This window comes from Cornus florida, unplaced genomic scaffold (genome assembly GCF_030987335.1).
Source record: "Cornus florida cultivar Cherokee Brave unplaced genomic scaffold, ASM3098733v1 CherokeeBrave_3.0.0_Hap2_Chr10, whole genome shotgun sequence".
Classification (NCBI taxonomy): domain Eukaryota; kingdom Viridiplantae; phylum Streptophyta; class Magnoliopsida; order Cornales; family Cornaceae; genus Cornus; species Cornus florida.
Genome location: NW_026775580.1, coordinates 86,956,765 through 87,028,853, shown reverse-complemented (window position 1 = coordinate 87,028,853; position 72,089 = coordinate 86,956,765). Strand labels below are relative to the sequence as shown.

The 72,089-nt window shown below is 32.5% G+C and overlaps 7 protein-coding genes across 10 annotated transcripts in view; 5 read left to right on the top strand and 2 right to left on the bottom strand.

Annotated features, from left to right (window-relative positions):
• Positions 1-592, top strand: part of LOC132279758 (small ribosomal subunit protein eS12-like) — a 4,390-nt gene extending 3,798 nt beyond the window's left edge. For all 3 annotated transcript variants that reach the window (XM_059781797.1, XM_059781798.1, XM_059781796.1), the window contains 2 exons: positions 26-91; positions 332-592. In XM_059781797.1, coding sequence (XP_059637780.1) covers positions 26-91; positions 332-391 — 126 coding nt within the window. In that variant the 3' untranslated portion in view covers positions 392-592. The remainder of the gene's footprint in view (positions 1-25; positions 92-331) is intronic.
• Positions 593-3,069: 2,477 nt separating this feature from the next.
• On the top strand, positions 3,070-7,917 carry LOC132279757 (NADP-dependent glyceraldehyde-3-phosphate dehydrogenase). The gene is made up of 9 exons (XM_059781795.1): positions 3,070-3,371; positions 4,155-4,348; positions 4,461-4,589; positions 5,763-5,882; positions 6,224-6,360; positions 6,459-6,614; positions 6,933-7,311; positions 7,421-7,537; positions 7,626-7,917. Exons 1-9 carry the CDS (start codon positions 3,227-3,229, stop codon positions 7,737-7,739), a joined length of 1,491 nt encoding a protein of 496 aa, XP_059637778.1. The 5' UTR covers positions 3,070-3,226; the 3' UTR covers positions 7,740-7,917.
• A 6,913-nt stretch (positions 7,918-14,830) lies between these two features.
• On the top strand, positions 14,831-19,888 carry LOC132279756 (bHLH transcription factor RHL1-like). The gene is made up of 8 exons (XM_059781794.1): positions 14,831-15,077; positions 15,187-15,776; positions 15,855-15,956; positions 16,035-16,175; positions 16,268-16,333; positions 16,791-16,856; positions 17,103-17,171; positions 19,199-19,888. Exons 2-8 carry the CDS (start codon positions 15,189-15,191, stop codon positions 19,565-19,567), a joined length of 1,401 nt encoding a protein of 466 aa, XP_059637777.1. The 5' UTR covers positions 14,831-15,077; positions 15,187-15,188; the 3' UTR covers positions 19,568-19,888.
• Positions 19,889-26,275: 6,387 nt separating this feature from the next.
• Positions 26,276-30,908, top strand: LOC132279755 (protein NRT1/ PTR FAMILY 5.6-like). Its single transcript, XM_059781793.1, has 6 exons — positions 26,276-26,528; positions 26,643-27,009; positions 28,646-28,780; positions 28,895-29,115; positions 29,282-29,802; positions 29,904-30,908. The coding sequence occupies exons 3-6, from the start codon at positions 28,651-28,653 to the stop codon at positions 30,778-30,780; spliced, it is 1,749 nt and encodes a 582-aa protein (XP_059637776.1). The 5' UTR covers positions 26,276-26,528; positions 26,643-27,009; positions 28,646-28,650; the 3' UTR covers positions 30,781-30,908.
• Positions 30,909-33,774: 2,866 nt separating this feature from the next.
• On the bottom strand, positions 33,775-35,169 carry LOC132279754 (uncharacterized). Of its 2 annotated transcripts, XM_059781792.1 has the most exons (4): positions 34,918-35,169; positions 34,658-34,795; positions 34,468-34,543; positions 33,775-34,060 (listed from the first exon to the last, which is right to left on the bottom strand). In XM_059781792.1, the coding sequence occupies exons 1-4, from the start codon at positions 35,128-35,130 to the stop codon at positions 34,053-34,055; spliced, it is 435 nt and encodes a 144-aa protein (XP_059637775.1). In that variant the 5' UTR covers positions 35,131-35,169; the 3' UTR covers positions 33,775-34,052. The 2 variants fall into 2 exon arrangements, with proteins under 2 accessions (XP_059637775.1, XP_059637774.1); XM_059781791.1 differs by lacking the exon at positions 33,775-34,060 and having other exon boundaries at positions 34,169-34,543; positions 34,918-35,168.
• Positions 35,170-41,543: 6,374 nt separating this feature from the next.
• Positions 41,544-42,979, top strand: LOC132278966 (AP2/ERF and B3 domain-containing transcription factor At1g51120-like). Its single transcript, XM_059780874.1, has one exon. It carries the CDS (start codon positions 41,609-41,611, stop codon positions 42,656-42,658), a length of 1,050 nt encoding a protein of 349 aa, XP_059636857.1. The 5' UTR covers positions 41,544-41,608; the 3' UTR covers positions 42,659-42,979.
• Positions 42,980-51,856: 8,877 nt separating this feature from the next.
• Positions 51,857-53,560, bottom strand: LOC132279751 (CBL-interacting serine/threonine-protein kinase 6-like). The gene has a single exon (XM_059781788.1). The coding sequence runs from the start codon at positions 53,291-53,293 to the stop codon at positions 52,010-52,012; it is 1,284 nt and encodes a 427-aa protein (XP_059637771.1). The 5' UTR covers positions 53,294-53,560; the 3' UTR covers positions 51,857-52,009.
• Positions 53,561-72,089: the final 18,529 nt, after the last annotated feature.

The following is a 72,089-nucleotide window of genomic DNA, read 5'->3' as shown; positions in this document are numbered from 1 at the left end:
TTATTATTATTTTTCTTGAATACAGTTGTGTAAGATTGATTCTGAAGGGAAAGCAAGGAAGGTGGTTGGTTGTTCCTGTGTTGTTGTTGAGGTACATCACAGTTTTACTGCCTTTATTAGTTGTTCCAAATAAGTAACAGTCCGTAACAAAAACAATTTACCTAAACAGATTTACCCATCAAATATTTATGTTGATTGAACAATTTTGAACACTGTCTTTGCTTTAAATACTGGGAAGTTTATTTTTTTTTTCTTATTTCTTAGTTTTTTAATGGTCCTTGAATATTTGCTGAATGAATTTTTTTTCTTTTCTTTATCTGATTGTTTGTAGGATTACGGGGAAGAAACTCAGGGTCTTCACATGGTTCAGGAGTATGTGAAATCCCATTAAGCTTACAGCTGAGAATGAGGATCTTTTTCATCGAGGGGTTTTTTCTTTAGTTACTTTTGAGCAGTTTTTATCTCCTTTTCTAGAGATATTATACAAGGGTGCATGGGAACACTTTTTATATATCATCCTGTCTTCTTATTTGAATCATGAGGAGTATTTGTCTTATCAATTGAAATCTACTTGGATCATTTTTCTGACTCAGTTCCTGTTTCGCGATTATATTTTTCACCATCAGAAGTGGCTTGGGAAGTCTATTATATCGTCTGTGGTAGAACCATTGGGACAGTAATGGTTGTCTTCCCTGTGACCTTAGGTATTTTTACTATAGAGAATCTTTTTTGCTGTTACCCTGGACCGTGTAAAATGTATGTTTATTTTTGCCAAGTAGATTATCTGGAGCCATTTCACTTGGCTTAATGTGTTCCTCTAGGCTGGAAGCAGCATGCTGAATCGTGATGGTTATACAACATAATCACTTTCGGAAGAAAAGAGTTTCTTAGTGTCGTTGACGAATTCAGTCTTGACATTCCTCACTGTAGCTCAATGGAACTCGGGCTGGCATGTCTCCAAGTTGGAATGCTATGGTGTAAAACATTGTTCAGAATTTAGAAGATCTTTAACCTAAAAGCATAATATTATCACCACCAATATGTATTGCATTTTTGCCAGCTAAATTAGGTGGCTCGTATAAACACCTGATGACCAATATATCTATGGTATTAAAGGTTGTGGATAAAGGCATTGGTGTTGTATGTGGACAAGAGGTTCACCATCAATTGGGCAAAAACCAAATCAATTAATATATTGGTGGGTCATGAGGCTTTTGAAATGTTGATATGTGGTCCATGGATAGAAATGAGTTATTAGGTCGTTGGCTTGAAAGATGATGAGGAGGCGTGGGTCACATTTTGTTGTTTTTTGAACAATCTACCACCAGAACAGGACTAGTGGTCTGTGTTGGACAATTGAAGGTCTGGTTCAACCTACACCAGAAATCCCTTAGCCTTGTAATCCCTCTTTTCCCTTTTTTTCCAACCATGGTCCATACCCTTTGGGGGATGTACCTACTTATCGCATTGTATGCTTGTCCATCCCCGTCAAGTTGAAAATAGAATTTGTTTTTTTTCCTCTCTATTCAACATCATTAGTACACACACACACACACACACACACACACACACACACACACACACACACACAAAGCTCGATGCAAACAAAAAACAAAATGTACCAATTATTGGGCTAAATAAGTTGATTTTATTGCAATTCTCACACTGAAATTGACTGTGTAAGGAGAATTGGATTAGCCTTGGAGCATATATATATATATATAATTGGAATTTTGCCCCTAAGTTTTGGATTCAGTCAGGTTTTACCAAAATTAGCCCAAATTGAATTTCCACCTCATTTTTGGATACCTGTTATAGTCATTTTAATCAAATGGTCCCTGTTGTTTGGCTGATTCATCCGACATGACAATATAAAGAACTTCAAATACTGCTTTACCAATCACTAAAAAGAAAATAATAATATGAAAAAGAGAAAATAAATAAATGACTTATAGTAGTTCAAAATAGTTGAGGTGCGTTTGGAGTTTGGACGTCCTTGAATATATTTCTAGCTTCTTTTAACATGTGTTCGTCATTTTCATTTCCAAATTCAACACGTGCAAATTTTTTCTCACCATCCCGGTTGTGGATCCCTAGGTGTGTGTGTGTGTGTTTTTTTTTTTTTTTTTGGGCCATATTGATGCAAATCGAATGGTCCAAGTTGTTCATATGAGTTATTAGAACTCTACTTCCCAACGTTATGGAAGAGATATAAGGTATGGTCACAGCCACCTCCACAACAACGAGGCAGGGATAAGCAGTTTCTGCAAATGAAGCTGCAGATAAGATACCCATACTCAAATCTTGATATAAATATATATATAATTAAATATATATATATATATATATATATATATATATATATATATATTAATATATATGAATGGTTATAGTTGTGCAGAGCTCTATCTTCAATTCAATCAATTCTTGGTGAGCTACAAATAAGTCATTTCATTTTATTTCTTGTAATTTAACAAAATTTAATTGGAATTTAGCTGGTCAGATATATGTTAATCGAACATAAAAAAAGCAAGGACTCCCCCATTAATGGAAGTTTTCTAGTTTCTTTCTTGTATTTTATGAGTGAATTATCCTTTATTTTAAATAAATATATACCTCTTTAATAATTCAATCTCCGTACATACACAGGTAAACAAATAGTAATTGAATTAATTTATGTGCTAAAGAAAAAAGAAGTGCAAATATAGCATATTCGCATCCCTTTATATATATATATATATATATATATATATAAATTCAAAATCTATATAAATTGGGATGTGCTGCCATTGCCAATACCAAAATTAAATAAAAATAGGTGTCAGACATGGACGAAGAAAACGAGGTTAACTAATTTTTGACTTGTAACTGTCAAGGACTAAAATGACAATTAGTCGATCCTCTAACCATCACGTAAATTGCTTAAAAATTAGCGTCAAAATATTTACAGAAATGTATCATCATTCATCACAAAGCTCGCTTGGCACATTGTGAACCACCTAACCCAAGATAGTCCAGAGCCGCTAGAGAAGAGTGGTTCATCTTCCTCCTATATATACACACCACACCACTCCACAACTACATCACACCAAACCACACTCACACACATTCATCACTTACCGTTCCTCTCTCTCTCTCTCCATCTATTTTCTCTCTCTAGAAGCCTACTGCAGAGGAGGCTAAGAGGGGGATCAAGAGAAAATTAAGTTTTGGGTCACTAGCAAAAATGGCTGGGAGTGGACTATTTGCAGAGATCATAGATGGGGAAGTCTTCAAGTACTACTCTGAAGGAGAGTGGAAGAAGTCAGCTTCCGGAAAGTCTGTTGCTATTGTCAATCCGACCACACGAAAGACTCAGTACAAGGTTCAAGGTAATTAATTAATATTTATGAAACTATTAATACATTTAAATATACAATGTGTCATGTGCGTGAATTTGTGCATATATGTATGCTTGTGTGTGTATTTTGTTGTTTATATGTAAATGTGTGTCTTTGTATGTATGTATGCAAAATTGCTGTTCTTTGAAGAAAGGACTTTGTGTTCTGAGGATTTTAAGTTAGTTTAAGTTCCTGATTAGTTTAATGAAATTGTTTGTTGTTATTTGGTTCCAAATTTACCAAATTTCTTGTAGATTTTAGCTAAAATTGGAGAAATAAATCCAATGAAATATTTGTTTTGGTAGAAAAATTTTCAATGCAATTCTAGGGCTGAAAGAAGTGTTATTTTTACTAGAAGTTTTTCTAGAATTTCCTTTTGTATTATTATTGAACTTGGTGCATGAAATTTGGAAGTTTTAAAGTAATTATCCTCAGTTTGGTTGCCTAGGAAATGAAGGAAAAGAAAAGGGAACAGAACTGTTGATCGTATGGCTAATGTTGCCTTCTGTTTTACAAAACGAAGAACTCCTAAGCCATCCAAATTAAGCAAATTTTGTTTTTTTTGTTTTCAAATTAGTGGAAAATTTTGTAATAAAACATATGATTTCTTTTATTATCATACATTTTCACAGCAAACAAGCAGAGTGAAAGTGAAGGAGAAAGAGAAATTATTACTCCACAATTTGTATCGCATTTGTTTAGCTTTTAACTTGACCAAGTGCAAGTTCTGAATTATTCAATGCCCGTTTCCTTATTGCTATGGCTTTTAACCAGCTTGTACACAAGAAGAGGTGAACAAGGTCATGGAATCGGCGAAAATTGCACAAAAAATGTGGGCAAAAACCCCACTGTGGAAAAGAGCAGAGCTCCTTCACAAGGCAGCTGCTATTCTCAAAGAGCACAAAGCCCCCATTGCTGAATGTCTAGTAAAAGAAATTGCAAAACCAGCGAAAGATGCAGTCACTGAGGTATATATATATATACAGATTGTTTCACTTCCACATTTGAGGTAAAATTAGCTTGAAATTCAGTGAATTATGCTTTCGAACTGACTTATTTGAAATTATGTATTTTGTGAAGGTTGTGAGGTCCGGGGATTTGGTTTCTTACTGTGCTGAAGAAGGAGTTAGAATTCTGGGAGAGGGGAAGTTCTTGGTGTCTGACAGCTTTCCGGGGAACGAGAGGACAAAGTACTGCCTCACTTCTAAGGTATACTTTTACTCTTCTAGCTTATATGTTTGTTGCTTCTTTGTGACACTGATAAATAGATTAAGTTAATTTGTCAATATAAGTTAGGGCTGAAACTTAAGGAACTTATGTGATTACGTGTCCAATGGATCAATTTGATATGCTTATTTCAGCTGAAAAGGTTTAAATTTCAGGCTTTGGCATTTGGGAAAGTGCAAGTACATGGCCAACTTTTATTTAATGATTTTTGAATTTTTGTACAATCGGTTATAGCGCGATCCTTTATTATGCTGACACTGGATGGTGTAATTGTTATGGAAGTTTTTGCATAAAGAGGGTTAAGAGAAGCAGTTTAAGTTGTTTGGATCGGAGTCCTGTTATGGTTAGTAGGACTCAGTGAGATCAGCAAGTTGTTTCAAGGATGGTTTGTTTTGTCACTTGGTCTTCAATCTTCATGCATCCTTGTGAACCCGTCCTTTGTTTTTTTGCTGGAACTTGCAAGCACCAATGGAGTCTGTTGCTGGCCATAATAGGTTCATCTGTCTGTGGCCTTCATTTATCATACTAAATTAATATCGTGACACATCAAAGATAAGGCATGTGCAATGAAACAGTCCATTCCTTCATCATTTCCATTGTCATCCACTTTTTTTTTTTTTTTAGTTCCTAACAAAGTAAGAAAATGATTTTAATCTGGATTAGCACTGTAAGATGGTGCACTTAAAACCTATGAACATGGATATGGAGATCCTTCAAGAAACCTCCAACTTGCAGTGCAGGTTATTGATTAATATTTCTGATTCATAATGCCGTGTCCTCATTCATAGTTGACTACAAGGAGTGAAGTAACCAGCGTGCTTCCATAGACTCGTTAGACTAATTTCATCATCATCCCGGTCAGATATTTCATTTCTTGATCAGATGGCAAGGCTTGGTTGAGCTGGGAAGAACTTAATTGCCCATTTAAAATTAGTACATATTCCTTATTTATCATTAGTCAGTTCTGCTTTGATTTACTTGTCAATACATGACATGCTTCATGGAGCTAGCTAGCTGCATCTAAACCGCAACTTTACATAGATTTATCTGTTTGAAAAATTCCTGACTGATCATGATGAGTTAATCATATGTTTTAACTTATTTTCTTAACATATTTGACACGGTTTATGATGTTCAATTGCTTATGTCCTGCAGATTCCGCTTGGGGTTGTTTTGGCGATTCCTCCCTTTAACTATCCTGTCAACCTTGCTGTCTCCAAAATTGCCCCTGCACTGATTGCTGGAAACTCCCTTGTGCTCAAACCTCCAACTCAGGTACTCTTCTAATTTGTTAGATGACTGCTTAGTATTCGAGATTATGCAACAATCATCTAAAGCATTAGATATGCATACTTCATGCCATTATGTTTCTTATCTTTTGACAATAATACGAGTAGTATTTTCTTCAAGCTGTATGATAAGCAATACAAAATGATATGTAAGATACAGAGGAAAGGCTTGAATTCCATGATTTTTAAGCGTAAAACTGAAGAAAGATTTCATTTTCATTGGATTGCCAAACACCCACACAGTTGAAATGTGTGGATGTGTACATATGTACAGTTTCCGAATCATTGAATAGTTTGTTCACTCAATCTCATTCTACTTTCCTGCAGGGTGCTGTAGCTGCCCTTCATATGGTGCATTGCTTTCACTTAGCCGGCTTTCCAAAAGGCCTTATTAGCTGTATTACAGGAAAAGGCTCCGAGATTGGTGATTTCCTCACAATGCATCCTGGAGTGAATTGCATAAGGTAATCCAAAGTTAATCTATTTCATAGTACTGAAGGAGGTCCTTTCTCCCTTGCCTGCTATTTGCTTAACCTCGAACTTGCTTACTTGTTATGCTCAGCTTCACCGGTGGAGACACTGGAATTGCGATTTCAAAAAAAGCAGGCATGATCCCTCTACAGATGGAACTGGGAGGAAAAGATGCCTGTATTGTGCTTGAGGACGCTGATATTGATTTGGTAGCAGCAAACATCATTAAAGGAGGGTTTTCTTACAGGTATGAGAAACTTCCTATACGTAATAATACAGTTGCATATGTTTTAAGGGAAAGGGAGACATAGTAAATGGTTTTGCAGACACACACTACTCGTGTTTAGAGCCCAAGAAGAATGATAATTTCTCTTGAAACAAACTTACTAATATGTTTTGGAGGTAGTTTTTCATAGTAGGATCTTCATTATGTTTGTTCATTTGATATGATGCATTAATTTAATAACAACATTAGCACTTGCAAATCCTATTAATTGTTTCATGCCTGCAATTACATTTTGTTTAGTACAACTTTCTAATTGCTTTGTTTCCACCTTTGTAACAGTGGTCAAAGATGCACTGCTGTTAAGGTGGTTTTGGTGATGGAATCTGTTGCCGATACTCTAGTAGAAAAGGTGAAGGCCAAGGTTGCAAAATTGACAGTTGGACCTCCCGAGGAGGATTGTGATATCACTCCAGTTGTTTCAGAGTCATCTGCAAACTTCATCGAAGGGTTGGTTATGGATGCTAAACAAAACGGAGCCACATTTTGCCAAGAATACAAGAGGGAGGGCAACTTAATCTGGCCCTTACTGTTAGATAATGTTCGTCCTGACATGAGGATAGCGTGGGAGGAGCCATTTGGGCCGGTTTTGCCTGTTATCAGAATCAGCTCTGTTGAAGAAGGGATCCACCATTGTAATGCTAGTAATTTTGGTCTCCAGGTAAAAAAAACACATCTCTTTTACTACTATCTATAAAAGCATTCCAATTAACTATGAACAAGAGCTCTAGCTAGTACTAGCAATACTAATACATTTGACTGAACCACAGGGTTGTGTCTTCACAAGGGACATCAGTAAAGCAATGTTGATCAGTGATGCAATGGAGACAGGAACGGTTCAGATCAACTCTGCACCGGCTCGTGGACCGGATCATTTTCCTTTCCAGGTGAAGAAAAACTTGCAGAAAGTTTGCCAATTAATAATTAATGTTGATTCAAAATTATCTAAGAAGAAAAATGCTTCTTTGTTGACAGGGTTTGAAGGACAGTGGAATTGGGTCACAAGGAATCACCAATAGCATTAACATGATGATCAAGATCAAAAGCACTGTCATCAACTTACCAACTCCTTCATACACCATGGGCTAATTATTATCTCTCTACTTTTTCTATTTTAGTAGCTAAATATTAAAAGTGACTAATGATTTAGTATTTATCTTTTTTATTAAGTTTTTAGCTATCAATGAAGTGAAAATCATAATAATGAAGAGATTTCTATCAACAACTACTGCTCTCCATTAATAATAGTTTGATATTGTTAAATATAGCATCCCTGTCTACTTTTGCGCTTATACTTGCTCTACATCGAAAGAAATTTATTCAAAGGTTTAATTCAAACTTTAAATTAAATTTTTTGAAATTTTAGTCATACGAACTTCAATTTGATTTGGTACCCCCAAATATAACTAAATATATTTTTATATGTCACTTCAAGATAGCAAAAAGTATTTGATATGTTTAAGTTGCCTTCGGGCATGATGGTAATTTGTAACAATAAAGTATTTTTTTTTATTATAGGGTGGAAATTTTCCACCAAACTAGTGTCCGTATTTCATAGTCATGTCTGATTTTCAAATTCGAAGACTCAAATCATACTTTTTGGCTAACTAATTAGATACATTTGGGGTCTAATGTCTAAGGACCACATAGCTTAATAAATACTAATTTAAACCAACCAACATAATCACACTTATACTCTGTTTGGTAACTATGACGATGACAAATTTCCGTCCTATTAAAAAACACACACTTCTTAAAGAAAGGAAACAATTTGTGCTCGTATTGTTTGGTTGAATGGGAAGTCAATGAGGAAGGAATAGAACCACCGTGAAGTGATTTGACCATTGCATCCATTAATAGTTAAAATAACCATTTTTTATTTATTTAAAAAACTCAAATTTTGAGGGTAAAAAAAGTGAGAGAAAAGAAAGATACTTTCTTCTTCCTTCTTGAAAAAAAAAACACAAAAAAAATTCTCGAGCGCAAAAATGTAAGAAAGAGAGAGGAAGATACCTTTTTCTCCCTTCCTTCGCTTGAAAAAAAAAAAAAAAAAGGTATACAGTTCCTTCAACCTTTCTTGATGCCAACTTTCCCTTCAAACATGAGGAGTTCTTGATATCAACTTTCCCTTTTCCGCTCCCTTTCCTTCCTCTATACTCTAACCAAAATATAAGTTATTAATCATCTTACTATTAATTAAATCAAAACCATTCCTTGTTTCTTATCAAAAGCTGTTGTCGAATAATGAACAGTTGAATGGAGTCGTCTCCTACTTGTCACTGGCTATTGCCCACTTTCTTAGTTTAAAACTTCTCAAATTAACTTTATATAGACGAGAAATTATTACACAACACGAAATTCATCAAAACGTAAAAAAAAAAAAAAAAAAAAAAAAAATTGAATAAAATTGACACATTTCAATATATTTCTTTAGATTTTAAATAGTTATCGACATAGACTACTTAATAATTTCTTCACACATATATATATATATATATATATATATAGAGTCCATCAAACAAAAGTTGTGGAAAACTTTAGTTCTTGTTTTAATTAAGCAAATTGTGATAATTTCAATGTGATTTTCAACATATTATGTGGGTTGGATTTATGTTTCGCAATTGCGGTATTGTTCGTGATCGCAATGTAATAGACTCATGAATATCAGTCTAAAACGACTGATTGAACCAGCCGATTTATAAAGATATATAACTCTTGAAAAATGGTTACAAACTTAACAAAATGTCGACCGATATGAAAAATTACAAGATAGATAATCTTATACTATCTCTGTCTCATATTAAAAATTCACTTTAAGACACAATTCTCAAAATAAATTGATATCATATATGTAATCTTATACTATTTTTGTCTCATATTAAAAATTCACTTTAAAACACAATTCTCGAAGTGAACTTTTAATGTAAGATATGAGAAGATAATTGAATGCGTCCACTAGGATGAATACTTGGTAGATTATGCTGCCAGAAGGCAATTACCCAAATATAAAATTCTCTTGTTATCCTTTTAGGTCTTTAACAACACACATCTCAAGAATGTTATTAAGAAATTTTCTTAGAGTTGACTGTCTTTTTAATTTTTTTAATACCCTACGGCACGGCTCTTTCTATATCTCTAAGATGATTCTCCATTAATATATTGAGAGTGCCTGAATTTCTAGGTGTGATTTGACATTCTTAATGAGTTGTTCATAGGGTTTTTTTTTTAATTTATTTATTATTTTATTTAATCAAATCTCATCTTTTTAAAGGATATGGCTCAATGGTTATTATTGGAGCTCCTTATTAAAATCAGAAAATACTTTTATTTACTAATCTTTTGATTCTTTTGAGTGGTTGGTTGAAAAACTTGAAAGTTCACCGTCGGTATAATTTATTAATGTTTGAAAAATGAAACCTGGACGCTTAAATAAGCACGTCTGTAAAGCAGAGTGTGGATATTTTATGGTACTTACATAGGAGTATATGGATACTTTATGTATATGTATGTCTATATATACTTTATGTATATGCACTTATCTATGTATATACATAAAAAAAGAATAAGGAGGTGACATTATTTTTGCAATTTTATTATAAAGGACCCTAATAATTAAATCGATTTAATTAAAGTGCAATTGGACAAAGTTAATTTGGCTTATTGCTTCTCTTTAGAAATTAGAACCATAGTTAATGCAAAATGCAATCGTATATTCTTAAAATAATTTTTTTTAATTAAAGTGCAATTGGACAAAGTTAATTTGGCTTATTGCTTCTCTTTAGAAATTAGAACCATAGTTAATGCAAAATGCAATCGTATATTCTTAAAATAATTTTTTTTAATAAAAATTTAAGTGTACGGAATAAAAAGAGCATTTGTATGATAAAGACGAAAGATAAGAATGAAGATTATGATAAAACAATGGAGGCATGGTTAAAGCAAATTATGTTAGTCTTAAAATCTTTTGACATAATTTAGTATTTTCTAGAAAGCATTTTGGATAAATAATAGAAAGGAACATATATGATATTCTATATATTAGGGAATTTCAACATACTTTAGCTTAACCACTAAAGTAATTTAAAGCCAATCTAGGAGAGTAGGAGTAATCTAAAGAGGGACTTTATATAGGCTAGGTCCCCAAGCATTATGACACAATAAAGGTCGTGTAGATGTCGCTCTACTTTAAAATTATATATATATATATATATATATATATATTTGGGTAAAGTAGTTTAAAAATAAACAAATTGAGATAACAATGCTCATTAATTAGTTTAAGGAATTCCGTGGCGTAGGTGTACCTTAAATTTGTAAAATGGTGGGGTGAGGTGTAAAGAAAATCTCTCACCTGAACTGAAAAAGTGGAGATGTGATGGTACAAGACAAGGACATATACCTACATCTCTTAGGCCTTAGCCTTGTCAAGCTACTTTACCTATTCTCTATCTCCACACACACACACACACACACACCCACACACACACACACACTCTCTCTCTCTCTCTCTCTGTGCGCGCGCGCGCGCGCACAAGAAATATTAACCATGCAACCCATCTTCAATAGAATCAATACATTTCCACATACGAGCTCAAATCATGTCAAGAAAAAAGGAATTTGGAATTCATTGCGTCCAGAACTCTTTTACAAAAACACAATTAATGATCTAATAGAAAGAGGAACTGTGAAGTTTTACATGCATACAATAAATTACAATATCAAGCATTTTCCTATTTTTCTTTTTCCTATTTTCATTTGAAAATCAGTTACCATAAGATCAAACAAGATTTTGGAACTAAGAAAATAAAAAAAATAAAAATAAAAATAAAAACATCCTTCTCTTCGGAAGGATTTTGTCACCATTTTATAAATTTTGTGTGTATTAACATATTATCACGGGTTTAGAGTTTGTCCCTGTGAGTGTGTGCACACACGAAGGGTTTAGTCAACTCAATTGTATGCTTGTGGACTCCATTGTCACCTTTCACGAACAATGCCTCAGTGGCCTTATTGTGTTTTTGAGATCATCTCTTCCATGACTCCAAAAATCATTTACTCTGATTTTTCTTCTTATAAATTATCATGATGACTCGGGTTTTGTCACTTCTTGTCTCAGATATTCTTCAGCATAACTTTTTTTCACAACTTGTCGTAGACTGGTCAGTTTTGGCAACGCTAAGATGTTTTCTATGACAACGTTGGAACATGTAGGGCATCTGAGGCATTTGATGATCAAGTCTTATTACTACTTTAGAGACACACAGCCCTATATTTTAAAGCTTGGTTTGGTTCAATATAGGAAAGTTTGGATTGTCAAACATTTTACCCATTTTAGATATTGATTCTATGCTTAAATGCATTTACTTTATTACCCTAATATGTTTTAATCATAGTTTGTAGTAGTGGCACCGTTTGTAATTGCACAGTGTAAATAGGCCGAATCAATAAATTTATGAAAAGGTGTAACAGTATTAGATCCCTAAAAAATAATTACGAATGTATTATAAGTCGCGTATCAATCAATACAACTAATATCACTTTAACTGTAACATTGTCTTCAAATGGTGAAATGTGTAACCATCAAAAAAAAGTCACACAAGCAGCTCTGTTAGTAAGACTTTTAAAAGTACTCTTTTTAAATATTTGGTTCCAGTGTCATAAATGATGCATTTATGGGCTTAAGGATTTTATTTTATTTTTTTTTGTATATATCATTAAATTATTTTGGTACCATTCTTTGTCATGTAGATCTATTTTTGATACATTGAACATGGAGCAAAGCAGCAACTAAGATCACCACGATCAGAACAAAATAACATAAAGATGACAACAATGGCCGATCCAATTAACATAGTAATACCTAGATCTCGTGGTTACAAACATATATAATTCAAAGATTACAAACATTATCTCAAGCTTTTAATTCTCCTGTCTGGGTTTCAGCAAACAGAGTTTGATCCCAAGGACTTGAAATTCCAAGAAACAAGTGTATGTCAAACCTCATAAAATATGATTTTTTAACTTACATATCTCGAATTTTTTTATATGATTTGAGCTAGTTCGTATGATTCTGAATTATTATAGCAAGAGTAGACCGAATCATCGAAGATATATACATATAGTTATGTTCTATATTAATACATAATAGATATTATATATAGAGAGGGAGAATTAAACTTATTTGGGATGCATTTTTTTCTCTCCAAATGAATTGGTACGTACCTAGAGACAATAATATATAATTATATATGGATTTTGTGTGATTCCAAGATAATTAATGTACATGGAGAGGATAATATATAAGTATAATTAGTATTCTGTGGTGAGGAGATGTCGAGAACTCGAGAACTTTTATATATATATATAATTTTGATTACTGTTTATGTCGTTACACAATGAAATGAAGGATATTAAGGTCATATTAAAAGCTGAATGTGTTATTGGGCTAATCTTTAAAAAAAAAAAAAAAGAAAAAAAAAAAGGAGAGGACAGCCTCCATTAAAGAGATTGTCTATTTCTTTTCCATTTCAATCAGCTAATTGAATGGAACATTACGATGGGAATGAACCTAATTAAATTCCACAAATATGATTTTTTTTTTTTTTTTCAAATCTAAACAAATGAGAAATTGACAAATTTCAAAATCACATTTTGAATTCAAATGGTACTCAATTTATAATCATTAGAAGAATTAAGGATGCAATTGAATAAAACCGAGTCAAATTTCAAATGGAACTCAATTTATAATCATTAGGGGTTAGTTTGGTTAGCGTTAGCTAGCTAGAAAAGAAAAGAAACGGAATTTTTTAAAATTATTTAGTAGTTAGCATGCAATAGAAAATTTTCAGAAAAGTAATATTCCCGCAACTAGTTGATTTAAAATGTTTCCTCAAAAATTTCAATTTCGCGTGAAAGTTGTATTATCATGTGTTCGTTTCCAATTATACCCTCGGCAGTTATTTATCTTCCTTCTTTTTAAACTCACAAAAGAAGCGACTTCTTTTTGATAAATTATGACTCCTACTTAAATTACAACTTTCTAACTCTTTAAATTAGGACTTCTAAGTTACAATTTTTAGACTTTTTAAATTAGGACTATATATATATATGCACGCACCTATATTTTTATTCATAAAATAATTATTTATATTTTTTATTATCCTTATTGTACGATGTATTTTACTTGGTATTGAATTCATGAGGGTAATTTTGATATATAAATTATTTTCTTTTCACTTTCTTACTAACCAAACTAATGAAATAACATTTTCTTACAAAAAAATCATGCTAACCAAATGCATGATAGAAATATAATTTTCTTTTCTTTTACTTCACTTTTTTTTCCTTTCACTTTCCATCATCAATTTTCGACTAACCAAACGAACCCTAGAAGAATTAAGGATGCAATTGAATTAAACCGAGTCAAATTTTAACTTTTTAAATTAGAACTCCGCAGAGTTTAATCCAACTTTAAGTAGTCAAGCTAAATTTAAACACTCTAGCTCGTTTAAAAAATTTAAATTTGAGTTTGAACTTAAAACCAATATTAATAAAATTAATTAACGATTAAAAGTATGTAATTGTGAGCTCCAAAAAACCCACTGTGAATCAAATATAACAGTGCTCATGTAACAAATACTCCGTAACAAAAATGACGACGACGGTTAACAAGCACAGCCACTTAAATAGCAAGTTAACAACTGTGCTGTGATTTTTTAACTTTTAATCATGTGGAGCTTATCCACTAATCCAATTTGAAAATTCAGATTATCAGCTAATGTAAATCCCTACTCACAAGAAAGAAACGAAAGATATACTCATTCAGCGTGACCGACACACGGCAAAATGTTATGAAACAAATAATAAAATTTTATCTTTACAAAAAAAATTTTAAAAAAAATATATATAGGAGTATAATTTAATGATAAAATTTTAAAATTACCAAAATCACTAAAGGATGAAATAAATAGTATAAGGGTAGAATCGACATTTCAAAGAAGGTTGAAAGCGAACCCTAATGGGACTGGCCGACCAAGCGGCCTATCGACAACTCCTCTCACTTGTCTCTTAGCGCGTAAAGATCATTCAGATCGTTGGTCCCAGTCCTAAATGCTACTGGTCCGCTCTATTATATTTCACGCGCCAAAACTGTGAATGGGGAAAGTAAGTTATTATTAAGCCTAATCTATTCAATCAATCATCCAGCCCAACTTTGATGAGAGAGAGAGGAAAGAGAAGTATAGTGTTTTTTTGGAATTTAATACTCCAACTCAGAGATAGAGAGAGAGCTTATAAACATTCGAAACGAAACATGTTGCATTTGTGCTGGGTTTGAAACGAGTCATTATAGTTGAACTATAATTTGTATTGAAGAGATAGAGACTCTTCCTGCAAACTTCTTTCTCTCTCTAGAATCACATAGCTCAGGTATGAAATCGAATGAAACTCGCCGTTTTTTTTTTTTAGTTTTCTCTCTCAACAATATATTATTATATATTATATATACTGAATTGTGTTTATGAATTGGTTTGTGAAGCTATGCAGCCTTGTAGTAGAGAAATGCAAGCAATGAACTCAATCTTAAACCAGTCGCTTCAAGATCTTCAAAACGGTCAACAACAGATGACGAACCCTCAGATTCAAGTTCAGAGCTCCAACTTCGATCCGGCGTCGTCTCACGACGACTTCCTCGAGCAAATGCTCTCTACACTGCCTTCCTGTTCTTGGCCGGACCTCTCTGGACCAATTCCCAAGTCTCCTTGGGACCTCTCGTCCAACACCTTGTCGTCGATCGGTTTCCACAAATCTCGAGACTTATTGGACGATCAGAGCCCGTCGAATCATGAGAATGTTCAGCACCACCAGATTCACTTCGACGAGTCGGCTATGTTGGCTTCCAAGCTTCAGCAACACCAAATCAGCGGAGGCGGCGCCGGAAATTCGCCGGCGGCGGCCAAGTCGTTGTTGCTTCAGCAGCAGCTACTGTTGGCCAGAGGAATTAGCGGTGGTCTGAAGTTCCCGGCGGGAGGTTCCGGCGCCGGTGAGTCTGGCCTGTTATCCATGCCTTTGAGTCTAGGTAGTGGCGACGACGTCATCGACGCTTCGTCCTTCAAATCTCCCAATCCGGTGAGTTGAAATTGTGGAAAGAGAGGGACTATATGATTAAATTGATGAAATTGTGATGAATTATGGTGATAATTACAGGGAGGTGATGGTTCCGTTCAGGCTCTATACAACGGGTTGGCCGGATCTCTGCATGGAACCGGTCAGACATCCAACCAAACTCAGCATTTCCACCATCCTCAGGTCTGTCACACACACACACATATATATAATATCTGTGTGTGCTTTTACAAGTATTTTATATTGTAATGATGATTACAGGGGCAGAACTACGGGGCACCGGCGGCGGTGATGAACCAAGGTCCGGCGAGCGGTTCGGGCGGAGGAGTGGCTGCGCAGCCGAGACAGAGGGTCAGGGCACGGAGAGGACAGGCCACTGATCCTCACAGTATTGCTGAAAGGGTACGCCAATTCTCTCACTAGTGACTACCATCTGTATCTACTTTGTTGTTTTGTGTGTTTCAGTTTCAGTTCATTTTAATGTAATGTGTCAGTTACGGAGAGAGAGAATTGCAGAGAGAATGAAAGCTTTGCAGGAATTGGTTCCCAATGCCAATAAGGTAATTTATTCAAATAATTATGACTTCTTTCAATTTTGAGTTAAAATTAAGAAATTATAAAACTCAATTATATCTCTTCTCTGAAACTGCACAATTGTTATAATTCCATTAAAGCATAAATCTATACTATTTTTTTGTTCTTTTTAATTTTCTTCTGTTTGTTGTTCTCACACTCTCGCACGTGCCAGTAACCTGTGATAAATGGACAATTAGTGCATAATAGCAAGCTTCGGTTGAAGATGATTTATGATTATTATACGTGTGTGTGATGTGTATATCTTTCCGTGCGTACCAGAAAGTAATACAGTACAGATAATGGGGGTTTGAAAATCGTACTCGAAGCTGGATTTTATTTATTGTTTAAAATAAAGCAAGATGTTAGTTTGAATTTGAACAGATAGGAATATATTATAGTAATATCTTTGTTTTGATATGTTTGTGCGTTATGGAATGACAGACCGACAAGGCTTCAATGCTAGATGAGATCATCGACTATGTCAAATTCCTCCAGCTCCAAGTCAAAGTAAGCCTCTCTCTCTCGATCTATATATATATATATATATATATATAATGTTACTACTTTCTATATACATATTTATTACGGGCTATACAAAGGCTTCTTTCTGGTTTGACAAATTCTGAGAGAATCTGTAGTACTATATATATATATATATATTGTATGGTTATGGGCTTTAAAATTAAAAAAAATGAGTTATATGTAGATGATGGGCTTCTAAAATTCCATTGCTGCATCTGTGTGTGTGTTCAGGTTCTGAGTATGAGCAGGTTGGGCGGTGCTGCAGCTGTTGCCCCCCTTGTTGCTGATATGTCCTCTGAGGTAAACTATATATATATATATATATATGTATATGCATATTTTTGTAGATGTATGTGTGTGTTTTGATACAACTATTGTGTATATGTCAACTTGCCTTTCTAAGCAAACTCACTATCTAGGTCCCTTTTGATACATGTTATTGGTAAGCAAACCTGTTAAGCTTTCCACAAAGAGAGAGAGAAATAGTAAATGGAAATGCAAGACAATAAAAAGTTGTTTGAAAAAACGAAACCTCCCAATCAAACCCTACCATTCACTCATCTCTCAATGAACACAAACGACAAAAACAAAAAAAAGCACGCGTGCCTCCCCACTTTCCAGATTCCATCTCTCCCTCTCCTCCTCAATTTTTCTTGGGGCCAAGACGACCTTTTTCTCTGTATACAATTATATATATATATAGTCTTTATATTGCTCTCCCCAAATTCCTTTAGCGCCCTTGCAATTGTTTTTTCGGCATAATTATACCCATCTTCCTTCTAGATTACGGAAATGACATAAATCTTTATAAAAACTCTTGTTGCCTATGTCATATCCAATATTTACTTAAAATTCAAGAATATCTCTACTTAAATCTCTTGTTCATATGGGAATATATATTTATATAATGAGCATAATAGTCATTTAACACATTGAGTCAAAGTAATTTATGTTATTTAGACAATGTGCTAGGGAGTTAAACGTAATTATCATTTTTTATTTTATGTTTTTCAGAAATAAAGTGATAATCCATCACTCATTGTCAGCTTTGAGATAAATTAACGAAAATAGAAAAAAGCATTATCTTTGAGATTACTTGAGAATGGGCATTCTTTGCTCCTTCCTTTTTGTGCATTTCTTACCCTTTCAACTCTCTCACGTAAAAATGGTTAGAGAGAGAGAGAGAGAGAGAGGGTAGATAAAACAATTTGTTTCATTCTTGTTGTTATTCACGACAAAGAGAGATCATAATCCACTCATGCGCTGCAATGTATATGTTTATTTCAATTGGTAAGGAGAATATTGGAATACACATTAGAAAAATATTGAAATGTAAGGTTACATGTCATAAAATTTGCGTAACGTTTATCATTAATTCTCTTTACTATAAATTTGATAGATTTTGAACTTTTAATTCTCTTCACTATAAATTTGATAGATTTTGAAGTTATGATTATTGGTGTTTGAAGAAGTAAGAGTGATGAGTAATGTCCGTGTATTGTAGTTATTATTTTTATGACAAATGATTTGTTTTATAATTAGTTGAGAGTATCTTCACAAGACATTAATTATGTGATGCGTTTTGGCAAATTCGTGCCCTTTCATTTGATAGAGATGGATGTTCCTTTGTGGTAGGTGTAGAGATTGACGTTAAGAAAAATGATAAGGAACATTAAATAATTAATTATTATTTTTAAATCAGATATAAAACATAACGTTTTTTTGAGGTTAATATGAAATATAAGGATTTATTTATTTATTTATTTATTATTATTATATTTTATGTATCAATTATGTGTTGTAGAATAGTTTTTTTTTTTTTTTTGGAATTTTAAGCAAGCATTATAAATATAAGAAATATTTACAGATGTGGGCCAATTGGGCAAACAGCCCCTTTGGGAAGAACAGGCCCCAATTAGGACCAAAAACAGAGTAGTGTTGAACATCTTATGCAAGAAGCAGGAACCACTCATAGATCATTTTTGTCCTTTGCCTAAATACAACAACTTTATACTGTGAATTTAAAAACTTTATAGTTATTGAATGGGTTTTGCATTTTGTTTAACAAATAATTTAGAAAGCAGATTGTTGAAAATGAGGACTAATAAAGTATTCCTTTTCAGTGAAGAAGAACATTTTTGGAGGGGGAGATAACTCACCATAAATGATGGGACACATCATTTGGTGTGACAGACCCAATTTATGCCACCCCTGTTTTAAGTGAATTATTTTAGGAACAAATAGCTGAGAATATCTATACGCGTATAACAATATATATATATATATACACACACAAAATTACAAATATATTTGTTTTGGTGTTGTAGGGAGGTAGTGACTGTGTTCAGAACAGTGGTGGACGGAGCAGTAACGGGGCACAAACGGCGTCATCAAACGACAGCATGACGATGACAGAGCATCAGGTGGCGAAGCTGATGGAGGAGGACATGGGTTCCGCCATGCAGTACCTACAGGGGAAAGGGCTGTGCCTGATGCCTATCTCTCTGGCCACCGCCATCTCCACCGCCACGTGTCACTCCCGTAACCCCATCAACAACCACCCACTACTCGGTTCTAACGGCGAGGGTGGCCCATCATCTCCCAGTTTGTCGGTGTTGACCGTCCAGTCAGCCACGTTGGGTAACGGCACGGCAGAAACTTCCCTCAAAGACGCTACGTCCGTTTCCAAGCCGTGATCACGCCCGTTGACTTCTTTTGACTCTTTTGAGATAAGAGAGAGAAATAAAATAGTGGGTGCTAAGTCTACCAAAATAAGGGTCTCTAATCTTGAACACTGTATTACGACCCGTATTTACGTAGACTTGGCCCAAGCCCAGCCCAGCCTTATAAGTTAGTATAACATCAGTTTATTTATTTTTTTATTTTTCTTATTTTTGGCGTTCACTATGTTGTTTTTCAAAGTACATGTACGAGCTTGTTGGGCCCACTGTGTGTTGATATGGGCTGTCATGATTCCATTAGTATGAAATGATTAATATTATTATTAATTAAAATAATTAGGGATCTTATCATATCATTGTGGTATCTCTCTCTCTCTCTCCCCTTACTATTATGAAATGAAAAAGAGTCTGCTACTTGGCAGCTTTCTAAATGGCTTTTTCTTTACTCATACATCATTACTATTGTTTGTGTGTTGGGTTGGGTTGAATTGGTTTGTGTTTGACTTCGACTTCCAATATTCATTTTGAATATATTTAATAATATATGATTGGACTAACCTTTAACACATATTTATGTGTGTGTATGTGTGTGTGTGTGTGTGTGTGTGTGTGGTTGGACTAGATAGTTTGTGAATCAACTTGTGATTTCACACTTGCTTTCTTTCCTGCAAAGCAAGGAGGGAAAAATAAAAAAGAGGCAAAGGGTTGTCTTGGGCATGGCCTTTCTTCACATGGCATGCCAGCTTCAATCCTTTTAATGTCACCCTCATTCTAACTTCTTACATTTCTCAACGACACTTGTTTACATTGAATGATTGGGAGGTTAAAAAGGACTTTTTGAAGTGGGAACAAAAAATGTGAAAAATGAATGAGAGAAGAACAGTTTCTCAAGGAAATATATTGTTAACCCATGGAGAAAGTCTCCCAATGTTCCATTCCCTCCTCCCTTTCTTTTCTTTTCTTTCTAGATCAAGGAAATTAATTCTAGTACTTCCTCCCCTTTCCTTTCTCTCTCTCTCTCTACTCCTCCTCCCAAACACATTATTAGCACTGAAGCAGTCTTGTCAGTTAGTACTGGTTCATAAAAAAAGGAGAGGATTGAGTTGGTAAGGGAACCACAGTTTGAATGAGTAAAAAAAACAAAAACATGTGTTTTGAAAATATATTAGAAATATGTGTGGTTTTAAATAACGAATATAATTTGACTTTATAAATTGGGTGAAATGTCGCTAGTGGGTTGAAGTCAAAGAGGAAGAAGCTTAATGGCAGTCAATTTCATGGTTTAAGTCAACTAATGGGACAGTTTTAATCCAATGAAGATTTTGACTTTTCATTTAATTGTGCTTTCATCATCTAAATCATTGAGACTAGCAAGTGCTTATGACTCTGGGGTCAAAATACTTAAGAGAATGCTATAGCCGGATGTTGAAAACTCGTTCTCACGCCTGTAAAATGTTACATATGCACATATATATATACATATATATGTATGTATGTATGTATCTATGCACGTTGGAGCAAATAGTAATTCTATGGTATTACGAGCAATTATTAAACCAGTGTTGTTTGGCAGCTAATTTACTATGTTTCACACACATGCGCATACACTGAATGGATAAGGTTTCTGAATGGTATACAATAATTGTTCATATCACAAACATCATTATTTTTTAAGTCCTTCAATATTTACATGTTTATGAGTTTAGCCCTCAAATAAGCAAATATTCTTCCTTAGTTTGTCGAAAATAAGTTAGAAAATATAACTGTGTTCTATAATTCTCTGAAAAAAACACAAAACAAAAAGTTAATTGCCCTATTGTTCACACTTGAATTTCCTTTCCTTCATGCAAATCATTTTGGCCCCATGTGTTTCAACCCTAATTACTTAATAAAAAAAATGCTAATGAATTAGGTCTTAATCTTAACAATTTTTATGTTTTTTGTCGGAAAGTAGACGTGGTTGAGCTTTAGCGTTTTAAATACAAGAATTAATCCTTATCTAAACATGCTATTTGTATATTCGAATTTTACTTTACATAGGTGTTAGAAAATAATACACACACAGACCACCCTATCCCAAACTTTGTAGTTTCTATTTTTTTTATTATTATTATTTATTATTTATATATTACTATATTTTGCATCATGGAGTCTTTCCGGGTCAGCAAGTTGACCCCGAATGCCATGACCTACTTATTCAAATAATTTGATGAGCAAGAGTGTGTATTTTACACACACAAGTTGTCTAGAATACCTAAATTAAGAAGAAGAAAGAAAAAAAAAATTAAAAAAAAAAATGGTCATTATCTGCAATATATGTAAAGTAAACATACAAGTTCAAATTAACAACAGATTTGACCTTAATACCTAGCCATTCCTCTCAACACCAGGGATTAGGCACATACTCAACCAACACATCTAACAAGTTTGTGAGAATACTTATAAAAAGAAAAGACAAGTGCATATGTTAAAAATGAACTCACCACACAGGGTACATATATATATATATATATATGAAAATGGAAGAGAAACCTTGATATTAAATTGTCAGCACATCCATAGTTTGGTAGACACAAGCCTTCATGAAATTGTTAAAAAGATAAATTTGGGTAAAAATAAAAACAGTTACTGTAAATAAGCATTGCATATGTGTTTAGATCAATGGCAACTCAAGTAAGATGTTCATGACAGAGAATATGGAACATTGCTTCTATAGTCTATAGCATTGGTGGATTTTTATTTATGCATCGCTACAGCACAGGAATTGAAAGAGATATACAGAGAGATCAATCGATTAAGAGTCAAAATCAATGGCCATAAATTCAAAGCTAAACTTTGCCTGTTAAAAGAATATATAATATCTATGCACAGGAAAATATCGAGAGACATGGAGTCCACAACGTGTAGTCATAAAAACAGCTTGTCAAAGACCGGTTCGCCTTGTCGCCTGTTGGCTTATGGCTTGAATCCTAAACCACAATGCCAAGGTTTGAGATTGGTAGAACGTATGCCAAAACAGCTTGTCAAAGCATTGCAGCGTCATCGGTTCCATATTTTATAAACAATGAGCCAGTTAGTTTAACTTCTCATACATACATAAAAATCTACCAATGCTATAGATTATAGAAGCAATTGTCCTGTGTATAGTAATTTCAAATTGGAAAAAGCATGCTGGTACTATACAAATAGTTGCAATTTAATAATAATAATAACCAAAGTATAACACACCAAAAAGAACATTGAAGGTCAAGGAAAGTTGAAAGGCATGAACAAAGGATGGAAGTGATATTCAATGCAACTATACAAATATACATAAATTATAACTTCAAAGAGCCAAAACTATGGATTGGTAGATTTTTTACAACAATTTATAGAATGTAAAGCCCAAGATACTATGGATTGGTACTCTTTTTTTTTTTTTCTTTTTTTGCATAGCCTGCAATTGCATCACAATATATGTAACAATTGAGGTATAAAATCGAATTTTCCATTTTAAAAAGTATTTTAGATGCACTATATACTATCAAGGTATTTTCATATCACCACTTTCTAACTGAACAAAATGAAACAAAGATGGAAAGGAAAAACAAATCATGGGAACATATGACAGGAGATATAGTATTTTTTTTTTTTTTTTTTTTGAGGGGAGCAGTGCACAACCTATAGCAGAATATATATGGCATATATATAGGAATACTGAAACAAAAGTGGAGATATATGTCAAAAACTGGAAAACAATAATTAAAATCTTAAAATTGAAAATATTGAAATCTGAGTCTTTTGAATCAGGATTTACATTTGACCAACTTGGTACCATTTGTGTTCAACAGTGGCACATACAAAATTACAAATAACTTGTGTGCATTACCATATCCCACTGTGCACAGAACAAGAGTCCATGTATATTGATTAGAATAACTGGTTGAAGCAGGAAAAATTCAATTAGCCAAATGAAGCTCATGGGGCATGCTTGTGGATGGGGTAGAAGCATCTAAGATTGTATCGATTGAACAAAACAGTGTTACATTCGCACCGAGCAAAATGCAAGCTATATCAAAAAGGATTTTAGAAGTGGATTGTGACTATGCTTCTTAAATGGTGCAAGGCTTTATTATGTTAATCGAAGTTGCATTATGAAACTTATTAATTTTTCAGTTCAATTCAAGATAAATAAAATGCACTCCTTGTTTTTCAAAACAAGCTTTTAAGTTGAAACTCCATGAGAGGTGTCTGCTCTACATGTATCCAGTTTTCGAAGAAACAAACCAAAAATAGCAATCGAGCAAGAATTGGAGACTCTTTGAGGACAACATCTAAAGTTCAACTGTGGGGAGATGGACATGCATACGAATGTTGAACCTGGACAGCCCATAAGCACAGCTCCAAATGATAATAGCTAAGCACTGTCCCACACTAATAGTCATATATAGCCATAAGAACAGAACTCCCTCTTCTCAATTTAGAATCAGAGTTGGTTTGGCTGATAGAGCAGTTGTGATGCACAAACATAGAACATATGATATGAAAAGAATTTTATGTGGAATATTCAACCATGCATGAGATGGGAGTATTGGACACATCAAACAAATCTTTATGCCAACTAATTAGACAGCAGAGATCTTGAAGAGGCAAACATCATGCATAATATACCAACTACACGGTCATTGAGGTAGCAAAATAACATCATTGTTAAAATTCATGTCCATTCTTTATTGTAACGACCCTAAACTGAATACTAATTAAAAAAAAAAATTCGGCATGACCTCTGCTAAAAAGGGGCCTACAACAACCTGCTTAAATAAAAAAAAATACAATGGTGGCCCTTCAAAATTTATCTAACATGTCCCAATATACAATGCAAAAAAAAATATAATACATTCCCAAAACAACATCAACAACCTCTTCAAAATGGCCCATCATCATCATCCCATTCAACACAAAATATTTACATAGTCTCGCTTCCCTTCAAAATACCGATAAGAGTTATAGTTTACAATACATGACCATGGCTTACAAAATGCATACACTTCACTATGGTTTTGAGACTTTACAAAAGTATAGCAAATATACAAAAGATAGCAAAAAAATATATTCTTAGTCCTCCTTAAGTTTGTGAAGGGTCTGCGTCTCTTACTTCCTTCCCGAGTTTTGAAGAAAAATTAAATATGATGGGGTGAGCAAATTGCTCAGTAGGTGGTACCTAAGACATACTTCTTGTGGTTCCGTGAATCCAAATAATGAATAGGAATAGAGGATAGGGGTCATGCTATACCGAAAAAGAATGCAACATAAATTCCAATTTCAAATAAACAATGTCATGCCATGATATGCAATGTCATGTATGTCGCTCCCCATTTTTAAAATTCAAATCCATCGCTTTTCATATTGTTAATATAACCCGTCATTTGGTGACTCAGCAGCGACACAAGAGAAGGATTGGCTACTGTCCTAACCCTTGGTACCCCCGCGGCGTCATTTGGGGCCCAGCTAGCTCAACCACGCTAGGGTGATTTCCCTAATTCCTTCTAGGTTATATTAACACCACGGCCCTTTGGTGACTCCACGGCGATTGGGTTTTCTTAAAATCATTTTATCAAAATTTTTCCCAAAAATTCCTTTTTCTTTTATTTCAAATAATTTCCCTTCATTCGTACCCAATGAAATGCATACATATCTCATACTTTCAATGCTATGATAATAAGGAATTTTTATACAACACAATTAAGCATGTCTTACAAGAAATTCTAAGAAAAATTACACATACTCTCATACATCATTTCTAGCAAGTTAACACCCAATAAACATAAGGAATCAACACTCAGGCATGTTTTTCATGTAAATCAACAAATACACATAGTTGCATGCTTTATATACACAATTAAATCATTTAAGAGACAACCAACTCAAATTAAGTATACATAATAACAATTTTAATATAAAAAAAAAACTCACAAAGGTGAAAGAAAGTGGGAATTAGAGACCCCTACTTCAAATTAAGCCAAAAAACCCCCCAAATGTGTGATGTTTCCATTTTTCGACATTTTTCAATTTTTCAAAAATTTTGTCATTGCAAGGGCATTTTCGTCTCTTGCCGTTTTTCGTACTGGGCACTGTGCAGTGTGCCGATTGTGTCCGAGAGTTGTCTGTGGCATTTCATTGAGTTCAAGACTCTTTGAAATGCTTTGAAATGCAAGGGTGATCATTTTGGTATTTTTCGATTTTTTGGGCCAGACGGTTCCATGTGGGACCCGCTAATGGAATTGTTGCACTCGGAGATTTTGGTCGGGTCTATTTGCATCATATTTATTTTATTTAATGTGTTATTATATAGTTGGTGCATATATATATGTGTGTGTGTTTATGGTGAGAATTAATAAGAAAAAGAAAAAAGGAAAATAAAATAAAAATAAAGTGGGACCCACCACCACCTTAAAAGGAGTTAGAGACCACCAATGGGTCTCTCATTTCTCTCTTCTTCCGCTGGTCTCTCTCTCACTCTCTTAAGCTTCCATTTTTCTTTTTCTTTTACTTCATTATTTGAAACCGTCATTATTTGAAAAATACAAATAGAGTTTGAAATCCTATCTGTAGATTACTCTCTCTCGATCCATCCTATATATTTAAGAAGTTTGCAATATCATGTTGATTCATCAAATATATTCTCATTCTCATTCCATTCTTTTCTTGCGTACTAAACCCAGCATAAATCCAATGGGTCACTTTAAACACCTTGAACTGCTAACAATGGAATTGAGTATTTTAATGGTCTCTTTATTTGTTTTCATTTCTTATGATTGTTTCATTGTACATGCAATTTAAAGGAAGATAAATTCTGCAACAGTTAATATGGCCAAGGAAGTGAAGCACAAAAGGAGGTTGGATAAGGAAGTGAAGCACAAAAAGATGTTGGATAAGGAAGTCAAAAGGAGGTTATGTGATTATATTGTGTTTCCCAGGACGTCCTTATTTATCTTAGGTAGTTTTTGATGGACATATATTGTCTTTGAAAACAGGCTTTTGATTTAATTTCCTATCTTACGGAGTTGATTTGCTGATTTAATCCTCTTGTAATATCTGCTTTCTTTTCTAGGCCTGTATTTCAGCCGTGGCTTAGTAGATTATGCAGTGACTGCTGTGTTTATTTGGTATATCACAAGTCAATGGGGGAGCCAAAATCTTCCAAAAGCCGTATCAACTGTAAATTTGCATGATAAGGGACATTTTGGTCATCGCATAGTATACATAACTCATAAGAAACCCTATCACTATACGCCCTTAGCCCCTTAGTCATTAGATTCACTATGCAGATTGCAGCGGCGGATTTTTCTTTTCTTCTCTTCAGTCTCTCTCTCCTCTTTTCTCTTCAGAGTTCAGACAAAAGACAACTCCCTTTCTCTCTCAAATCCTCCGTTCTTCTACAACTCAGTGAACTCACGTGGATCTATCTTCTTGTTTAGGTAAAATACTATAATTATTTATGGTTTATCTAAATATTGTTTTGGTCCTCCTCTCTCTATCTAAGATTCATGGTTTATGTAATGAAATAATGAATCCACTGTTTTTCGTTTGGATTTTGTTTATTGGATCGATCTATCTGCTTGATTGCTGATTTAATGGGTTTGATTGTTTATTAGGCTTTGTTATCAATTAAATATTTTTTTTTATCTAAACCTTGCTGATGGGTGTCGATGATTTCAATCGTGGTTTCGCCCTTGATCTTCCTCTGCATGTAGCCGGGGATACAGGACTGTACAACGATGTCGCTAGTGGTCAAGATGATGGTGCATGGGGTTGTAACCTTTTTGAGAGTGTCTCTTTCATCACTCTGAAAAACAAGTTTTGTTGCTGAGAGTGCAGCTTCAGGCCTCATTCTGTTCAAGCACTTTTCGAATTTCTATAGAGAGAGAGGATCGCTTGCATCAACAACCAGAGAAGCAAAGTGTGAAGCCTAATTGTTGAAATTGAACTCTACATTTGACAAGATTTGCTCAATATCTGATTTTTCGAACCCTCCTTCATAGTCTTCAAAATCTGATTTTTCGAATTTATGGTTCATTACATAAACCATAAATATTTAATTATTTATGGTTTATCTAAATATTGTTTTGGTCCTCCTCTCTCTATCTAAGATTCATGGTTTATGTAATGAAATAATGAATCCACTGTTTTTCGTTTGGATTTTGTTTATTGGATCGATCTATCTGCTTGATTGCTGATTTAATGGGTTTGATTGTTTATTAGGCTTTGTTATCAATTAAATATTTTTTTTTATCTAAACCTTGCTGATGGGTGTCGATGATTTCAATCGTGGTTTCGCCCTTGATCTTCCTCTGCATGTAGCCGGGGATACAGGACTGTACAACGATGTCGCTAGTGGTCAAGATGATGGTGCATGGGGTTGTAACCTTTTTGAGAGTGTCTCTTTCATCACTCTGAAAAACAAGTTTTGTTGCTGAGAGTGCAGCTTCAGGCCTCATTCTGTTCAAGCACTTTTCGAATTTCTATAGAGAGAGAGGATCGCTTGCATCAACAACCAGAGAAGCAAAGTGTGAAGCCTAATTGTTGAAATTGAACTCTACATTTGACAAGATTTGCTCAATATCTGATTTTTCGAACCCTCCTTCATAGTCTTCCGAATTTATGTACCTTTATGTAAAATCAATAAAATTAGTTAGGATCTTGTTTGGATGTACATACTCATATATCTGAATCATTCACATGGCATATTAATAAGATTTACCAATTTAAAAAAGAAAAAGAAAAGGAAAATGATGTTAAATGGATAAACGGGTTAAACAGGTCGTGTCTGGTGTGTCTTAACACGACTCGTTTATTAAACGGGTTACACGTGTCGTGTCGTGTCATTCGTTTAATAAACGAGTCGTGTTTGGGTTTAGGATGTGTGACACGTTTATTAATCGTGTCGTGTTCGGGTTGACATGTTTAGTGTTATACCCCTAAGTTGATACGACAGGATTATGATACGCGAACCCGAATTGCCACCCCTAATTTTAATGGTCTCTTTATTTGTTTTCATTTCTTATGATTGTTTCATTGTACATGCAATTTAAAGGAAGATAAATTCTGCAACAGTTAATATGGCCAAGGAAGTGAAGCACAAAAGGAGGTTGGATAAGGAAGTGAAGCACGAAAAGATGTTGGATAAGGAAGTCAAAAGGAGGTTATGTGATTATATTGTGTTTCCCAGGACGTCCTTATTTATCTTAGGTAGTTTTTGATGGACATATATTGTCTTTGAAAACAGGCTTTTGATTTAATTTCCTATCTTACGGAGTTGATTTGCTGATTTAATCCTCTTGTAATATCTGCTTTCTTATCTAGGCCTGTATTTCAGCCGTGGCTTAGTAGATTATGCAGTGACTGCTGTGTTTATTGGGTATATCACAAGTCAATGGGGGAGCCAAAATCTTCCAAAAGCCGTATCAATTGTAAATTTGCAAGCTGGTGTATCATCATTTATGGTGATTATTCTTGCTCGCATATCAGATATGTGGACCGGACGTTTTCTAATGGTTGTCATCACCACACCTCTTTATATCATTGTAAGTTCCTTTTTTTCGTACAAACTACTCATTCTCTAAACAATTCCTTTATTATATTAGTACTGCCAACAAGAAGTTATTTAAACTCCGAGCCTTCACTCCAATTCGTTTACGTACACCCACCCCACATGCTCAATCTAAGCCTCACAAGAAGCAATTTTTGCAGGGACTTGTGCTACTATGCGTTGAAGATGCTCGAATAACTGAAGAATGGGTGTTTTATGTGGCAGTGCTGCTAACAGCTTTGGGTACAGCAGGACTCAAAATGCCTCTGAAAGAATTTGTTGGCGATCAGTTAAGAAAGCGCGAGTCTGTAAAGCCTACTACAGAGGTGGAACCAACAGAGGTGAAACGGATAAATAACGTTGTACAAATCTGGCGGGGAATCCCTTATTTCTCAGGTTGTATTTTATCCATGTTTACTCTTTCAAAAAATGTTTCATGGGCGTATAAGTTCAAGGTATCAGCAATTGCAATTGGAGTGGCGTATCTATTGTTCTGGTTTGGCCTCCCCTTTTACACTGACGTCACACCACCAGAAAAGGTGGACAGTCCCCTAACTCTTCTATATGATATCCCTAAGGCAGCTATTTCGAAACGCCACCTCGACTATCCTAGCGACCCCACTAAATTCCACAGGAATGACAAAGAAGAATTAATACTGTCCCCTCCAGATCGATGCTTAAGGTGTAGTAGTAGTATTGCATCTCTCTCTCTTTCTTCTCCATCTGCTGTGTGTGTGTGTGGTAATAGAAGCAGCCTTAATGTACGTGTTGGGTTGATCGCAGGTGGTTAGACAAAGCTGCCATTTTGGAGTCTACCCCTCAGTGTCCACAAGAACAATTTGATCAAGGAAAGGTTTTCCAAGTTAGGCAAGTGAGGGCAGTGAAGCTTTTATTCAGAATGGTCCCTATGTGGACAACCTTCATTTTCTACAGTGTGGTGCAGACAACCGGGAATACTTTCTTCATCACGCAAGCTGCCAAATTGAATGATAAGATTGGCAGCAATGGATTGACTTTGCCAACTACAGTTTTCTTTCTTGTGATATCATTCTCAAACCTCATTTTTGGTGTTCTATGCGACCAACTAAAAAAAATGATCCATGATAAAGAATTGCAACACCGGTGTACGCTTGTGAGAATTGGATTCGGGATGGTGACTTGTATATTATGTTGCGTCACTGCTTTACAGGTTGAGATTCGGAGGCTGCATACTATTTCAATGAGCATCTATTGGTTAATTCCACAGTACTGTTTGTTGGGAGTTATGAAACGACTAGCCGAAGAGGGGCTTAAAAATTTCTTCAATACTCAGTTTGGTCAGAAAACTGAGTACAGAATCTACGAGCAGGTGTTCACCGAGTGTGCATTAAGCATTGGGAAATTCGTTAGCATAGCTTGTGTCCAAATTTTCCAAGCCTCATTCGGAGACTCTATAAATTGGAGCCGTTTCGATCACTATTACAAAATGTTGGTTTTCCTATGTGTTGGGAACCTATTCTACTACATTTGTATTTCAATGATGTATTGCAATCAAAGTAGTCCAGTGGAGGAGGAAGACTTGGCTGCAGCCTTTTCAGAGGAAGACTTGGTTGGGAAACCTGGAGACCAAGCCTTGGGTGCGACCACCGAAGATCCCAACCTAGGAGAAGTACCCATTTGATTGAGCTTGTTGGAAAGCCTACTTACTGTTCTGGTAGAGTGAATTGTTATAATAATGACCAATGCTCTTCTTTAGCAAACCAAATTGGTAATAAGCAGACTTCATGATAGTTTCAATTTCGCATAAAACGTCTTGTTTCAATATGTATCCACCACCATCAAATCAAGCCAAGCCTCATGGGCTATTTTGCTTACAATTTGGTATGGTGTAAACATTAACTAGCAAACTTTGGAGTGAGCAATTAAGAAATATAAGTAGCAATCATAAATGGTTCATAATTATTAATAAAGAATTGACATTATAATAGGTCAGCATACATTGTAAGAATAACTGTATACAATTGCTCTCTATCGTTATCATGTCATTTGACTTTCAAGCATGACAAAAGTATAGACTCTAATTTTAATTAATAATTACTTTGATTTATTCGGCGGAACCTTTCAAATCCTTAAATCGACTCTGTGAATAATTATCTAATTAATAGTTACAGAGTTATATTATCAATATTTGTATCGATATTACGAGGATTTTCAAAATTCAAGGCTCGGGATTACGAAAATCCTCATTGAATTTTGAAAATCTCCATTTCCAAAAGAATATATAATATACATGCACATATATGCACAGGAAAATATCGAGAGACATGGAGTCCACTGCATCTAGTCACAAACACAGCTTGTCAAAGACCGGTTTACTTTGTGGCCTGTTGGCTTGAATCCTAAACCACAAGGCCAAGGTTTGAGATCAGCAGAACGTATGCCAAAACAGCTTGTCAAAGCATTGCAGCATCATCAGTTCCATATTTTATAAACAATGAGCCAGTTATTAGTATAACTTCTCATCAATACATAAAAATCTACCAATGCTATAGATTATAAAAGCAATTGTCCTGTATATAGTAGTAATTCAATTGGGAAAAAGAAAGCTGGTACTATACAAATAGTTGCCAATAAAAAATAATAATAATAACCAGAGTATAACAAAACATTGAAGGTCAAGGAAAGTTGAAAGGCATGAACAAAGTCTGGAAGTGATAGTCAATGCAACTATACAAAAATACATAAATTACAACTTCAAAGAGCCAAAACACAGATGATGGCTTTACTATACTAGTTACAAGCCCTTGTAAAGGATCCTATTTAAGGTTTGTTGTAGACATACTGGCATAAATATAGTTAGTCCCACCAACAATTTATTTATCACAATGTCAAACCCTACATACTATGGATTGGTAGGCAATTCCTAATCCCAAATCTCAAAAGTAGTCTTTTGCAAAACAATATTTGTTCAAGCACACCTTAGGCTTGGTGAAGCTGCTTTCTTTGATAGTAAATTTGTAATCACTGGCTAAACAATCTTGGGCAAGCTTTTTTTTTATTTAAAAAAGACTACTATTATCCTTGTGAGCATTGAAATGTTTTGGCCATCTTCTCACGGTTCTAATATTTATTGGTGGTTGTCGTGAAACCATCCTAATATTTTCATCATTTTTCATCCAACTTGTCTTAAATTTTTTATTTTTTACCCAAATTCTGTCTTGCTTGGATCTATGTCCAAGCCTTTAAAACTTAATTCAAGTTGATCTTGACAATCTGATCAGAGTACACTGAAATTTATTTAGTTCAAAAGGGGTATTCATGGTCAATCTAATTTCATCAGTCATTATTCAACGGACCCAATCTAATACCCTCTACTACATCCAAGTTGCCAATTATATTCATGGCTATGCAATCAAGATGTCGTGTTCTTTAGAATTCCAAAAGCATTATTCATATCTGGGATGGTAAAGAATGCACGCGGAAGGCCACAAAGCCGTTAAAATCACATGTACAACTTAAAAACAACAAATAAAATTCAAGAGATTTCAAAGCAGAAACTTCCTGACTGAACAAAACAAAACAAAACAAAGATGGAAAGGAAAACAAAAGTCGGGGTTATATGATGCGATATACTATTGTTCTTTATTTATCTCAATTTTCTTTGAGGGGAGCAGTCCACATCTAACCTATAGCAGAATATATAACCCATATAGTAATGTATGTCAAAAGTTGGAAAACGATAATTACAATCTTAAATATTTTTTCTTTCTTAGTTATCACAATCTTAAAATTGAAAACGTTGAAATCTGAGTCTTTTTAATCAGAATTTACATTTGACCAACTTGGTACCATCTGTGTTAAACAGTGGCACATAGTCACATACAAATAACTTGTGTGCATACCATATCCTACTGTGCACAGAACAAGAGTTCATGTATAACTGGTTGAAGCAGGAAAATTTCAATTAGCCAAATGAAGCTCATGGGGCATGCCTGTGGATGGGGTAGAAGCCTCTAAGATTGTATCGATTGAACAATATAGTGTTACATTTGCACCGAGCAAAATGCAAGCTATATCAAAAAGGATTCTAGAAGTGGATTCTGACTATGGTTCTTAAATGGTGCAAGGCTTTATTATGTTAATTGAAGTTGCATTATGAAAATTTATTAATCTTTCAGTTCAATTCAAGATGAATAAAATGAAAAAACAAGCTTTCAAGCTGAAACTCCATGAGAGGTGTCTGCTCTACATGTCTCCAGTTTTCGAAGAAACAAACCAAAAACAGCAATCGAGCAAGAATTGGAGACTCTTTGAGGACACTATCTAAAGCTCAACTGTAGGGAGATGGACTTGCATACGAATGCTGAACCTGGACAGCCCATAAGCACAGCTCCAAATGATAATAGCTAAGCACTGTCCCACACTATTAGTCATATATAGCTATAAGAACAGAACTCCCTCTTCCCAATTTAAGTATCAGAGTTTGTTTGGCTCATAGATCAGTTGTGATGCACAAACATAGAACATATGATATGAAAAGAATTGTATGTGGAATATTCAACCATGCATGAGATGGGAGTATTGGACATATCAAACAAATCTTTATGCCAACTAATTAGACAGCAGAGATCTTGAAGAGGCAAACATCATGCATAATATACCAACTACACGACCATTCAAGTAGCAAAATAACATCATTGTTAAAATTCATGTCCATTCTTCATGCTAGAATTTCATTCTGCCAAGTCCACATACACTCGACCACTAATGCAAAAATTAACAGACTCGACGAGATTAGCAAATTCCTAAAGATGCAGCAAGCCTGAAACCATCAAGAACTGCTTGATCTCAATTGAAAAGTTCGTGAAAGATTCAGTGCCAGAGACATCCAATAAGTCACCAGGGTGAATGATAAAAGATTTCACTTCCCTCTTCTTCCAAAGGGGCCAAGCTTTATACCCCTGCCAAAATGGATCAACCCAACCCAATGAGGTAACAAATCAAGTATTCCTCATTGTATGCTTCCAAACATAGTAAAAATACTAATAATAATAAAAACACAGGAAAAATTCATAGCCAAACTATTCATTCTGAATCGAAACAGCAAGATCGATATACTAAAGCATGGATAAGCATCCCCATAGTTCACCATTAGAGAAGTTACAATTACATTCCTTCTACATAGGTGACTAATCAAACATAACTAGTTTGGTATCAAGTTCTAATCACTTTACACAGCATATTCATCAATTCACCCAACAAAAAACAAAGATTCCCAGTTAAACCATGTAGCTCAAACTACGAATTTGTGCTCGTGTGTTTCAAAATCAATTAGCGGGCTTGAAAGTGTATGGAAGTGACAACGGACCTCTCCTGCCTTCATTATCATCCAGCAGCCTCTGAACCCTCTTCTTAGCACAGTATTGCCTATCAAAATGCTTCACCTACAATACAAATCAAAACGTATTATAGAAACACAATTTCTCAAAAATCAAACCCAAAATTACAATGATGAAACAACAATCAAACTTATATTAGATGAAATTCAAAATAATTACCCAAGTAGGTCGGCATTGTTTGACATATTGATCCCTGGGTTTCTTGCATTCGACCGGGTAGAGCAGCCCCACTGATGCAATTTCTGTAGGCTTCTTGTTCGATTCCTTCTCCAAACAAGCATAGAAAGCGTCGCGCGCCTTTTAAAATTGAAAAAAAAAAAAAATCCAGTGATTATTAGGGTTTGAGTTTTCTACATATGAATTCATTTCATATATCCATATACATACATATAAGAAATGGGAAATAAATTGGGGAGTACCTTATAGCAGGATTGTCTAGCTTTCGAGAGGACATCGGCATGGACCGTATTAGGGTTCTGTGATGCGTAAGCTTCAACCGCCATAACTACACACACAGTCACACACACACACACACACACACACAGAGAGAGAGAGAGAGAGAGATTTCTTGTAGCAGAAGAAGTGTCTGGATAGTAGTAGTACCTAAATTGTAAATTGAAAGAGTTCGCCATGTTTGGTTGCGGTATAAGGGGAACGGCAAAAGTATTAGTTATCCGTGTTCGGTTTATCTATTGTTTGGTTGCACAAAAGTGGTTCGTATCAACACGATTACACTTGAATTTTTTATTAAATTGTGAATTAATTGACATAAGACAGGTTGAAAAAGACTATTCTCTCCTGGACATACTATAATTAAATGGTTGTCATTACCTGTAACACGTATAGCGATGACAATTTCTTCGGCCCGAAGGGTTTTTGCCTCGTCCTCATCCTTAATGGGGTGAATTTAGTGGCCCTTAAATGGATTTGGAATGTGTATGATAAAATAATTGAAAACTCAAAGCGGTTTTGGGTGGGGGCGGATTTAGTGATGACCCTGCCCCGATTATATATGTATCTTTTAATTTTTTATATATAAAATATATATTTTATATTTTTAAGACTCTTGTTACTTTATTAGAAGTGCATATTAACATATTAATATTCAATACTTAGTAATTTAAAAATTGGACCAACTTATTTATTAGCCAAATTTGAGCACATTGGGTTAGTTTTTTTTTTTTTTTTTTACTACATAATAAAAGTGGCATGACTCGGCCCACCCCTGCCGCACCCCGTAATTAAACGGAGTACATGGGGCGGAACCGATATTTTGTCTATCGAAGTAAGCGTGGAGATGGTATAACAATTACAAACCTGTTCCAGAGTAGGGACGGAATTGGTATGATAAATTTTCTAATAGGGCGGAGTAAGATTTAGCCAAACCTGTCTCGTTGCTATCCCTAAACATGCACAGAAATAAATAAATAAATAAGTGGTACTCCTCTAATGGTAATTTGCATAAAAAAGAGAAGATTTAATACTAGGGATGATGAAAATTTGATAAATTAAATAGTTGTTTTTCTAAGTTGCTTGTGATTTACAATGTGTCAAAATTTTGAAATTACTTTTATCTTAACTGTAAATATATGCTATTATACTAAATTTTGGTGAGAATTAAATTTATTAAGTTTGGATCTGCTTGGTTGTACATTGCATTGGCCAATTTGAAATGATTGAAAGGGAATGAAAGACATAAGAAAATAAAAGTAGAAAGATAATGGAAGAGAAAATTAACTTTGATAGTGAGGATGGCATAAAAAATAAATTGAGATCACAAATTAGTTAGAACCTTTTTTTTCCCTTACTAGGTTCAAAGTGAATCTAAAGGTACAATTAGACAATCAAAAAGTTTTAAGCTAAAACATTATTACACAATTTCAAAGGATTATTTTAAGTAGATAAGTTATTTGACTTTGGTGTCTGTGAAAAATATATCCGATCGAAATTCCATATCCGTCATTATAAAATTATTCTGTTATAAATCATTTATTATATAGTTAAGTTGATATATTATATTTTGCATTTTCTATTAAATATGTGCAATTTCCTATACATTTAGTATAGCATTAGATACTCTATTTATGGAGTATTATTATTATTTTTTTTTTGGCCTGCTTAGGTCATTCTTACTAATAGTTAATGTGGTTTAATCACAAATATAGAAGTAGTTTGTAATTATTAAATATAGAAAGTTAAAAAAAAAAATCAGGGAGGGTGATTGAATTTATTTTTAAAAAAATTATTATTCTTATTTATTATTTTTATGATTTTATAATTACAAATTATTTGAGCATTTGTAATTAAACTATATAGTAGGATGACCTACTCAGGCAAGTTTTGTCCAAAATAATAAAAAAAACATAAAAAATGGGAGGGAGACAAATGGTCAAGCCCAAAACAAAAAATGAACAAATGAAGCCCAAAACCAAAGAAATATACTATAATTATTATTTTAGATTGGATTATTGTCTGATAGGATCAAACACAATTTATATCCAATTTGTTTAACAAATTATCATGTTCGAGTTATAGGATGAAATTGACATCAAAATTCGATCCGTAAAGACACTATTAGAGCTAAGCTTGCACTAATTGTGCATACGAATTAAGAATGTTTGTGATTAGAAGATTCTCAGATATGCCCTAAAAAAAATAGTATCTTTTTCATGTTCTTCTATGTGGGTAATTGGGATTTCCCGATGAAATGGTGCAACACCAAAGTATGGTCTCTCTCCGTGGGTTTTATTTTATATATATATTTGCTTTGATAAATAATTTCTCTTTGTGAATCCACTAATATACATAAAAATACTAGTAATATATTTATGTACTTGGAGACACAGCATTGAAGTATTTCAGTTCAAAGGACCAAGTGGTTTGGAAGGTACGCCTGCTTAGACTCAACCAAAAACTGCATTTTTGGGATAAATACACACACACACACACATTGTGTTTTTGACCTCCTTTCCTATCTCTTTCCTCCAATTCTTACTTTTTTGCATATAGTTATTCAAAAGAAGAATTGGGTGTGTGTATTACATACGTATATATGAATATATATATACAAACATATCTCCTATTGTCTGTCAATTGTTTGAACTAATACAGTTTCAAAGTTCTTTCTCCTGGATTTGGTTATGGTATGGTGGACCATCTTGGAAGGAAAACAATACCCTTTTGGAAACTTTAGAGGATAGGACCATGGATGCTGCTAAATATGGAAATATTTCATTGTTTCCACACCGATTATATTCGTATCAAATCAAAGCCATGGGCAAGGGAGAAAATTCTATATATACAGGTCAGAAAGTTACTTCAATTAATCAATTTTTAAAAATTTATATTTATTGCCTTTTTCGAGGCGCCCTTTTCTTGTTTGCCAAGTCCTTTCCTTGATTACATATAAAACTAATATTATATGTATATGTATTAAAACATGATTTTGTTGTTTGACAGCAATTACTGCTTGGTGCTGGGAGCAATTCATACCTTCTTTTACAGAAACATAATTACTCAGGTAATATTGCTGAGCTTCCCTTTCATGTTATTTTTATTTGCTTTTTGTGTATTTTACCATTTTACTTCACTATGTGCTTGATTTTTTTTTTTTTCTTCTTTTTTCTTTTTGATATCAGTATTTTGAAATTAGAATGTGATTTCATTTGATATTATAGAAGATTAAGTTGTTAAAAGATGATAAAGTGACTAGATAAGCATAAAAATTAGGCGGGCAAAAAGGATAGGACCCTTTTGCCTGAATATGCAACTGCATCAATGGTTTCTGTCCTTGTACTAGTTTTTTTGGGGGTAAATAATCCATGTATTAGATTCTTTGTGATATATTTAATTTAATTATTAAATTTCTTAGTTATATTCTAATATATCTATGGACATGCCCTCTTCATGGTGTTTTAAAATTTACAACCAGCATTAAGTATTAAGTTTAATGTGCACTTCACCAGATTTGATGCATTCAGGGCAAAAAAAATATTAAGATTGTTATCCTTGGGATTATTTTAATGATGTGCTCTTAGATTTCGACTAGGAAACCTTACTCGGAGTAATTTGGATACTAACTATCATTTAGGTGGTGACTTTATTTGGCCCTCGAGTTTATGCTTGGGCGTGCCAGAGTCCTTGGCTCGGACTTGAGTTCAGGTGTGACTTGGGACGACCTGTTGAAATTGTGGTGTGGATGATGAAGCGATTGTAAGGAGGCAAGGGAGGTCCCTCTTAGGTTGTCCTTGCCTTGATGCCAAGGACTTAATATGTCTCCGGGTGCCTGATTGTGGTGTTGAGATGGAAAGTAGTAAGTGATGAACTTATGATGGTTCAAATGAATGTGTTGGCATGTAAAAAGACATGGGATTTAAAAGACGAATTCCGTTATGCATAAGAGATTTCAAACTGCAATAGCTGGAGAAGTAAAAAAACAATTTTACAAGAGTCTAGGCTACTGGATTGGAAATTGAAGTACCATGGCTAAAGATACATGAAAGAAAAAAAAATGAAGACATGGTGTTTGTTGGTGCTAGGACGTCTTCCTTGAAAGTCATCCCTCATTCTTATAGGTGTGCTAAAGCACTTGAGGGACGTTTCAAACAGTTCCATTGCTCATTCCGGTGATGGACACATGTCCCCCCAAATATTCTATTTTCCTAAAAAGAGGTGTTTGGCCTTTAACCGCTCAATTGCATATTCAATCCATCAGACCAATTTTGGCCTATTCAATCCAAGTGGCCATTCAAGTTTATGTTACACATATCTGACCGATGTTTAACTAAATATGTCCAAGGTATCAATTCGTTTAAGCGACATTTTTATCAGTATTGAAGACATATTGGTCCAATTTATTCTTCATGTGAAAAAGACTAGCATTCAATACTTGGCCTTCGTCCAAGCATTCTTCAGCTTCATCCTAACATTCCAAACTTGAGATTGCAAGTGAGAACCTGACACAGTTGCTCCTTAGGAGTAGGAACAGTGAAGATGGGTGTCTTTTGAATTGCTATGAAGTAGTGCCCAATTATCTCATCTTGCGATAGGAAAATAGAAAAAAAGACAACAGCAACAACTCATCTTGCGTTGATAGGTCGTTAGCTTTAACTTTATATAACTTTCTTAAACATTGAACAGTTAAAGCAAGGGAATGAAGTGAATACCACAACTATACTTGGAGACTAGGACATATCCAAACAATGACTTTGTTTAATAGAGTTGTAAATGTTCTTTTTCTTATAATCAGGAGGGTATATGTGGCTGCGTATAACCAAACTTTATACTTTTTGTAAGTGTTTATCAGGCAATGTTAATGGTATACCTTATCAAAGAAACTTGGTAAGATTTTAAATGATCTTTCTTGCTGAATATGATATTGAATGAAAATTGATGTCATCAATAATACCATTCAAGTCAATTCGATTTGCTCCATTTTATGAAACATATCCTAGTAGATACCATTTTTTAAGCACAAATTTAAATTTCATTCAATTCAAGCTGGGTCAGTTCTGGTGGTACTGAAAAAAATTAAGCGGTTGGATTAATTATCGGTTATGCTGATAATAAAAAGGCAATATAGTTTTCTTTTTAAAAAATTTTTTTTTTTTGAATATCAGTGAAGCATTTTTCATAATATATAATATTTAACGCGTTTAATACGTGTATAATATGGTTCAACTTAAATATACAAGTACTATTCATCATATTTGAAACTTAAACGGAAATTATTATTGTTATATGTATGACTATATATGGGATTTTGCTAACTGTGGTAATCTGCCAAGAAAACTTTTAGGCATTTATTGGTGGTTAATTTTAGCATGCCATCCTTTTTGCTTCCAGTTTATCACATGCATTTTGTTTGTCCTGGCTAAGAAGCATGGACACGGACATGGACATGATACGATACGATACACCAACACGCCAAATTCTAAAAAGGTAGGACATCGGTGTGGACATGGGTAATATAAATATATTTATATATCTATTGAGTAAAATATTTATAGAACTTTAATTACTTTATAATTTCTATACTGAAGTTACATGAGTTAGAAGGTAAAGCTATTTGAATATCCTAAAGAATATATTATATTATAAATGATAGTAGTATTATATATAATTGTAGTTATGTTTTTGTTCATATTACATGCTATGACGTGTTTGATGTCAATTTTTTTAAAAGAAAATGAGGTTGGACACTTTGATACATATTCATAATGTTGTTTGTAGGACTATCATATGCTTATTGTATATCGAATGTGGGATATGTTGTTAAGTGTCTGGAATGTGTCGACCAAGTGTACGAGATGTGTCGATCAAGTGTCCAAAATAATAAAAAATATTTTTGAATTATGGACATGGTCATGAAGTGTCAGAGACGTGTCAAGGAGTGTCCATGAAGTGTCGGTGTCAACACGGACGACACCTCATAGAAGTGTCCGTGCTTCTTAGGTCCTAGGCAACCTAAAACCTTTTTATTTCAAAGTACATCTCCACAGTTCTTCCAACTTAAAGGTCGCCCCCCTGTTGGTTTAATAAACTAAAACAATGTAATTGTTCCAATTGAATATATGGATGAAAGTTTTAAATAATTTTCAATTCTTGGTGTAAGCCTATAGATCTTTAAAATTTACTTGTCTCTCCCCTAATTCTTGAGATGCGGGTCACCTTCAAAACAATGGCAAAAAAAGGTAGTAGTAGGACGTATACATCAACACATAGTGTTTTGAATTTATGCTATGTTCTAATCTTGAAACAAGTGGAGTTTGGGAAAGCAATTTGTTGACAGTTAATGAAGACCAGATATCCCCTTCTTTTAGTTTCAAACTGATTGCTTTCCATGATGCTGGATAGGAAAGTTCTGAGACCTTGATGAAGTAGATGCTTAGAACTCTTGTAATTTAGTATATTATAGGAGAAATTTCTTGATCTCGTTCTAAGCACCTTCTGTTGAATCGCTTATCCTAATGACAATGGACACCTAGGCTGGCATTACCAGGAACGCATTTTGCTCATCATTGTTTTAATTTTATTTTGCATATTTTATTTTAATTTATCCCGATTTTTTGAATCAACTTACTTTTCCTCAAATTCCCTAGGGAAGAAGAAATGAGCATGATTTCAGATTCTACAACAAATGTGACTGGTGAAGTTTCGGATTCAAACAGACGCAATTACTGTATTGAGTCTAACAAGCGTCCTAGACATGATAACGGTGTCTCCACTTCCAGATTCAAAGGAGTTGTGTGTCAAGCAAACGGCCACTGGGGTGCACAGATATATGCTAACCACGTGCGAATCTGGCTCGGGACATTTAAATCAGAGAAAGAGGCTGCAATGGCTTATGACAGTGCCGCCATCATAATAAGGAGTGGAGACCCTCACCGAAACTTTCCATGGACACACATCACTGTCCAAGAACCAAAATTTCAAAGTCTATTCGATAAAGACGCACTAGTGAATATGATAAAGGATGGTTCCTACCCATCCAAGTTTGCAGATTTTGTAAGGGCTCAATTTCAAAAGGGAGAGTTTGAAGTTGGTCCCAGCTTGACACCAGTGCATGCAAGTAAAGGGTCTTTGTGCAGACAATATTTTCAGAAGGAGCTAACACCTAGTGATGTTGGCAAGCTTAACCGACTTGTCATTCCTAAGAAATATGCCTTGAAGTATTTTCCTCCGATTTCAGAAGATTCAAATGGAGGTGTGTCCAACATGCCGCTAGTTTTTTATGACGGGTTGATGAGGTCATGGGAATTCCGATACTGCTACTGGAAGAGTAGTCAAAGCTTTGTCTTCACCAGGGGTTGGAATCGTTTCGTGAAGGAAAAGGAATTGAAGGCAAAGGACATGGTGATTTTCTCCACTTGTGAGTATGATGGCCGATCATTCTGTGTCATTGATGTAAGTTACAACGACGGGGTTGAAGGGGTGGTTGACAACATCAATGTAGATAATGAAATGCGACGAACATTACAACTTAGTACAAGGAAAAACTATGATGATGGTGAGAATGATGAGGAATTTGAGGAGGTGAAACTGGAACTTGGTTTGGGAAAAGAAAACGTTTATGGCGAGGAAGAGAAGAAATTTGTGGGGACTAAATCAACAGAACCAGAGAGAAATGGTCTTTGGCTTTTCGGTGTGCAAATAATTTGACAAGGGTGTCTGTTTTTCTAATAGGAATTTAGTACTTTGTTCATTATAAGAGTTTTCATATGCAACTAATATTTCCCTCCAGTTTTATTTCATTGGGTCATATTGGTGATATTGGAAACTCCTATAACTTGGCTTAGATTGTCTCCAATAACTTGGCTTATTGGGGATGGATTATTTTAATTTAATTTTTAGTCTGTAGAGACTAATTTTGTCAATTCTGTTTTGAATTATTGTGGAAGGTTTTGTTTTTTTAATTTAGTTTTGGATTTTTAGGCAATGTGTTGTTGATCTTATTTGCAAGAATGGCACTATTTTTCTGTATTCACATGTACATGTATATGTATAAAACTGGTTATTTTGAACATTATCTGCATAAAAATTGTTTGATACGTGCTTTTTTTCAAGAAAATTTATACGAACATCAGTTTGACTTGATAACACTGAAGGAAGAGGAAAGATGATTTACAAGGATACAGATTGTATTTTGTCTATTTTCATTCTGCTTGCTCGTATATATGCATAAAATTTGGGTAAAATAACTTTCATAACATTAGTTTGACTTGCTTCTGTTTGGTACTTAGCTGGCAGTTTAGTACATCACTATATATATATTATATAAGTATATGTATATATATTTATATAGGAAAACTGAGTCATATATCCAGAGTAATCATTAAATTCTGATGTGCATTTTCAGCAAATTTGTGTTCTTGTGGTGGTGCTACAAGCTCATTCTGTTGTCAAAAACAAATGCACCATTTGGTTAATCACAATAACTGCCCTTTGGTGCTCCTTTCATGTATTATTATCATTATTATTTATTTATTAATCAAGAATATGGTGTCAAATACACCATGAGTCGTGATACAGCGCCCAAAAGTCGGATCCAACAACATTTATGTAAATAGAAGGTGACATTATTAATTAAACAATTGAATGCATCGACTTTTAGAGTACGAATCATTTTTCGGACTTCGAATTTTTGTGGGCAGATGTCTTTGGAGACGGAAGATAACAAGATGCTAGAACAAAAATTTGTGAGGTTTGGGCTTGAAACTTAGTGGCCCATTTTGTCTTAGTGAACAGATATTTAGTCTAAGTTTGGGGTTTAGTGGGCCTATTTTGTGTGTTTCAAGCCTTTGGATTCCAATTTTCATATGGGACCAAATAATTATTAAACTGTGGGCCCCCAAGGATATTTGCGCTTGCCTGGCCCATGCATTTGCCTCATTTTGGTCACCAAATTAATCAAGTGGTCATGTCTAATTATAATCAACTTTAGTTTTCATTTCACATAGCCAAATCACATACATTTCTATTCTAATAATGGATGATTGTGTGACACTCCACATTATTTAGGTATGATTCCTCAATTTATGTAATTAAAGAACTATAGAGCATAATTACATGTTGATCCAAGAACGTATATAATTGATGGCAGTTAGACCATCACTATAATATGGTTCAATTATTATGACTTTCAACATCCATTACCAAGCCCTTCTTGTTACTAATTACATAATTAGTACTAATTTAAGTTTAAGAAACTGTTTATAATAAAGAAATCAACATCACAAATCTAAGTACCTCCCCCAAATGGTTGCACTAATATGCATATATGTGTGTATATATAATATTTTAATCATGTTATTAGCTAAATAATGGATACAGCGTGGCAATCGTTCGTTGATCGGTACGATCCCTGTCAAACTTAATTGTCAGCTTGGATTGTCATTTTGAAAGGATTTAAGGTAATCATAGTATTTTTTAATTATTTGTGCAACAGCCATTTATGATTAACAAGTTCATTATTGTGTGTTGTCATTTTATATATTTCAAATATGTAGCACTATCTCAATATTTAATTTAGTAAATTTTATATATGGGACAAGTGCAAAAACACTCTTAATTTTTTTATATTGTGCAAAAATACCGATCTAACATAAATTAATGTTATAATACCCTTTTGCCATTTTACTCTTCCTAAAATGTCTAAGGGAGAATATATGTTACTAATCTCAGAGTGCAGGAATATTATGTGCACACTACTTTATATATATATATATATATATATATATATATATATATATATATATATAACTTTTTTCTCTTTATATATCTCTAAACATTTTTTTTTTTTAACTTTGAGAATTTGTAGAAAAAGGATTTGAATGTTTTGAGATTTCAGTTTACTCTTTTTTACTATATATATATTGGTACCAACACTGTTAAAAAAAATAATAAAAAAATCCCAATATCAATGTGCACTGGTTTTCGGAGTTTGGAAAATTTTTGTTTTCTTTAATTTGCACTTAATTTTATTTTTTATTTTCTATTTTTATCTTTACTTTTCTTTTATACTTTTATTTCTATTTTATATTTTTATCTTTACTTGTCCATTGGCGACGTCCTCCAATGGTATCATTTTTGGTCATTTTATAAAATTATATATTTTTATATATTTTATAAAATGGTTCAATAAGAGTAATTTAGTCAACTTATGGTTTAAATTTGTTAAAGGGATCTATTTGCACCAAATTGAAACTTTAGGAGTATTTTTTTCACGAGAGGGACATCTTACAATAATGTGTCATTTTATAAAATTATTTATTTTTATATATTTTATAAAATAGTTCAATAAGGGTAATTTAGTCAACTTAGAATTTAAATTTGTCAAAGGGACCTTTCAATTCATAGACGTAGATCTCGAACCTATGAATGGGGATATTCCCGAAACTCACAAAGAAAAAAGGAAGTGAGTTAGACAAAAAGAAAAGCAACTTGGACAAAAAAAGAAGTGGCTTGGACAAATAGAAACGAAGTGGCTTAGACAAATCTTTTTTGTCGATAACCTCAGACCAATCAATTGAATATTGATTAATACGTAATCGATCGAACATTACTTAAAAATGACTTTTCTGCTCCGAAACAAAATGTTCCAAATGTTCCTGAAAATTCTTGCTCCCATTAGACCATTTGTATCTATATGCATTAGGATCCCGATTCATGGATTTCTCGGTTCGAGAAATAAAAATAAGAGGAACGAACCAAATTTGCACCAAATTAAAATTCTAAGGGTGTGTTTTTTTTTTTTTTTTGCACATGAGGGCTTTAATATGCACTGTACTAATATGCACATATATATATATATATATATATATATATATATATATTGTTCTAGTATTTTAATCATGTTAAATTAACTAAATAATGGACATATGGTGGCAATCGTTCGTTGATCGGTACGATTCATATCAAACTTAATTGTCAGCTTGGATTGTCATTTTGAAAGGATTCAAGGTAATCATAGTATTTTTTTATTATTTGTTCAACAGCCATTTGTGATTAACAAGTTCATTATTGTGTATAAATCAAACTTAATTGTCAGCTTGGATTGTCATTTTTAAAGGATCTAAGGTAATCATAGATTTTTTTAATTATTTATTCAACACCCATCTGTGATTAACAAGTTCATTATTGTGGATTGTCATTTTATATGGTTCAAATATGTAGTATACTATATCAATATTTAATTTAATACATTTTAAATGTTGTTGAACATCAATTAATTGCAAGATTACATTGCTATAACATCCTTAAAATTTTTTTTATGCACATGGAAGTACGTTTTAAATGTTGTTGAGATTAGTTGTGCCATTATATATATTGTTAACCTCTTTAATTAAAATTTTATTTACCAAAGTTACAAATTCTCATGTGCTGGTGGTTACATGTAACAAAGGTCATTTGTTTCACATTGAATCCAGATGGAAATTTGATTCGATATAAATGAATGGGTATGCAGCGCTACCTAATAATTCCAATTTTTTGATAAATGGGTAAGCGTCCATCTGTTACAGTTGGTATCAAAGTCAAATTCAGTGTTTGATCTAGTTCCAAATAGGTAGGGTAACCTGATCCCAACGAAGAGATTGCATCATAATGAAAAAGTGACTGGGTATTAAACTAAGAGGCTGAATGTGAACAACAATTGAGATGAATTTTTTAATTTGTTAGCATTATATATATATGTGTGTGTGTGTGTGTGTGTGTGTGTGTCAGTGTGTGTAAGAGATAAATGTTGTGTGTGTCCAGGGAAGCAATATATGTGTGTGTAGCGAGAGATGTTCTTACTAATTAATGCCAAAAAGCAATATATATATATATACATATTATATATATATATATATATATATATATATATGGAGAGAGATGTTCTTAAAAAATGCAAAAAGATAAGAACACATGGATGATGTTATATTTGTTTGGTAGGACTGAGTGAATAGGATGACCAAAGTTACAGAACTTTAGAATACTGGGTGGTTTTAGTTGTTTTGGGAGACCTAATGTTAGTTTTTTTGTCCCATCTTCTCACCTGAAAAATATGGTCTACAAGCTTTACCTTGTTTCTTCATTAATGTCTGTATTTTCAACTTACAACCATACCAGATCATTTGACTACCAATTTGCCTGATAATTAAAGCACAACCTAAGAAACCGCATTACTATGCGTTAATTACATGCATTAAAAGACGACCCACTAACGAAAAATATATATATATATATATATATATTAGTTGTTTGGGAAAAATAAAGTAAGTGCACTAAATGCACTCCATAAAATATAAAATTTAAAATAACGCTTTTCTATAATTAAGTAAGTGCACTAATCACATCGTTGCTGATTCAAAATCAAATATTGGTTTTGTCTAGCAAGACCAAATTGACTCTCTGCCAACTCAACAATATTTTTTACCTTATTTTTACTCTCTGAGCTTTCATATATCCAAGAAAAATAATACAGTAGTACATTAATTTTTTTCACTGTAGTATATATATATATATATATATATATATATATATATTGTTGAAAGATTGGAATTGCAATCATCACTATTGTTTATTAATCAAACTTCATATATTTAATTCGTTTGATTAGTGAAGTGTCATCTCATCAGCTGTTTCTAGCTTTCGCTTTCGTCAAAGAGTAGTATTTAACTAGGAGGTGAAAAAGCTTTTTCCCTACCTAATTCATTCTCCTAATTATAGGGTTTACAACATAATTGATGCTATGGATGACCTCAAGTACTGGATTAATTAGGACGTTGATGGGTTTATCTGAGCTCAATTCCAGCTCTAAAACCCTAAACGCAACCTCAATTTGAACATTAGGAATCTACTCCAAGCAAAACTTCAATTTTTTTTTTTTTTTTTCCAAATTAAACAAGGTTTAGTGGAATTTGATGAGTGTGCATTTAATAAATAAATAAATAAAGTACAACCACTAGCAATAATAATATTCACAAGAGTCCTGATGCAGAGTTCAAAAATTAGACGTATCTATTTTAATTAAGTCGATTGAAACGATAGACCATAAACGGAACTATTTTTCACGAATGTGTATATTACGGTACACGCAACTAAAAGAGTTTTGGTCTAAATGAGTTCGTTGAAAAGGAATTATTCAAATGGTAATGTTGGTTCGATAATGGATTTAGGCTAATGGACCATTAAATGCAGACTAGTTGCTATGAAAGGTACCTGATGATTGTGTGATCAAAATCAAGGCCATTGTGGCTTTCAACACGATTAAGGAAGTTTATTTGTGGATGATTTTATTATAAAAAGCATGGAGTAGTGTATAAAACTGTGTTTCCACTCTCATCAAATTCAAATGGTGTCCACCACTACTCTTGATAGGAATTTAATTGTGTCCTTTTTGTGCCATGCATAAGAGAGAAACTTTATTACTCCTGTTGCATTATATAATTAGCGTATTCAATTGTTCATACGCAGCGTGTGTAATAAATGTGTATGCATATATATTGCAAGAATGGTTTAAATGTGCTCGTACAACAGGTGCAATGAAGTTTTTCTTCCTAAATAGTAGTTGCAGGATATATACATATTTTAATTATTTGAGACCAGTACTTAATGTTATAGTACTTGTTAGCCGGGATTACTACTGTGTTAAACACAACCTCAATTTGAACATTAGGAGTCTACTCCAAGCAAAACTTCATTTTTTTTTTTTTTTCCCTTCCAATTTAAACAAGGTTTAGTGGACTTTGATGAGTGTGCAGTTAAAAAAAAAAAATTAACACCGCTAGTAATAATAATAATCACAAGGGTGTTCTGGTACAGAGTTCAAAAGTTAGACGTAATTATTTCAATTAAGTCAATTGAAATGATGGACCGTAGACATACAGAACTCTTTTACACGAATATGTGTACCACGGTACATGTTACTGTAAGAGTTTTGGTCTAAATAAGTTCGTTGAAAATGAATTATTCAAATGATAATGTTGGTTTGATAAAGGATTTAAGTTAACGGACCATTAAATGCAGGGTGCATCTTTGAAAGGTACTTGATGAGGTGTGATGAAAACCAAGGCATTGTGTCTTTCAACACAATTAAGGAAGTTAATAACATGTTGGATATATAAAACTGGTTTCCCACTCTCAACAAATTCAAATGGGACACCCCACTACTTAGTCTTGATAGGAATTTAACTGTGACCCTTTTTTGTGTCCCAAATAAGGAAAAAAAAAAAATTTATTGCTCTGTTACGTCGTGTAATCGTTCATATACGTATACATATAGGCATATATATTACAAGAATGGTTTAGATACGTCTGTTGTACAGTAAAGTTTTTCTTCTTAAATAATAGTTGCATGATATATACATGTGTTAATTATTTGAGACCAGCACCTAATGTTATAGTACTTATTAGCCGGAATTGTCTCATAGTGGTTGTGAGGCGGTAGCTGCAGTGGGTGGTGCGCGCAATGACGAATACACCGTCACGATGGAGGGAGGGAGGGATGGAACCGGTGCAATAATGGCCTCCCTCATACAAATACCTAGGTCCGTATGTGGGTGGAGATTTTATCAATTTCTTATAGGGTTTATAGAATTATTATTGAAAAAAATGAGACTACTTTTCATGTTCATATAACTCCAAAAACACCTAATACACACACACACACACACATATATATATATATTGCTACTCTCTTTGCCTTAAAATATTTAAACATTTTGAAAATTGTGACTCACAAACAATTTTCAAAGTGTTGGACCTCCGTCTTATATTAATTGTCCGTGTTTATAAATTGAAATTTTACAAAAATATATAATTAATGCATTGTCTCCTTTTAAAATTATCAATTTATCATTTTTAATTTAAATAAATATAATTATCAAATTTGAAATTTTTAAAAAATATAAAAGATAAAAAAATAAAATTTATTTGTTTTGACGTTTTTTTTTTTTCTAAATGAACTATTAATTTGAAACATGATAATGGATTACGTGACAGAGGTGATAGTAAAAAATGTGTGAACAAATCAAGTCAGTGGATATGAAATATGGATAAGTTGCTGAACCTAAAAAGAAAAGGTGATAGCGTTGCGTGACAAGAACCACACTCATCAATAATAAAGTGGCTATCTCAACAAAGCCAACTTTACAACCCTAGCGTAGGAAGATAGTTTTCTTCCTCAGATTTTTTTGTACTTACTGTTAAACAATAATTGAAAACAAGCTTACATCATGTAAACCATCACAGCCATTTATTTATTTATTTTTGATGACGTAAAAATTCTGGCAATTACCCATTCTTTAAACATGTAACTATCAAATAAATCTCAACTACTCACTCCGATCTCACAGTACAAATAACATTTTAAATCAAGAGTAATAATAGAGATAGGAAGACTCGAATACTGACTGATACAAGCCTGTGCCCTCACCTTACTAACTCATCCAAGCCCTCGGGACAGCTATTCTTTCTTTTTACAAAACCCAAAATGTCATAGTCTGGTTCATCCTATTGTGAAATCCAATAATGTTTTTGCCACCCTCCAATAACATTCAAATTACAAACCATACACAGTTTTGTCATTAGCAGTTCCAACATAAGAGATTGGAAAGATTATAAACAAACAAAGTTTTAAATTTTTTTTTTATAGTAAGTTATGATTTTTAAACTTTGTGGTGTTGTAATGCTTGCCAATTTAAAGTTAATTTGGCAACAAACCAAACAATCGGCCCTAAGCAACTTCCGTTAATTTCAAATTTGCACAACATTTCTACAAATTCAAAGAAAATATAGAAGGAAAATGGCATAGAGTAAACGAATCAAGATCCTATCATGTGTATTTTTTTGATTTTGTGTTTTGTCACGTGCATTTGCATCATTAACGCAACAAGTAACAATGCAACAACTATATAAATATAAGAGCAATACTTGTCTACTCACTAATGAATATATAGGTGATCTCTATTGATTGTGGACCAATCACAAATTCAAACATTGCTTGGAATTATAAAATCAGGAGTAATAAATAAGAAAAGCACAAAATAATTGAATTTATTTCCCAAAAAATTGTTTTACTTTTTTATTAATTTCTTGATTTTGAGATAACATGTGCAGTTGTTATAAGACCACAATAAAGATCACATACCCACTAAGTAAATAGATAAGTATTGTCCTAAATTTAATTCTCAATCTAATTATGTTACTACCTCTGTCAATTATCCCCTTTTTTGATGCTCCAAATTAGTTGTTCCCTAAAAATACCAAACCAATTAAATATTATCTTTCTATTATTGTCCTTTATGTTAACAAAAAAAAAAAATTCAAACTTAATAACTATATATATTTAAACTAAAAATGACAAGTTAATAATTTTAAATAGAGATAATGCATTTTAGTAAGAAAAAAAAATTAGAGATGTGTATTAACTGAATTTTTCTTTACGAAAATTCATAATTATAAACATAAAAGATTAACAGGTGTTGTTCTCCCGCTCCGAGAGCGTCCCCGTTCTTATGCTCCGCGCACTCTCACTTATATAACTTAATTTTATTGTTTTCACGCTTTTGCTTGAATTTGTTTTGTTTTGGTTTTTATTTTCGCTTAATGTGACTTACATTATAATAGAATATTATATATATATATATATATATAAAAGGGTTATATCGTTGTTTGACAACTGAATTACGACATTGCACCTAAAGACACAACATATGGAATAAAGGACATGAGACGCTGCTTGGCTACCCTAGTGTTTTTTGCATGACATCAGCATTTTCCAAATACAGTAGACCACCAAGCACATGGGTCAAAAGTCATCAAATTCATTGCATGATTGATAAGATGATGGAACATAATACACAAAGGAACACAGAATAATCACAAGAACAGATTCAATTCATCTAAAACTTAAGCAAAGCTGGGACTTCAATTAGCCTCGATTTCAATAATATCCAAATTAATTAACAACAACAATTCTTTTAAACAGACAACAATCTTCATTTTACGACCACCAATTACCCAAATTGATCAAGCTCCGGTGGGCGACGTCCACACGATGTCCTTGAGTGCCGGTCTCAGCTCCTTGCTGCAGAACTGATTGTATTCCAGTGTGTCACCGCTAGACTTATTCACCTCCACCACCAGGAACGACGGCGTCACGGCGAATATCTCCGCCGCGATCGCCAACTTCCCCTTCCGGCCGATGTGTTGCCCCTGCAACCTCACGCTGGAGTCGCTCTTCTTGACGCTGAACTTCATCGTCTTCGCCACCTCCTCCAGTGTCGATATCACGCTGCTCGCCGACCTCGTCGTCGCGAATCTCAGCTCTTTCTTCTCTTCCCTCTTCTTCTCCTCAAACAACGGCGACAAATCGAACCCCTCCGATAAAGAAATGATATGAAACGCGTTCAGAGTCTCTATTTCCTTCCCCTTCCCAACGTCGCCTTCGAATTCTTGCTCTTCTTTTGATATCACAGATTTCGGAATTGACTTCTTGAACCAGGATGAACCCATGATTTTCGCAATCGAAATCCGAGTATTTGGATTTGGATCTAACAATTTCGTGATTAATCTCCGTGATTCCGACGAAAACCACGGCGGACACTTGAAATCTCCTTTGTAGATCTTCCGATACATCGATACAATGTTATCGTCTTGAAACGGTAAAAATCCAGCTAGAAGGACATAGAGAATGACGCCGCAGGACCAGATATCCGCCTTCGCTCCGTCGTATCCTTTCTTTCCGATCACCTCCGGCGCCACGTATGCCGGCGTTCCGCACGTGGTGTGCAGAAGTCCGTCCTGCTTCAGGTGCTCCGCGAAGGCGCTGAGTCCGAAGTCCGTCACTTTCAGATTTCCTTCGTCGTCTAACAATAGGTTCTCCGGCTTGAGGTCACGGTGGTAGACGCCGCGGCTGTGACAGAAATCGACGGCGGAGATCAGCTGCTGGAAGTAATTTCTGGCCACCTCCTCCCGGAGACGTCCCTTGGCGATCTTGGCGAACAATTCGCCGCCGCGTACGAACTCCATCGCGAAGTAGATCCTGGACTTGCTCGCCATGACCTCGTGGAGCTCCACTATGTTAGGATGTTTCACCATCTTCATTACCGAAATCTCACGCTTCACTTGCTCCGTCATCCCGACCTTAATCACCTTCTCCTTTCCGACTACTTTCATCGCCACGTTCTTGCCGGACTGTAAATTCCGGGCATGGTACACCTTGGCGAACGTGCCATGACCTAATAGCCTTCCGAGCTCGTACTTTCCATGGAGCAGACTCTGGCCTTGATACTTTTCACTCTTATCCGCCATTTTTTAATACTGATAACTAATTCTTGAAAAAAAACAAACACAACAAAAAGGGCTAAAAATGGGGGAGATTTACAGCTGTGGTGGTGGTGGGCTGATGTTCACCCGTCTTCGACGTGTTTCCGGTGGCAATTCCGGTCGCCGGCGGATTTTTTGGACCTCCCTCCCGGGTCAGGGTTAGACAGCGAAGTTCTTCTCATCTCTCTGCATTCCCTAAGAGACCTCACCCTCTCGAAAATGAGTATTTGGCAGCCACTGAGTATTTGGCCTCCTCTCTTTTGATTCAGTGCCGTAGCTGCTCCTTATATAGTCGGTTTTCCGGATAAAATTACGATATTCTCCTTTGAGAAAGAGTGTTGATCGGACGGTTGTGCTGCATTTGAGACTTGTACGCGTGTCAAAATCTTGACTTGATGTAACTATAAATTTGGGAGTTTCTGAATAATCACTGTTATTAATTACTGCTATGACACGTCGATGGTTCAAGTGGGACTGTGCTTGTTTGACCATGGGAGCGTGCTTGGAACTGTCCTTGTGTTATTACGAGTTTGTCCTTCGTCGATTAGCCAATTAAACGCATTTGGCATATCCTTCAAATAATTCTGTGGGGCACGATGTGAATTTTGCAGCGAGTTGCTGGCGTTTTTATTGGTGTTTCGAGGCAACGACGTGTACAAGGAGAGTCAATCGCCGGAACACGCTTCCAAATAGTAGTACTATCATTGATACCTTTACGGGGTATGTTTGGTAGGTAGGATAGAAGTATGCTTGGTATGGTTAAAATAGATGGAAAATAAGAAGATAAGAAGGTGTTTTATTTATTTATTGGGACAGTAAATCGTAAGTTCATAACACAAACATATTTGGGGTACGTTGTTGTAAGATTGTTTTGAAATTGAAAACGATGTTTTGCTGTGAAAATATTAGATACATGTAAAATATGATTTTGAGTCATGAACGGTTATAAAACAAGAAAAAACAATTTTTTGGTGTTTTGGTTTTGGGCCATTATTTACTTCACGAAATATTTTAGCAACAAAAATATGTTTGGTGCAGTTTTATTTTATTTTATCTTCACGAAGTATTTTAGCACTGTATAAAATAAAATAAAACTGCACCAAACATGTTTTTGTTGCTAAAATCGAAACTGTAACAGTCCAAAAACAAAAACAGAATAAACAAAATGAATGCCAAACGAGACATAGTATATGGGTTAATGTTGACACTTCACTACATATGTTTGTAAGTAAGAGAGAAGTATGCTAAAAAAGAGAGGGAAAATAAGAATTTTTTTATCCGAAGATATCAAAAACAAATCGGTAATAAACGAACACAGAGTACAAAAAAATAAAGAAGAATAAATAAAATGCTGACAAGAAACTAAAATGATAATCTAATAATAAACCTCAGAACATATTTCCATTAATTAATAAACTCTTCTAATACAATTGATCCTCCAAAATACAACTCGGGAATCCATACTGTGTGGACCCCTAGAAAATTCAAACTAAACAAATAACAGTAATAACTGTCTAAATCAGGAAACTGAATCATAAAGGAACTCCTCTGTAGCATCGGAAGAATGAAGTAGACTGATCCCCGCTCAGCACGAACAACCTCTACTCCTGACGAACACCTGAAAAATAATGGTGGGTCAGGCCCACAAACAAGTTCTACTCTACTACAGTTCAAGCAGAGATCCGATACACGTATACATCCTAGTCAATCTAACAGTAACTAGTAGTCCGTATATATATATATACACACACACTAAAGGAAGCATGCATAACGCACATATAGTGGGCATGAGTACCTAAACCTACCAGAGTACACAACTATACTATATCTATCTACACATCCCTGGTGATATACGCGCCCTAACCACTGATTCTGAGACTCAAGCTCATATCATGGCACCATACTTATATATATATATATAATCTAGCAACCATCCTATCCAGTATAAATTAATCCTACATAAGTCATTCAACTTATTCAGCTGACCTGACTTGAATATAAGTAGGATTTAACATTTTAGTTAATCCATTCCCTTATATAATAAATTAATCTTCCATAAGTCATTCAAGTTATTCAGCTGACCTGACTTGAATATAAGTAGAACTTAACATTTTAGTTAATCCATTCCCTTATATAAAATAGGTAGGACTTAACTGATAAGTTAATCCGTCCCTAGAATGCCACCGTCGTACATTAAACCACACAATCCAACAATTGATGTAACGATTAAGGAAATACATCAAACAATTCAGAAATAACTATGATAATATGATATCAAATTATCATAAAATAGAAATGACTTATTATTTATTTAAACTTCCTATATCATATGTCCTACACAAACTGAATCTTATACATGATAATATTTTATTATACCGTCAAATAAGTATTCTCCATATATAATTTATCTAACACATTTAATCTCAATTGCTAAAACATTTTAAAAGATTAAATCCATTCGTTTGTCTAAACATTTAAATAGCAAGCATTATTATGATTGAGTCTATTTAAATTTATTTAAACTCAAACCTAATTTCTATTTAATGTTCAGGAATCCTAAGCATGTTTCTACGTTCCATCATTCCACGGATATGAAAAATACATAATTTAAACATATAAAAATTCACACCAGAAATCAAATCAAAATCATGTATTTATGAATTCATAATACAAGAACAGATATGAACCATGTCATAAAACCTATGTTCTAATCTAATTAAACATGCATAATTATTTGATTTTATATGTTTAATAAATCATGGAATTCCCTAGGTATGTACAGAAACACGAATCAAAGGGAAAGAGATAGAAGAAGAACTTATCTTAAACTTTCGGATCGAAAGTTAAACTTCTTCTTCCTTGATCTTCTCTCTACAGGGTTTTTTTCCTCTTTCCTTCCCTTTCTAACTTTCTCTCTCTAGAATATATCACGTGAATATTTATAACCCCTTTTACAACCTATAGCTATATATTTATAGGCTAAATAAAATAACTCTAACTATTTTCCCAATCCAAGTCAACTTAAAAAAAAAAAAAATTAAAATATTAAAAAAGTAAGTAAAATATGTTAGGTATATAATTTATGTATATCTTAATTAAATAAATAAATTATACACATCCATTATTTATTAATGGATTATCCAATAATACTTAAGTTACCATAATATTATAAAGTAACTTAAAACATAACACGTATCTATGTATATTTCTATTATTTAAATATAATATATTTACATCAGATTAAATATTACTACCCAAATTACCATAAAAGTAATTAATAAATTACTTTCCCTTTTATATACATTAAAAGTGTAAGTAAAATATGTTACGTATATATTTTATGTATATGTTTATTAAATAAATAAATTATATACATTCCATTATTTATTAATGGATTATCCAATAATACTTAAGTTAGCATAATATTATAAAGTAACTCAAAATCAAATCTATGTATATTTTTATTATTTAAATATAAAACATATACATAAGATTAAATATTATTAACCAAGTTACCATAAAAGTAATTAATAAATTACTTTCCATTTTATATATATTAAAAAGATAAGTAAAATATGTTACGTAAATAATTTATGTAAATCTTTATTAAATAAATAAATTATACACATTCCATTATTTATTAATGGATTATCCAATAATACTTAAGTTAACATAATATTATAAAGTAACTTAAAACATACCACGTATCAAATTTATGTATATTTTTATTATTTAAATATAAAACATATACATCAGATTAAATATTACTACTCAAGTTACCATAAAAGTAATTAATAAATTACTTTCCTTTTTATATATGTATATAATATATATCTATGCACAACTATCCATGGATAATAATCCATACACATCCAACCTCTTATCTAAGTAGTCCATGGGACCCCAATTGGTTGGCCCATTACTACTAACCATAACCATAAAATAAAAATAAAATAAAATATTTAATTTACAATTAATCAAAATACCATTTAAGCACATAATCTAATTAAACAATTAATACATAGACAAATACAAATAATACATAGACACATAATCAAATAATCAAGTAATACCTAATTCAATTAAACATTTAAACAATTAATCAAATAATCAATTAAATAATTAAAAATATAATTAAAATAAATAAATAAATACTGAGATTATCCTTTTAAAATTAGGTGTATTACAAAGAAGTATAAAGTACGCTTCTTCATGAGTCATGGGTGGTGAAAAAAGATGGGAAAAGAAGGGGATGTGGAAGGTTTTTGTTCTATTTACTTGCAAGGACGGTCAATCATAACTTGCTTCTAAATTAAAATTGGTAGTATGATTACTTGATTAGTATCGGATATGGTTAAGGTTGACACCTCACAAGGTATGTTTAGGATAAAATCATGCATCATATGGTAAAAACACATGGGTGGAAAAAACATTGGGGGAAAAATAAGAGGATAAGGTTAATTTATAATATTCTTATTAATTTAATAATTATTCATTATGGAAAGATATTGAAAAGTTTTTTTTTATTGGCACCAAGAACTTCTGCCTAGGTTGCCTAGGTTACAAATTTGGGGATGATGTTGATGGCCCTACACCTTAGCACCAATTTCAGTCAGGAAATATAATGGGAATGGACGGGCTCGAACTTGAGACATATGGCACTCCAGACCGTTGCCTTACCAACTCTACCAAGCCCCTAGGGGCAGATATTGAAAAGTTGAACAAAAGTTACATAAAAGTAAGGGCTTTGCTAATCACAATCGTTTTGCGTTACAGTCATTTGTCCTATTAGTATATGAATTAGATTAGCTTTACGGTCATTTGTCCTATTAGTATAGGACTAAGATACCATTAAATGCATTAAATATATTAATTACTTATGTTTCTATTTTAGTAGAACTCTACAAAAATTACTTTTTAGACAAATATACACTTTTAAATTATCTAACATTTCTTCTTCTCTCCCCTTTTAATATGATTCCTATACTAATTAATGAATTTGTTCGTTACGTGTCAGGTAGTGACTTACTTATGACCAATAGTCCTACCACATCAAAATTTATCGTTATTTTTCTTTTTAAATTGGAACATTGTATATTCAAGTTTTCGTAGGGATCTTCTTATTCTAAGTGGAAGATCAAGAGTTCAAACTCTCCTAAGACCAAAAAATATGTGTGAGTTTTTTTTTTTTTTATCGAAGTAAATACTCATTTTATTCCTTATTAGATGTCCTTTTGGGGATTAAACATTTTTAAAGGCAAATGTAATTATTGCATTATCACATTTGAAACTAATTAAGTTACTTTTTAAAGTTTGAATGTTTATATAATCAAGTTTGAAATTTTGAAAAAATTTAAAGATTGTTTTATGAAAAAATGTAAACTAGATTATTTGAATTTTTTAAGAGGACAAATATTTTTGAACAACTTAAAAAGGAAAGATATAAAATAAGTTATTTAAACTTTGGTCAAGTATTTTGGAACAACCTAAAAAGGAAAGATGTAAAATAAATTATTTTAACTTTTTAAGTGAACAAGTATTTTGGAACAACTCAAAATGAAAAGTTGAAAAAATGTCCCTTTTGGGATACCTAACTTTTTAAGAGTGTAGTTTTTAATAATTTTTATTAGAGTGATAAAGAATAAATTTTCAAATGTACTCTTCTATGGTGGGTCCACATATTTTAATTACTTTTATAATTTCAACGCAAGAATAGTAAATTAGAAATATTTAAAAAATAGTACATTAAAATTTGAATTAGGACAATTATTTTAGGACAGTTAAAATAAAAAAAGGTGAATATTTTTTTGTCCGACAAAGGAAGTAATAATAATAAATTATTTTCTTTTGGGGTTGGATTTGGAAGGAAATTTATAAGAAAGTTTAGTGAAAGCAATCATTTGATTTCCTTTCTAATCCATGGATTTTTTTCATAAAGATCTACCACTACAATGCATTCATTTTTTATTTGTCTTTAATTATCCAAAGATGAAATATTAACACTATCATTTTTTTTTTTTTTTTAATAACTAATGCTATTTGTTTTCCCTCCCCGTTTTCTAAAGGAATATAAATATTCTTTCCCATCCTATTTATTTCTATTCAAAATTGGGTAGAAGAAATGAAGAAAATTTGAGAGGACATTATTACTTTCATAAATCTAGACTATCTCACCTACATAATTTACAAAAAAAAAAAAAAAAAAAAAAAAATGGTTGCAAATGAAGATGTACTCGGAACAATTATTTATCAACTCTGTGTCTTTTATTTGATTACCGCGCAAACATGCAATAAATGAATCAATAAAAAATTGTATCATCCTAAATTTCATATCAAAAAATCATTTAAAATTAATTAAATTACAAAATGGTAGGTAAAATTTTATATCCTCTTTTAATAAAAAAAAATTCAAAATTTTATTTTCTCCCCCTAAATTTCCTTCTCCTTCAATTATAGGTTCACCCACGTGGGACGAGGACAGTTGTCAAAAGTGACAATTACCAGTCTGTCTCTCTTTTACTTTATTTATTTATTTTTATGGAAAAATGTAAGTGATAACTCAAAGTACCATGAATGTGTAAGAAAATCAATGGCCCTTATCTTATCAGATGTTTGGTGGGTCCCATGAAAGCTCAATGGTAAAATTAAAATTGATATTAGCCCAGGAATTGTTATTAATCTCTTAAATTCAATCTCGTAGGCCGCCAATATTGATCTCAGACGATGTTTCAAGGCTCCTTCTAGTCTGACTCTTTAATCCAAGGGTTTAAACGTGTTTCGTGCATGACATCGACTCTTGTAATGAAGTCTAGGTCATACATAAAATTATAAACGTATAATTATCCAAATTTTGTAGGTTCACTTGATTTTGATTTCCCTTATATTATATAGTAATAGATTTTCTTTTTTCTTTATATAAGTTACGGAGTACTTTTTTTTGTTAGTATTTGTTACTTAGACTACCGTTGTCAACTAAAAGTGATTATGTAAAAATGCAATTAGTAATTTGGTATTAGTATTATTATTGACGTTTATACATTACTTTTTATTCTAGATGTGTCCCAGGTGAAACCTAAATATACTAGGGGATAAACTTCCATAATGAATAATTGTTTTCATATTAATTATAGAGAATAAATAATAATTTTTGTAAAAAAAAAGTATAAAAAGTAAAAATAGTATAGTTATATAGATATTAGATACTCATGTGTGTGGTAATATTTTCCTAAAATAATAGGGAATATCAGGTAAAATTTAATAAGGACTCGGGTGTGGTAATATTTTCCTAAACCTAGAGGCGGCTTAGATGTAGAGCCACTCCTAAACCCAAAATTTTTTTATCGGTATATTCCACTCAGTAACTAACGTGACAATAGAAATAAAAATTAAATTAAATTATTTTTTAAAAATACAGGTAACTTCAACTTCATATTTTTTATAATTATAATTTTTGTTTAATATTTTGAAACAAAGTTAAATTCGAGAGTTTACAGACATAATTTCAATTCCAAAAACGTTAATTACATGTTAGATATAACAAAAAAAAAAAAAAAAAAAAAAAAAAATCACATACTTTGTTACAACTTGCACGAGACTAATGCTTCGTTTGATTAGAGGAATGGAAAAATGAAAGGAAGAGATAGGAAGAGGGATGAATGAGGTATCTCTAGAGAAGGGTTTCATTTGTTTGGTTAAATGGAATGGATAGTAAAAAAATGAATGGAGTGATACTTTTTTCTGTTTGATTGAAAGAAAGAGAAGGAGAGTTTTTATATTTTTTTACCAATATATCTTCATTATATAATATTATAAAAAATAAATATTCATATCAAAAATTTTAAAAAGATTAAAATTATAAATTTTAAAAAAATTAAAATTATAAATTTTAAATTTATAGGTAGTTATGTTTTCTTTCTCTACTCTCTCTCGATCCAAAAGTAAGTGGATTGAAAAACATAAAAGCACGCACGCCGTTAGTCTGATACAGCCCACCATATTTCCGGCGGCCATAAAAAGACAAAATTTTCCACCAACAACACAGATAAGCCTCCACTACTTTCGCTAGCTAATTATGGTTTAATTCATGCATGTTTAATTACACTCTTGGAAGAAACTTATAATAATATTATATTATATTATTTATGTATATATATATGTATAACTGTCTATATAAATGGACAGACATATCGCATATGACAGGTTTCATCTGGTTCAGGTTGGCTCCCTCCCCCTCAACGGTTGGCCGACGTGGTGGTGGTTGGGTCCCACACTCCAACCTTTGCTGACGGTTCCACCATCACTGTTTGTTTATTAGCTTTTATGATATAAGTTGCCTAATCATTAAGACTTCGTTTGGCAATCGTGTTTAGATGTCTATTGTTTTCTTGTTTTTTTAGTTTGGCTATTAGTTTCTCAAAATAGAAACAACATTTTGGGAGTGTCCATTTGTCACGAGAAATTTTACATATATAAAAAAATAAAATAAAAACATATTTAGTAATATACATCTGTCCTCAAGCAAGTCAGTATTTACATCACCTCAGTTGAAATTTTATAAGCCACATTCATTCATAAATTCTTCGAATACTTGTATACATCATTAGGTTAAAAGTGATATACTATCCGACTACTTATTATTAATTTTATTTTAATATAAATTTATAATGTAAGAATACCGTTCTAAATAATATACAAGTTGCATCATTATGTTCACGTTAAAATTGTTCACTGGGAAAAAATTCTCTAAAAATACATTAAAATAAAATTATTAAAGACGGTTGAAGATAAAAGTTTAATTTGCTTGAATTATGTCAAAAGAAAAAAAAAATTAGAAGTTTGATTCATTCTCATAATTCACTATAGATAATTTTAGTTACAAAATTTTGACTTTGTAATTATCATATATAATACTCTTATAAAGATTAGATGTATGTGTCATATTTATGTATAACAAGAAAAAAAATAAAGAACTTGTTGAAATGAAAAATGATACATTTTTTAAAATCGAAAATGGCCAAGTAAGAGTGATATGAGTGGCGACATAGACCTTACCACGTTACATCATCCCAACATCATGGGTGGAGTTGGCACCCTCACATAAATTCCATTTTAACATCTTCTTTTTTGGAAAATTGGTCAAATTAAAATTGTATTTATAATTTTTTAAAAATAATTTTTTATTTTGTGAGTTTTAAAAAATTAACTAAATAGTTTTCTTCTATTTCTTGCATGATATCACCGTCATACAATTCATAGGCAGTTGTGACTTGTTCACTTGCTTGGATATTTTAAAATGGTCCAATACGCTGCTTTATGTAGTAGCAAAATCGACTTAACCAAAAATCAAGTATATTAATTAATTAATTCCCATATTTATATCATGTTAACGATGTGTGTACGTGTTGTTATTCAATTATTCATCCAAATTAAATAGAATTTCCATTATTGTGTACATTAACTTCAATCCTACATGCACTGCACACCTTGGAACACTAGCAAGCAAGTGACGTACAAAAGAGAATCCTACAATTCTATCCATTGTGTCATGATTTGTCGTATCGTTTAATACGTGATATATCGATTTATATGCAACTTTTTTTTAAATTCGATATACTATTCGTATCGGTCAATTTATACTGACTTTGTCCACAAATTAACCTTGTCCATAAATTAAATATAATATTGCGAATCATGCACTATATAATACACACACACACCAATAAATATAAGTATGTATTTATTATGATGTGAAGGAAAAGAAATATGCGAGAAATTGAACATGGTAACGTAAAATAAATTTTTTGGAAAATATTTTGTAAAATATTTTTTAATATTTTTTAATATTTTGTATTTGACAAAGATTTAAATCAAAATTAAACGTGTAAAATAATTTGAATGACATATATTTGTTAAATTTTAATTTTTTTTTCTAAATATTTTACTATAATTAAATATTTAAAAATAAAAAATATTTTACAAATAGGACCTAAATTCAACCCGTAAAATGAACACAATATTTTATTAATGATTCGACTCGAGTAATATATCTCCAAACACTCCAATTTGTTCACAGAGGAGACATAAAATTTAATCAAATATTAAAAATCACGTGGGGTGCCAAAGATTCTCATAACATAAATGCATCAAGCAGAGATGTGTTAGAGAGAGAGAGAGAGAGAGAGAGAGAGAGAGCGAGGTGTCACAGTTTTGCATGTTTCTGACAAACAAATTGACAATACCTTCTCTATTTTCTGTGTGTTTGAGACCACTGGCCTAACATGTGGCTTAGGACGCTACAATATATACTTCAAATATTATCGATCTGGATATAAAAAATGAATATATACATAAAAAAATGGGAAAATTACATATACATGGAGTCAAAGTTTCATATTTACTTAGAGACTGAGTCAAAGTTCCATATTTCTCTAAAATGGATTGCTGAGGTGGCACATGGTTTTTTACTATTTAGAAAATTATGGTGCCTAAAATGCCCTTTCCTGACAAAAAAGTAGTACCTTCAGTGTAAAAAAGTAGTGCCTTCAGTTCAAAAAAGTAGTACCTTCGGAGAAAAAGTAGTACCTTCGCGGGTGTTTAAAAAACATGGTACCTGGACGCCAAAAAGTAGTACCTTCAGTTCAAAAAAGTAGTACCTTCGAAGAAAAAGTAGTACCTTCGTGGAAGGGTATTTTAGGCACCACAATTTCTAAACAGTAAAAAATCATGTGCCACCTCAGCAATCCATTTTAGAGAAATATGGAACTTTGACTCAGCCTCTAAGTAAATATAGAACTTTGACTCCATTTATATGTAATTTTCCCTAAAAAAATTTATATTTTCATAGATGAGGGATTATTATTAAACCCAAAAAAGGAACTGAAAAGGTCTTTTAAAGAAACTATATATATATCTTATGTGTCCGATGGCTTATATATCCTCTAAATTTAAAAGATTATTATTTTTTATAACTTCAATATATTTATGTCCCAGAAGGTCTTTTATATATACAATTTATTAGTAAGACAAAAAAGCTTGAAATTCGAAGTCTGTCTATATACATATATAAGCATATATATATATATATATATATACACATATATAATAACTTTAATAATTGGTTGCTAAAGACCCTACTTTGGGATCACGATATTGCATTGACATAACATTTCTTATTGGATAAAATAATATAATGATATTGTTTTGTTTTTTTGGTGGACATATAATCATCACTTATTCTATTATTATTATCCTTTTTCAACCACAACCCAATCTCAAGTTGGTAGATGTTTTGTAATGGTTGGCTTCTTTTTCCAACAAGATGCCATACCGAACTTTGCCCAACAGCTCATAATAAACCATAAGAGTAATTCTTATTTGGCGGGAAAAAAGTACGGTAAAAGTATATATATATATATATATATATATATATATATAAAGAGTTATTCTGTACGGTCAATCTTACTAAACTCTTTAAAATCGTATTATTATAGTCTTATTTTTCATTTAAGATATGAATTTACCTCTCCTAGTAAAGAATAATAATAATAATAATTTGGCTCACAATTTCTAGTTTAAAGAGAGAATCTAAGCACACTAGAAGTTTCAGGTAGAGAAATATAAAATATTAGACTTTGCCGAATAAAATTGGACAAAATCAGGCGACACTAACATCATTAATATCAATTAATGATCTACATGCAGTGCACCATGCTTTAAAAAAAATATATTAAAATCAGAAAAAACCAAAAACACACTTTAATAATTGAGCTGAATGAAAATATGCATTAGTGATATATATAATTAATATTAATTATCATTTAGATCATTATTTTTATATATTAACAAGTAAGTAAATCACACACGCCACTAATGTATAAGACCATAAGACCCTTGGTATTATTTATATCATTACAGATGAAAGCCGTTTTCACGTGTATGGAAAAAAAAAAAAAAAAAAAAAAAAGAAGAAAAGAAAACATGACATGATATAACTTGATTCGAATCTCATACCCTACATATCCATTCATGACGATTTTGAGAATATTTTGTAAATTAATTTGTTATGTGGTAATTATTGATATTATATCAATTGAATGTCACGATTACACTTGGGTTCTACTGTGATCTTTGTTTCTTAATTACAAGGTCTCCGTCAACATTAGTAATTGTAGTGGCCATTCATATATCAATTTCATTTTTATATTTCAATGGAATTATTTTACTCAATTAATTAGATAGGTGCGTGTCTTGTTTGTGTTGTGATATTTTCTAATTTAAAATTTTATAATTTGATTTAATATGTTTTTCAGACGAAGTGCAATGCACATAGATGACCCATGGGACATTAAGTAGCTGAATTTTATATTTTTTAATCTGAAATTTGAAGTGTGTTTATCTTTTTTTAAAATAATTAGAAGGTTCTTCGTAAGTTTAAAAATAATAATTACAGAAAAAGGAGAGAATGTAAGGTTCGAACATAAATTTTTAAATAAAGAAAAGAATTTAACCACTACAATAACACGAACAATTGCAAATATCATGGCCATCACACGAACTGATTATCATAAAATAGAAAGATTTAATTAATCAAAGTGAATTGCCTTGCAAGTTTGTTAGTTAGTAACACATTCTTAGCTTTGCTAATTGACATAACCTTTTTCTTCTTTTACTGGGAGAGGGTTTATACATTAAACGAAAAATGACATTATTTACGTAAACTAATGGACTCATTCAACATAAATTTTGAGATGTGCTGCCAAAAAGATATGTTTGTTTTTAGGAAATGACGTATATTGTTATTGATTTTACTTAATTATATCTACATTGTCTCTTATTAAAGGATCACCTCTTTGGTCACCAAAAATATGAGAAATTTGCATATATATATATATATAGATTGACATAAATTAATTATGTCTCATCCAAAATAAAATGTAAAAGCAAAAAAAAAAAAAAAAATTATTAGAGGACTTATAAGGTTGATGATTCAAATCTCCCAGCAGAGGGATGGGTGTTGTGTGATTAATCCATTGAAAGAAGTAGAAAATAATCAAAAAAGGATTTTATATTTTTATAATCATCACAAAGTATTTTTACTTACTTAAATAAAGGAGAAGCAAAACAGAATGTTTACTAGTCCTAAGTTAATGCTTATGCATTAATTTAGCTTAGAGATGTTGAGTTTATGTCATTTTCAATGATTTCTAAAGCAACAATCATACATCATCCAACATTCTTGTTTTACTCAAATATAAATACGGCCACATAAAATTTTTCTTTTTTCTTATTACTACAAAATACAAATAATGTCTCATGTTATCTTTCAGTGTAAAATTTGATTTGAAATTAACTAAGTATATAGTTCTAGAAAATCAGTGAGTCAAAAAATTAACTATTTGTATGGATTATATATAGGTGTAAAGTTGTAAAATTTGATTTGAAATTAACTAAGTATATGGTTTATTGTTTATATTAGGAAAGAAAAAAAAAAAAATTCTCAATTACACATTAGAAAAACTTAAAAGAAATAGCTTAATAACAAGGCTCCCAATTCGTATCTTTAAGGGTCCAAGTTTGTATTCTCCATAGGTCACTACTCCTAATGAATCCCTCTTACGAATTGCGTCTGATGATCGATGAATTATGAAGTATAATGATGTCCACAAAAATAAAATAAAACACTTGTACAAAACATGAAAATTAAAACAAAAAAAATTTAAATCTGTTCACATAAATCAAATTGATCAATTTTTTTTATTTTTTGTTGTTGTTTTGTGAAAGTAAATTGATCTATCGTCATTTTTATTATATATATATATATATAACCATTTTAAAACAACCTTTATTATTGATCTGTCGCATTCCAGATTCAGGAATCAATAGATTAATCTATGGTGGAAATGGGACCACAATCGGCAAGTTCAAAATAAAATAATGTTAGGGAAATAAGAAATTAAGAGCCACACATTGATGATTGAGAGGATCAAATGAAGCAATGTATACCTCTCAAATGTCACCCTCTTCATGTTTTGTAATTGAAATTATAAAATTCCGTATCCTATCGTTATATTCAGTGCAACAATAAGGAAAAACTAAAATAGTCCATCCCATGCTAGTCCAATAACAAATAATACAATCACCATTGATCATTTTCTATAATTGCCATGACACTCAAATTTTAGATTATGGATCTCTCTCCGAGTATATACTAATAAATCAAATTATTACTATTATTTTTAACCCTAGTGAAAGTATAGTAAACTAAGACTAAAGGCTGATGTGATTATGACATCATGAATATTAATAACATAATTTGTCGAATTTGTCCAACTTCAAACTCCAAATCATTATCTTTTGAAAAATATCACGTTTCACATTGTTTAAAAAAAAAAAGGTTGTTGAGATTTATACGTGGACATACATATTTGTATACACGTATTTTGAAAAAAAAATAGTTACTCCCTCTATTCTAAAAAAAAGTCTCTTTTGAAAAATATAATTTCTTAAAAGTACAATTTTATACATTTTTTTATTATAGTGGTATCAAATGAATATACTAATATATAATTAGGAAAAAAAAAATCCTAATATACACTTCAAAAAATTTTGTCTCGATATTATTTAATCGTAACACTTATTTAAAGACAAAATCATAAATGAAAAATATAGTGCATTGAATTTTGAACCATAAGGATTATTTTGAAAAAAGTGAACACGTTTTTTTTGAAACAGAAGATAATATCATTTCTGGAGTGAGTGCATCTAATCCAAACTTCATTTAGGAATAAAAATTTTGTCAAAGCATCATAAAAACTAGGCCACTAAGTTGAACGAATCATTGCACTAAATTAGGCTATGTATCCACATGGAATTAATGCATCAATAGACATCTAATTTATCAATTTCAAGAGAGATTTCAAATCCACACTTGCAATAATATTGCACCCTAACGTAAAATAAGAGTAAAAACTGATGTTGTTATTATATTATGAATATTAATGACATAATGATAATGTGAGCTCTTACTTACATAAATTAATCGAACTTATTCAACTTTTGAACTGCAAATAATTATCTTTTGTAAAATATAGTCTATAACGTTTCACATTGTTTAAAAGAGAGGGTTGTTGAGATTTATGTGTATAGGAAAATTTATATGTCTAGACGCATTTTAACAAAAATTTAATTAAAAATATCTCTGTTAAAGAATAAAACTTCTTAATAGTGTAATTTTTTAATATTTTTTTTTTATTATGGTGGTATGAAATGAATTTCCTAATACAGCCTTCTAAAACTTTGTCTTGACATTATTTGATCGTGACATTTATGTCAAGACAAGATGATAAATTAAAAATATTAAAAATATAATAAATTAAATTTTGAACTAGGAGGCTTATACTTAATCTACATATAAAAAATTTGTGAAAGCATCATAAAAACTAGGCCATTAGTGGAACGAATCATTGCAATAAATTAATCTATGTATTCACATGGAATTAATGCATCAATACACCTCTAATTTATCAATTTCAAGAGGGATTTCAAATCCACCCAATAATATTGCACTTGTTATCGAGACAAATCACATGTCCAAACACAAAATCAAACATTCCAATCTCCTCGTGGCATTATTAAGAAATACACAATCTAGATCACGAACACATGTCACGCTTGAATTTCGTCTTACATAAATTTGTACTTTTCATGTGAAATTGATGTTACCATTTTTCCTTTTTGAGGCTATTAAATACCCAAGTGGTCCAAACAATTATTAGTTCATTGTTTAATTAATTATGAAATGGAAGTTACGTGAACAAAATTATCCAAGTGACAAGTGGTAGAGAGAGAAAGAGACTTACAAGTCTTCCGAACCTTACTTTATAGGATAAGTTATCAATGGCCACTCATTTGAAATATTTATTCAATAATACTCAATAATGCAATTTTTTTTTTTTTTGGGCTAGTGATACCTCCATTTTCCTACTCAAAGCTGGTTTGAATAACTCCAACTTAATGTCTGAGAACAAATATGATTGATTTCAGGAAATTAGGGTTTCCACTTTCCAGACACATTTGGGTATATTCTTTAGACCTCTGATTCAGAAATTAGTGTTCAATTTAAAAGATAATAATGTGTTGTGCTTATAGGTTTGAAGCATGTGTAAATTGAATCTCAATTCTCATTAGTGGGTACAATTTTCAACCATGGAGACCAAATCTTTCAATTTCCTAGTATCATTCTATTTGTGTTGAGGTTTTCGAGCTTAAATCATAAGTTTTATACCTTTAGATATCTTTTGTGTTTAAGTTCCTTTATTTTTTTTTTTCGTGTTTAGAGTTTTTATGTGTTGAGAGACATTCAAATTGCGATAAAAGTTCATTATCGATAGTGAAAGTTTCAGTACGCTACCTGAACGTCGGTAGAATAATTCTGTCTAATCATGTAAATTGTATGTTTTTGTGTAATTATTTTCTTTTAATTATATTTCTATTTTCAACATTGTGCTATGATTCCTCAGTCTTCGAATCTTGTGAAATTCACCGCAAAATTCACATATCCAAAAATCGAAATTGTGCAATTTCAACTGCATTTAGCATCATACTTATGTTCTTTTCAGTTATCTGTCTTCCTAATCTTTTCACCAAACAAACTACCATTCCTCTTCCCATCTACCAATAATTTTTGAAACACTTTGGTTATTAGTTGAGAAAATGTAGTTTCATATGATCAATTCACGTGATAGTCAACCCACCTTTCATTAGACACTTGTCGACTCCATCTTAGTGCCGTTTTGTCGACACTAACAATATTTTCTAGACACCTGTATGTAGTGAAAGATTTAGATAGAGCTTCGTGACACCATGTTAGTTAGAAACTAAAACCAACAAATTTCAACCAGTTCTCTTTCTTTCTCTCTCTAGACATCTCTCTCTTTCTCTCTCTACAATGGACATTCGATAGGCTGTTATTGTATCACTGTCTCAGCATATATGTTAAGGGGGCAGATACAAGAAGTATTTTCATCACTAATATCTTCATGATAGGCTATACATACACGTGTAATGTTTCAATTATCAATAATATAGGTCAGACCACGCACATTGCCAAATTAGGTGTAACATATATTATTTGGATTCTTCCTCAACCAGGGGCAGACCTACATAGAGACTATAGATAGCGTATGACGTCCCAAAATTTTGTAAAATCCTAAAATGTAAGTGTCCAAATGAATCGATAAGTTTGGAAAAAATTAAAAAGATTTAATATATGTTCGCCTCAAAACTTAATTTGGCCCCTTTTGGTCTTACTTTTGGGAACTCATACTTCAAGGAAAACTCAAATATAATACATGTTCCCTTGTTAGATTTGTAAATTGTGTGTGTGTGTGTGTGTGTGATTATATGAGGCTAAGACTTGGGAATTTCATGATTGTTGGGTAACGATTTGAGACTCTTGTTTTCATTTTTTTGTTATTTTCAGGAATATTTATGTTAATGAAATTGGTTTTAATTTTGTGGAATTACTCTTACTTTAGGATTAGAAGCTCCAGAATGTTTTAGGGTTATACATAACATGTAATGTTTCACCTAAAAATTGAGTTGGTATTGATGGAATATTGTTGGGCTTATTTGAATTGTTCCCCATACCTAACGTCAATCCTATCATTTAACTAATTTTTCTGTTATGTTTTACCTACTAATTGACTTTGATGTCTTTGTAGATAACATTGCATCAGATTTTTTTTTTTTTTTTCAGATATGATATTATTGACATTGTTATTGACAATTCTCTCATAAAATTTTAGTTGGGATTGTTCTAAAATGATCACAATTTGGAGATTAAATGCACACAACCATTGATGGAGAAATATATATATATATATATATAATTCTTAATTTTTGCTTCAGAATTTAACAAAAACTGAGAATGCATCACCAATTTAGAAGGGAATTGTGGCATAAAATATAAGTTTGGTGTTAAAGTTGGCATCAATTAACATTATTGGACTAGGTATGACCTCAATTTTCGTAATGTCATGAGGCCCAAACCAATGACTTTGGGTAGTGACACACTCCCTCAAGAAAGATTCAAATTTGAAACCTTTCTTCTACTGTATATTCAATAGATTTATGTAATTCAAGAGCGTATCACATTTTCAGACATACATAAGAAAACTACAACCATATATATATATATATTGCAATGGTTGTTGTTTGTCCAACTGAAACACTTGATTTACAAAAGAAAAACATTTTCCAACAAAATTTAATCTTTTATTCATTCTAACAAAATTTAACATCTATGTCAAAAGCGTAAATCCCAAGACTAATATATATAGTTCCAGTACACTAGTGGAACGAGTCTCTCAAAAACCAATCTCATAATAGTGGTAAGGGAGGGTTTTATTGTGCGGTTAAACTATTTTCATAAATCATACGTCTAATATCAATGCATGTAAATTTTTATATACAAGACGCAGTTGAATAATCTATTACCAATGGGAGCTTGGCTTGTATAGATGTAGGGATGGCAATGGGTCCGTTTGAGGCAGGAAATGTTATCTCCATCTCTATCTTTGTTAATGAGGTGCCATTTAGAATGGATACTTTCGTTGACAAGGCCGGATAAGAGCGAGTTTGAAAAGTATTTTCGTAATTGTAGTACGAATCTAATAAAATTAAATAATAAAACAAATTTTCAATTATGATAATAGTTTTTTTTTTTTTTTTTTTTTTTTTTTTAAGGCAATATTGAAACTCTACTTTTCTACGTTTACACTCC

What these genes read in the sequence shown, in the direction of transcription:
- LOC132279757 (XM_059781795.1), top strand. Translation starts at nt 3,227, where the DNA reads ATGGCTGGGAGTGGACTATTTGCAGAGATCATAGATGGGGAAGTCTTC. An exon ending in TGCTCAAACCTCCAACTCAG is followed by an intron (nt 5,883 to 6,223) that starts GTACTCTTCTAA and finishes ACTTTCCTGCAG; the next exon opens with GGTGCTGTAGCTGCCCTTCA. An exon ending in AAAGGAGGGTTTTCTTACAG is followed by an intron (nt 6,615 to 6,932) that starts GTATGAGAAACT and finishes CCTTTGTAACAG; the next exon opens with TGGTCAAAGATGCACTGCTG.
- LOC132279756 (XM_059781794.1), top strand. Translation starts at nt 15,189, where the DNA reads ATGCAGCCTTGTAGTAGAGAAATGCAAGCAATGAACTCAATCTTAAAC. An exon ending in CCTTCAAATCTCCCAATCCG is followed by an intron (nt 15,777 to 15,854) that starts GTGAGTTGAAAT and finishes TGATAATTACAG; the next exon opens with GGAGGTGATGGTTCCGTTCA. An exon ending in TCCTCCAGCTCCAAGTCAAA is followed by an intron (nt 16,857 to 17,102) that starts GTAAGCCTCTCT and finishes GTGTGTGTTCAG; the next exon opens with GTTCTGAGTATGAGCAGGTT.
- LOC132279751 (XM_059781788.1), bottom strand. Translation starts at nt 53,293, where the DNA reads ATGGCGGATAAGAGTGAAAAGTATCAAGGCCAGAGTCTGCTCCATGGA.
- LOC132278966 (XM_059780874.1), top strand. Translation starts at nt 41,609, where the DNA reads ATGAGCATGATTTCAGATTCTACAACAAATGTGACTGGTGAAGTTTCG.
- LOC132279755 (XM_059781793.1), top strand. Translation starts at nt 28,651, where the DNA reads ATGGCCAAGGAAGTGAAGCACAAAAGGAGGTTGGATAAGGAAGTGAAG. An exon ending in GACGTCCTTATTTATCTTAG is followed by an intron (nt 28,781 to 28,894) that starts GTAGTTTTTGAT and finishes TTTCTTATCTAG; the next exon opens with GCCTGTATTTCAGCCGTGGC. An exon ending in CCACACCTCTTTATATCATT is followed by an intron (nt 29,116 to 29,281) that starts GTAAGTTCCTTT and finishes CAATTTTTGCAG; the next exon opens with GGACTTGTGCTACTATGCGT.
- LOC132279754 (XM_059781791.1), bottom strand. Translation starts at nt 35,130, where the DNA reads ATGGCGAACTCTTTCAATTTACAATTTAGGTACTACTACTATCCAGAC. An exon ending in CTAGACAATCCTGCTATAAG is followed by an intron (nt 34,796 to 34,917) that starts GTACTCCCCAAT and finishes CAATTTTAAAAG; the next exon opens with GCGCGCGACGCTTTCTATGC. An exon ending in AACAATGCCGACCTACTTGG is followed by an intron (nt 34,544 to 34,657) that starts GTAATTATTTTG and finishes TTTGTATTGTAG; the next exon opens with GTGAAGCATTTTGATAGGCA.